At 45.9% G+C, this 67023-nt stretch overlaps 2 protein-coding genes across 2 annotated transcripts in view; one reads left to right on the forward strand and one right to left on the reverse strand.

Moving 5' to 3' along the window:
• The window catches only part of FBXL5 (F-box and leucine rich repeat protein 5), a 62601-nt gene extending 60180 nt beyond the window's left edge, over positions 1–2421 (forward strand). Inside the window, exon 11 of the mRNA XM_085853428.1 lies at positions 1999–2421. Coding sequence (XP_085709554.1) covers positions 1999–2075 — 77 coding nt within the window. The 3' untranslated portion in view covers positions 2076–2421. The remainder of the gene's footprint in view (positions 1–1998) is intronic.
• Positions 2422–19885: 17464 nt separating this feature from the next.
• LOC147014931 (uncharacterized) lies at positions 19886–58544 on the reverse strand. The gene is made up of 5 exons (XM_085853429.1): positions 58060–58544; positions 56318–57490; positions 35893–35987; positions 24179–25057; positions 19886–21580 (listed from the first exon to the last, which is right to left on the reverse strand). Exons 1-5 carry the CDS (start codon positions 58418–58420, stop codon positions 20858–20860), a joined length of 3231 nt encoding a protein of 1076 aa, XP_085709555.1. The 5' UTR covers positions 58421–58544; the 3' UTR covers positions 19886–20857.
• Between the last annotated feature and the right edge of the window lie 8479 nt (positions 58545–67023).

Below are 67023 nucleotides of genomic sequence, written 5' to 3' on the forward strand. Positions count from 1 at the left end.
TAACAAAATGCTGGACAAACTCTTAACTTGAACCGATTTTCAAAATGTAAACGGCAAAATTTAGCTTGACAGCAGTTCTGACTGCAAACAGTGTTCATTAGGAATATTATTGAAATACAGCATTGATCGTTTTTAAGACAGATTTTTTTTTTCTACACCCATGTATTAACCGCAACCCCTACTTTTACCCTTTTTTGCCAAGAAAAAATGTGGATTATATGCCGGAAAATACGGTATTTCACGGACATTCTGGTCCAAATAAAAAGAAGTTGTATGAAACCATATCAGACGCTCTTTTCGAATTATGGTCAACCAAAATACAATTCCTTGACGAGGACCGAGAGAAGGCCGAAGATTAGATGGAGATGAAATTGAAAACCTTGCTGGAGTACAATGGCCTCTAATTACATTGTGTAAAATGGAATAAACCATGGTTGAAGGAACCTGACTCCTGCAGTGGATTAGATTGGCTAATCAATAAAATAAAAACCTTAAAAAAAATTTTCCCTGGATTTTTCCTACACTTCAAACTTATCACCTTTATGTAGCACAGGCATTAGGAAACAGTGCTTTATATAGAGGGTGGCAATGACATTTGTAGACTGGTGGTGATTGTTGTTGGTGTTGTTACCTCAAGGTGGATGGAGGTTATGTTTTCACCCCTATCTGTTTACCTCTGCCACCAAAGGTGGACGGAGGTTATGTTTTCACACCTGTCTCTGCCCTTTGTCTCTTTTGTCTGTCTGTTTGTGAGCAGGGTATCTCAGAAATTGTGGATGGATTCAGACGGAATTTAGTGGACAGGTTGGGTGTGTGACGAGGAAGAAGTGATTAGATTTTGGTTTTAATTATTAGATTGATTAGATTAGTCCGGATGCAGATCTGGCCTATCGGTGGGAAACAAAGTGTAAACTGGTCAGCCTGGCAGAGCTCCATTGAGTGCCACTGTTGTTTCTATTTATGATTTATTTTGTATTTTATCGCAGGTTATCTTCATGTCATTATCGTTGGTTATCGTGGGACTTCATGTCGAACAATCATGGTTTTTGAGCTCAGATGAGTCCTCATTTGTGCGGCTTGTGCAATTAATCTCACATTACGAGTCTTTTGTTGTTTCTCGCACACCGTTGATAGCAGTCAAATGTAAAATGATGGACAAAATTAATTGTGCCAAAGGGCAGAGAAAGGTTGTGACATTATGCGAAAAAAGAGTTGTTAGGTTGGTTGAAGGTGAAAGTGTGGCGTTTGTGGGCTGCCATTACAGGATAAATTAATCTATCGTGCGGTATATCCGTAAAAGTGAGTCAAATAACCATGCAAGCACAAAAGTGTCATTCCAATCCCCTCATCCTCATATTGGAAGGATGGAAAAAGCGCTTAATATTTGGATCAAGGACAAAAGACAGAAAAAAAAGTGCCTTTGAGTGAACTGGTGATACGGGAGAAATAATTGCGCATTTACTGACGTTTTGACACGGCACCCGTGTCGGACTTAAGTTCAACGACTGCTACCTACAAGTTCCATGCCAGCAAGGGTTGGTTTGAGAACTTCAAAAGAAGATTCGGCCTCCATCATGTCAAATTATCGGGGAAGCAGCATCGTCGGACCATGATGCGGCGGAGAACTGCCCACTGCAGCTCATGAAACTAATCGAGGCGAAGGGATTTATGCCCAAGCAGGACTTTAACGCCGACGAGACGGGATTATTCTGGAAGAGGATGATTACTCGGACAAATTTACGAATCGATAGAAACCATGGGAAGTGAAAAGAAGCTTTTACTTTCAATATTTTTTGGGGGAGGGTGAAGAAGGGTTAATGATGAGGCTCTATGATTTGCAGCTGCCTGGTTATCACCCAACTGGTATAGAAACCTCTCTGTGCTACTTTTCCGAGATCTCAATTGCTCCGGCTTACTGCAAATTTGAGAAGAGCATATTTGTACCTGTACTTCTGGTGATTGGTTGGGTCACACATCTCATTTTCATTGTCCCCTCAGGTCCACACTCTGCCTTGGCGAGTGGTTGTCAAAACCTGCAGTGTGGCAGCCGGGCCTGTTGTTGTAGTGGCGAGTGAACCAGCCGGCACTGCAGTACTTTTCTCCAGCACTCCTTTAGCATTTGTTTTCTTTTTGTGGGCCTGCTCTGTGCACTTTAATGAGATACGTTTAATTTTTGTCTTATCGTTTTGTCATGAATACTGCTGTTTAATAACAGAATGGTTAAAAGGTAGCTTGATTAAATCTGTTTTGTAAATGGTTCAGACTATGAAAGCTGAGGAAGTATTGCAAGGATGTTTGAGTCTTCATTATTCAAGATATTTGCTTTATAAAAGTGTTGGATCCAAAAATAATTTGCGTTCAAAATTTATGGCATGCAGCAGCGCCGTGCTTGCAGGGTTTATAAAGATTTAAAACACTGTCGATCTATTGTTTGACTTGTGTTCTGTCTGTCTTTCAATGAATTGAAGAATGTTGCCCATTTATAGTTTGGTGTGAACTGTGGATCATCATTTGTTAATATTATCAAGTAGCTTTGAAATTAAGAATCAGGATTCCAGAAAAGCTTTTGGAATTTTGTCATTACATTGATGGTGATTTATTGTCATCCATTTTAATTGCATTGAATTATCAAAATAATCATTTGAGGAGTAGATTTTGAAGGTGACTTTTCTGGTGTATTGACAAACCCACCCGTTTATTATAATATTTTTTTTCGAACAAATTTATTCAGTCAAACAATTATGGGATTCCAAAGCACCACTTCAACGATAATGACTGATCTTATCAAGCAGTTACTAACTTATCAATAGCTTATTTGGTTTTGCTTTTGCATTTTATTTCTACCTATGAATAAATACTTGGGGAAAACAATCGTTAACATGTCAATATCAGGAAAGTGGATTTGGAGCCACCTCCCTGCTTTTTTTTGACCTTCCCTGTAATATGTATGATCAAACTTTAAATATCTGATAATTGATATCTGATTATTAATATTAAGTGCGAGCAAATCCATTCATCCATCGGGATGGACCGAAGCAGTCTCCTGGGCTATTGAGTACAATCCTGGACAGGTCACCACTGCAGCACAGGATACTTCAATGGCTCAACCATCCCATCAAGCTGGTACTCATTTTGCCGACCTCGGAAGGATGACGGACTGAGCCAACCCCACCTGCTCTTAATTCAATGGCCGAGCAGAATTTGAACTTGACCCAAGAATCCCAAACCTGCCACCCTAACCATTAAGCCAACACCAGGCATAAACTTGTTATATCTGATTTATTAATAAGTGTGATCAAACTTTATATTATCTGATTAGTAATATTATGTACGAGCAAATACCACATGTCGCTTCGCTGCCAGAAATATTATGGGGGGGGGGGGGGGGAGAGAAAGAGGAAGGGAGGAGCGAGAATGGGGAAGCTTGTAATGGGAGAAGAGTGAGCATAGTGAAGCCTCACCAAACGTCGCTATATACTCCAGGAGGATGCGGGGGAGTTGAGGTGAGGGGAGTGTTTCGGAAGAGGTAAGCTTGATGGGAGCGGTTCTTGACTTGCGCTTGGTACTGGGACCTCTGCAGAAGGTGCGGGGCGGGGGGGGTGCTAATAGATGATTGAATTAAATGGAGTATGTTAAAACGGCATGCGGAGACTGCCAGGAGATTCCATGGGGGGGGGGGGGAGGGTGGGGAGAAAGGGAAAATAAGGCAGTGTGAGGGTAAGAGAAGGTGGTGTGAAGGGGAAGGGAAGGCAGAGCAAGGGGAGGGGAAGGGAATATCAATAAAATGCGCCCAAACAGCAACATCTTTTTAACCACCGGGTTCCATATAAAACCAGGAGGGAACATTTTAAAACGTACGCTATCTACCTGGCAAAGATCTGCTTGCTCATGCAGTGACTTTTGCACTCTGACCGTCAGCTCCCTGAATCTGATTCATACATGCCACACTATGGGGAAGCAGTTTTAAATTCAAAACTAATCTGTCAGTGTTTAACAGTCGTCTTGACAGAGGGGGAGGGGGGAGAGGGGTGGATTTCCAGCAGATGTGGTATCCAGTTTAATGTCCATCCGAGAGACTGCACACATTGATGAAACATCCTGCCTGTGAAACACTGGGATGACAGTTTATAGCTGGTTCAGGATTGAAACCCAGGCTGCACAGAGCGAGTGTGCATACCTCTCCATAATCCTACTGTGATGTGGCAATTCATTGTTTTATAACGACTGAAAACATTTTTTTACTCATTGTAATCAAATTTTGCTTTCCTTAAGGTGCCGTCACACCTTGACGATTTAGCCAGCGTATGCCGACTTATGAAAAATTTGTCTAAAACGCTGGCACACGTCGAATACGTTATGGGTAAATTTTGATAACATTAGAGCACGCTGAAAAACACTGTCATGCGTCGTAGTACGCTGGCTTTCATGGTTGACTTTGCGGTTGTCCTCAAATTTTAGCATGCTTGAAATATTATGACGTATGCCAGCGTATGACTCGCACGTTCCGCTATACTGGCCATAAGTTGTAGGCACGTTATGTGATCGTTGACACACGTTACTTGTAAGTTACTCATAAGTCGAAACACGTCGAGGTAATGATTAGCGTACCCGCAACTTATTTATAACCTATGAGTAACGTGCTTTGAACCTATGTGTAACATACCTCCAACGCATAATGACATATGTAGACGTATTTGATTGACGTCTTCCGGACGACCACAGAACTTACTGAACACGTTTCTAATTTACAGCTACCGTATAATGGCGTATTGGCTGCGTTTAAAAAAAAAAAAATCCAATAACTTCCGATATTTCGTCACGTGCCGTTACGTCACGTCCGATTGCCTCTTCAGTTTGCTCATGTCTTATTCTTAGTTCCTCCTCTGAATATTTTCTGTTTGAGGATATTGTCACATCGACGTCGAAACTTAAAAGCAAATGTCAGAATATATTTTAAAATTCGTGATAGACTAAAAAAAATAATAATAATTAAAAAAACAACAACCAGATATTTCGTCACGTGCCTTCACAGAGCCAAGGAGAAAAAAAGAAAATGTGCCTTGATGGAGAAAATAAGTTTCGGGTATGCTAAACATTACCTCGACATGTTTCGACTTACGAGTAACTTACAAGGAACTTGTGTCGACGTGTGTCAACGATCGCATATCGTGCATACAACTTATTCCCAGTGTAGCGGAACGTGTGAGCCATACGGCGAGTACGTCGTAAAATTTTCAGCATGCTTGAAATTTCACGACGTACTCGACGTACTACGATGTATGACTTCATCGTTTTTCAGCGTGCTCTTCACGTAAACTAAACTTTCCCATAACTTATTCGATTTGTGCCAGTGTTTTAGACACATTTTTCAGAGGTCGGCATACGCTGGCTAAATCGTCAAGGTGTGACTGCCATGTTGACACTTCCAATTCTCAGGCGGTTATGATTTGAATCGGCGAGCGGCAGCTTTTTAATAGGCTACACCACGTGAGCGTCGGTGATACGTGCAGCGCGCTATGCCTAAGTTAGACTATAGTTGGGCATAGGTTGTGAACGCCGACAACACGCTAATCATTCGTTGGTATAAGTTATCTACAAGACAATGAAACGTTCTGTGTACGTTACTAATATGTCATGAATACGCCAAAAACTTAAAAAAAAACATCAATTTCAGCGTACGCCAACGTTTTACATACATTTTTATACGTTGCCATTGCTGGCTAAATCGTCAAGGTGTGACAGCGCCTTTACTCTAGAAATGTCCATGTATTTCCGTGCCACGGTATCGCCATCGAAACTTGAAGGGCACTCGTGAATTGGCTTAACCACCCAAGGAAACACTCCAACGATGTGGTTGATGAAACAAAAAAAACGAAACGTTTAATCACCTCTGCCACCAAAGGTGAAGGAGGTTATGTTTTCACCCCTCTGTCTCTGTCTGTAGGATATCTCAGAAAGTTGTCTGAATGGATCTGGATGAAATTTTGTGGGCAGGTTGGATGTGTGACAAGGATGAACTGATTCGATCCGGATCCGGATCCGACAAGTATAATTTTTTGCTGATCGGTCATATAAGCGATCCAACGGAATGGTTGATAAGAAATGGCTGGCTTACTAAGCGATTAGCGATTGCTGATCGGTCTTATAAACACCATGCACCTGGAGACTTCTCAAATGTCAGGGGATGTCCGAATTGGACAAATGAACACTATTATTATTATTATTATTATTATTATTTCAGTTGGAACTGCTGTTGAAGTGAAGAAAGAAGTTTAAATTTTGAAATTTGGCTCGGTTGAAGAGATTCTAGAGGCGGTGGCATGTGTGGAAATGAAATACTGGGAGCAATGCATGACGGAGGAATTCAAAATGGCGGTCCTGAGAGGGTCAGGAAAAATAGCATTTTCTCGGGGGGGGGGGGGGGGGTTGGATGAATCTATTTTACAACTATAATACTGCATCATCACAGTCGGTCTTTAAGATAGACCTCGATTCAAACATGAACATTATCAGTTGACTTTTCAGGGGATATCAAGTTTGGGGATGAGGGAATAGGATACACAAGCATGCTTTTTCTGATATCTTTCTGAATCCTACCTTCTTTACAATCTCTGAGCCTTTTCATCCTCCATCACAGAGGTATTGTCGTGGACATACCAATTATGTTCTTTTTACGCACCATCGTTCCAGCAGTGAAATATTCATTCATACCTCGACTGCAGTACCATCGACACACTACTGAAATGCATAGCGTCGTCTGGACACGCTGAAGAGATATATGGTAATTCACATGTGTTTTGTTTGAGTTTGTCCTGTATTAAGTAATTCACCTGTTCTCCTCTTCCTTTATTTACAGATTAAACATTGTTAACCTCATTGTTTAACGATAATCCTATTATTTGACTTAAGACATGGAGCCTGTAACCGTCATCAAGCGCAAACGTCAACAGAAGTGTTGACTCCACATGCTGCTTCTGCTGCAAGAAACAAACACCCAACGAAGATCGCTGCATGGCTTCTCTGCAGGGAAGATCAGGACGAAGGTCGTTGCAAGAGAGACAAGAGGATTGTGCAATTTATGAAGTACGCTGATGTTCTGGAGAGACTCAAAATGCTTCTGGAGCCAGAGTTTGATGCATTCGAGTTCAAGTGGCACAAGGCAGGCTGCAGTGCCTTCAGTTCAGAAAGCACACTGGCCAGATTGAGGAAGCAAAGTGTGCTTCTTATGAGCATTGACCATGACAGCGACCCACAAGCGTCTACCTCGCGTGATCTTTCTCCCACCAAACGACGTAGTTACCTTCCTGCAATTGACTGTAAACTCTGCATGTTCTACCAACAAAAGGATAAGAGAAAGCTTCATAGAATGGCGAGTGGAGAAGTCAGCCGAGATAATAGATTTTGCCCAAACGGATCCAGTGATGAACACGAGATTGCCTGGGGTTTACGACCTTATGGCAGCCGAAGCTTATCATATACAATGCTGTGTACAATTTGAGCGGAAAAGTGAGCAAAGGGAATCGATGTCAGTAGCTGATGGTGTTTTAAGGGATGTGTGTATGAGCTGCTGTGTGGAAAACTGATCACAGAATTGTCCCATGGTCATGTTTATGACATGAGTAACATCTGGGACAAATATGTTTGCCTGTGTGGAAGTATCGGTATTAGTTGTCCTCAGATATACCAGGTGAGAAGGGCTACATTTCATGAAGGAAGTACAACACGTACTTGGATCAAAAGCAAAATATGTTCGGCCTTTATCGAAATAATGTATCCTGATGATTACTCAAACTTCATAGTCGTGAAAACCCTGACAAAATCTCTACAATTCACAGCATCTTCATCTGAGTCAGAAGATGAGTTTGGTGGTGTGATAGACCTTGACCAATCTAACTTTTTCCAGGAGATGGTCCATGTTGCCCTTCGGATTAGGCAAGATATGATGGATGCCCCAAGGCATTCGAGTACTCAGAACGGGATTGAGCAAGTGATCCCAGATAATCTTTATCTGTTCCACTGCTTCTTGTATGGGGGTATAGATGTGGTGTGAAGGTATGGAAGAAGATATTGATGTCAAACGGAAGGTGTGCAGCATTGCACAAGACATTGTATATGGAGTATCAAACGGTCGCAAACTGACCCCAAAGCACATCGTACTCGGTATTGCTGTTCACCAGGCCACGCCATCAGAAGCCCTGGTGTATTGTCTTCCCAGAGGATATTCAAGGCCGGATGATCCATTGTCCATGTGATAACATCGATGTCCTTGACCGAGAGGCAACACTGGATGGAAGGAATACCTTTCATTGTACACAGATGGCTGTATGGCGAAGAGATCCTCCCCCAAAGCTTGTGTGTGAACATGACTGTCAAATGTGTATCTATGCTTATTGAAGGGTGGTGAACAGTGCCATGCCTGCAGAGAAATGACCAATTTGCACAACTAAATTCTGAGACAAAATTCTAAATTCTGCACTTTGCTATGAATTCATCCGTAAATTGAAAATTAAAGAGTCGACACTCACGTTGTATTAATCAAGGCAATAAGATGATGATATTTCATTTGAAAAGACGTGAAAAGAAGTGGTCAGCCTGCAGTTTTTCATGAAAATGGCCATTTTGACCTTGAAATGACCTTCAAGGTCAAAAGTGATGACGACATCCACCCATACCTTCTTCCCCACCCTGAAAGCAATTGTTCTAGCAGGGATGCCAGCTACTACCAAAAAAAAAATGTCATCGCAAGTCGAAAAACCAGGTCTTGACTGCTCTACTATAACTTCAGTCGAGGTGAAATGAAACCTGCAAAGTTGTGTTTCTACAAACCTTGAAATATTTTCTCTCCATTTCATTTCCCTTTCTTATTTTGAGCTTGCCATGCAAGACTGAATTTTTTAAAAATCTTGTACTGAGGAGAGGCGGCGAAGAGAAGTGTTCGTAGGCTGACAAATGATTTGTATGTGAGTCACTACGAGTTGATTTATCACTCTTGGTCACCGTTTCCATCAACAACACTCACCAGAGAAAGACGGGAACTTTTAATTTGGTGCACTGAACATGATGACTGTGTCAAGTTTTAAATAACATGGTTTGAGCCAGAACATACCGGTCATGAACCAGGACAACTCCACCGCTTGTGAAGTTTTGTTTCTGAAATTGAAGTTTTCCTCCCCAAAAGCAAAGCCATTTGTGCATCATCGTTTTGGTCACCAGTGTAGTGTTAACCATCGATAAACTAATCGATGACTGGTTTTTAGCTCGCCTGTTCGAAGAACAGAGAGCTATAGTGATACCCCCGGTGTGAGCGTCAGCGTGAAAATGTTAGTTTTTGGTGCAAGTAATTTCCTTTGTAATGTTTTTATCTACCACACTATTTTTTACTGATTACAATATACAAATACATATATTGCTTTAAAATTATTTGGATCAGACTTCACTGCAATGCTTTATAAAAAATATTAGATGTCTTTTAAAAATGATAAATGTATAAACAGGCGAGCATTGGGTGGCTTTGACACCAACTCTGGTACTCTCTGTGATTAGAATTGAGTTTCACTCTCTGTGATCAGAATTAAGTTTTACTCTCTGTGATCAGAATTCAGTTTAACTATCTGTTATCAGAATTGTGTTTAACTATCTAGGGTCAGAATTGAGTTTTGCTCTCTGTGATCAGAATTGAGTTTTACTCTCTGTGATCAGAATTGAGTTTTACGGTCGTCCGATTTTACAACCGCCCAAATCAAAGTTTGGGCGGTCGTCTGATTTTTATGTCAAAATTCGAAATTTTCTAAGTTCATGACCTTGTGACCTTGACCTTATGACCTTGACCTTGGGACTAAAATGAAACATCGAGCTCTGTGGGGCTATGCAGGTGCCATTGGGATAACCAAACACCGAAAACCCCTGCCAGATTCGACAACCCCCTCGGAGAAGATGGATTTTTATGTCAAAATCACAATTTTCTAAGTTCGTGACCTTGTGACCTTGACCTTGGGACGAAAATGAAAAATCTAGCTCCGTGGGGCTATGCAGGTGCCATTGGGCTAACCAAATACCGAAACCCCTGCCGGATTTGACAAACCCCCTAGGAGAAGATGCAAATTGAAATCGGCTACTCCCTAAAAACACAATTCACAATTTTCTAAGTTCGTGACCTTGTGGCCTTGACCTTGGGACGAAAATGAAAAATCGAGCTCTGTGGGGCTATGCAGGTGCCATTGGGCTAACCAAATACCGAAACCCCTGCCAGATTCGACAAACCCCTTGGAGAAGAATTTTTTTTATTTCAAAATCGCAATTTTCTAAGTTCGTGACCTTGTGACCTTGACCTTGGGACGAAAATGAAAAATCGAGCTTCGTGAGGCTATGCAGGTGCCATTGGGCTAACCAAATACCGAAACCCCCTGTCAGATTCGACAAAACCCCGAGGAGAAGATGCAAATCGAAATCGGCTACCCCCTAAAAACACATGTTTTTTGGGTGTGGCTCCACCCATAATGGGCGCACCATGCCCATTTTCAGGAAAACACAACCAGATCATGGTGTAAACCTCCCACCAAAATTTCATCAGGATCGGATCAAAACCCACGGAGCTATGTTCGAGACAGACAGACACAAAACGATAACGAATATAGTGGTCACTTATATTTTTCATGAAAATATTTTTTCGTGAACCAATTTTTTGTATAATGACTTAAAGAAAGAGTATGGTGAAAATGTTTCATTGTTGTTTATGGACACTGATAGTTTTATTCTAGATATAAAAACTGATGATGTTTATAAAGATATGAAGAAAAATATTGGAGTATATGATACAAGTAATTTTAGTAAGAAGAGAGTTATTTTCAGAAAAAGAATGAAAAGGTTATTGGTAAGTTTAAGGATGAGTTGGGTGGAAAAGTAATGAGTGAGTTTATTGGATTGACAGCAAAGGCATATGCTTCTAAGTATGGTGATCAGATTGATAAAAGGTTAAAGGGAATAAAGAAATATGTAATAAAGAAATCAATAACTTTTAGAAATTAATATAATTGTTTGATGAATAAGAAAGAAGAATATAGGAAAATGAATACAATAAGAAGTTATAAACATAACATTAATAGTGAAGAAGTAAATAAAAAGGCATTAGGAGCCTTTCATGATAAGAGATTTATTTTAAATAATGGAATAGATTGTGTTCCATATGGATATTGTATGATAGAGTGTATAGAATAGATTGTGTTCCATATGGATACAAGTTTTAACTAAATAGAATATGGGTTGGGGTTTTTAAGGGCTTCCGCCGCCTTTTTCAGAATATATAAATGGTCGAACCAAGTATTAATCAAACGAAAGAGTGGAGAAAATCTCAGTCTTGGTATATTAATGGAAAACATAATGAATGTGAAAAATATCAAATAAGTCTTATTGAAAAAATAACTAAAACAAAGGTAAATAAAACAATTAAGCGAATCAATTTAAAAACTAGTAAGTTAGATGATGTAAAGAAAAAAATAAATATATAAAAAATATAAATGGACTGAAAACTTTGATGGTTATCAATTGAACAATGGAAAAATAATTTACTACAATCTCAAAATGATATGCAACTCAGGAGGTAGTCAGATGAGAGCATTGAGAGAAGTATATCATTTCATAATGACACAAAAGGGGTATCTTGAAAAATAAAGATTCAAATGTTTTATTTTAAAATATTTTAGATGGGGATTATTGTGCAAAGAAAATTAAACTATTGAAGGAATTTGAGAATGAACAAATTTTTATAGGTTCAATGAGTGAGCTAAACAATATGCATTGGTTATTTGAAAAAAAAGTGCTCCGAGGCTAAAAGGGGAGGCTGTTAAAATCTCCATTCACTTACATGTTTTAGATATTTCAACAGCAGAGAATTCAACAGGTTGGGATAAAAAGGGGGTTTATTTTTAGGGGAAAAAATAATGAATCGCTGAGAATCTCCCATTCATTAACATGGGGGAAAGCGAGTCAGAATCAGTATATTCACCCTACTCACATACTTTTTAAATAACTGCCTTTGGATCACTGTATGTTGTGTGCCATTGCCTTGGAGACATGCATCTTTACAGAACCGCACCACTACCCCCTTCCATTGTACTAGACTTGGCCCAAGTTGTTAAACATTCGTGAGTGTGGAGTCATACGTGTGGCAAGTAGGTGTAGTTTCCCCCTTGTACGATTTACCTACAGATCCCTGAGTACGACATTTCAAATACATGTCCCAAAAATAATAAACCTAGTGCTTTGTGTATCTAAGCTAGCAGATTCGTGCGGACAAACCTTTGCTAAATTTCCGGAATTGAAAGTAAACATAAACAGGTGGGCTTGGTAACTATGTACAATTCTAATATTTACATTGTCCATGGCCCAGAACCTGTGACTCAAGGAAGAAAACAGCAGCAAAAGTGCAAAAACAGGAACAGTCAGTGAGAGCAGCAGCAGGTGTTCGACATATAGACCATGTGGAGGTACTCGCTATTACCTTCAGAAAATGATTTTCGTTGTGCAGATCACCAATCTGAATGAAATTTGGCATACTTAAAGAATTTTAGACGCTGAGTCCAAATCCACTTGTTTCCACGTCGAGGATGTGACAATTGGTCATTTTTGGCAATTAAAGATAAACCGAACATTAAAGCACGATTTTTACACAAATGAAGAATCAAGGTTAGACTGATATGTACGTCAAAGAAAACTTGTGAGGTCTTAAAATGATACAATATGTTTATACAGAGCCCTATTCACTATTATTAAAGATGTTTATAATTAAAGGTCTTAAACAGAAGCAGTTAAATATTTTTACTGGCCGAAAACGTCTGGACCGACCAGACAGGCCTTCGAGTTGACCAAGGCAACTTTTTGCTTAAAAGGCAGCCACACTGGCTATTAAAGGTAGTTACATGGACTGTTAAAGGCAGTTACAGCGCCTATTAAAGACAGTTACATTTTCTATTACGGATTAAATCAAAGACAAAGAGACTGCGCAACTCAGCCTGATGAAAAGTAGAACCGCCACAAGAGGATTACTGTCTTAGAACTCCAGTATTTCTTGCTCTAAAGCGGTTGCTGAATTCGGCTCTTGACTGCTGCTATTACAAAGCTCAAGTCCACTATTACATGCTAACCAACCTGAATACTACTGTGAAGTAGATCACCACAGCAAAATCGGTGTGACACCCGCATTCACAGTTCGTCGTCGGAATCATCGTCAGTTCTGCTTTCATCATCCATAAGTTCCATTTCTGCACGGGTCTGTTCATCGTTGGTGCAGTTTTGACACCCACAGCACTTTGTGCAGGACAGTCCTTTTAACCGGCAAGAACACTGGTTGGTCTCTCATTTCGTCTTCTTGCAATTACATTTCATCGCCTCTAACAGTTCCTTCAGCGCTGGTGGTTTGCTCAGCCAGTGAACAGTGCTCCGTTGCGTTCCACCCATCCGTGAAATGTAGGAGAAGGGGCTTCTCTAAACCTCTCAGTCGCGTGGTGGTGGATCGCAGACTGATAGTTCACTCTTTTGCAATGCAGCATCAGAGCGTCACTTGTAGGCAGCAACTTCTGTTCTCCCAGCGACTGGCTGCAGAATAGCTTGTAGCGAGCCTCATCCACACTCTTCATGGTCGGCTGATTGTACTGCAGACGAATTGTTCCAGGTCATGAATGATATTCTGATCTAGCGTGAATTCTCGACCAATGCTCCCGAAACAGGTGATGAGATGGGGACCTATCATCATCAAGTCAAATGGCATTGTTTTGCCCTTACCGTGGAATGCACTAGTGGTATCACTTCCCGTGAAATTGTGCAAACCGATGAACGCATCGCAGACAGAACTTTCCAGGGCATTACTCAGCTTCCTAATGTCAACGACGATAATGTCCTTGGGACTTCCTGTGACCAGATAGAAATTTCGTGCCCGAATCGACTTTGAGTGAGCCAATGCCAACACAAACACATCGGTGTCGAAACTCTCTATGCTTCATTCTGTACCGCGTGAGCGGCATGTAGCAGGAGCTTCGTGTCAGCTTCCTTATGGTCACATTCAAGTTCAGGTACTGACGACACAGTCATGACACCATTCGACGCCTTGATTTTCTTACATTTGCCGGCATGACTGATGTACAACAGCATGTCGCCCAGTTTTGATGGAGAGATGTTTCTCGTCCACTATTCGACGATGGACTCCATCAACGCCTCCTTGTTGGCTCTGCTCAGGAGATAATTGGCCCACTATTTTGGAAGGGCTTGATCGCGTCCGTAGATGGTTCGCACCTGAAGATCGCCCGCCCTGCCTGCCCTGCCTGCTCATCTGGCATGCTCCAGGCACTTAATGCTGATACTTTGGTAAGTATCAAACACCACATCCAGTCTCGAAGATTGGTTATGTCGTGCTTTGGCCACTACGATGTTCAGCACCATCTCTTCCAGTTTGCCGAAAGTGTTAGGCAGTGAACCAGCCTTTATCACCTGAATAACGGCTATTCCATCCACAATTGTTGCACCTTGAATAGGCCGAGCGTCCACACGGCAATCTGGCCACAGTTTCAGTATATGGTTGCGGAGTTTGGCTTTGTCCGTCTTAGCAATCGAACCATCACCGGATGCCAGCGGGAAAGATATGAAAGATACGGGAAATTGCACGACAACATTCTCTCCCTTGCCATATGCGTTCATCAAGTCCACGGAAGTGGCTGGCGGTGCGAAGACACCTGAACTAATATTGACGAGTTCAAGGTGAGCGCCAGAGAAAGGGTTAATCATTTGAAGTACTGTGTCCATCACTTGTACCACCGCTGCTTCGTTCTTCTTCGAGCTCAACACATCCAAATCCTTTCTCGTTCGGGGCTCATCGTGGATACCAGCCATGGACTCACATTTCCTTGCGATTTCCGCATGTGCTGGTTGGGACAGGATCCACTTCTTCACAGCTGTGCTTTTCTGCATGTAACCAATGATGCCTCCACTGGTCTTGCTGTCCCTATTTAAAGTCTGCTCTATGATCTGATCACACGCAACACGACTAAATCCATAACGAGTATGCCGTTGGGCAGTCCATTTGCCGTTCATGCACGCTTGATAGGTGTCTGGGTGGGAGTGCTCTTGTCCGGCCATTTCCAGCCAGTAAACGGGTAAGCACCTTGCATAGTTTAGGTGATCGTACACAAAGTACCAGGGCATTGACGCTCTCCGAATCGCAAGGTGTTTCGGCCAGTTCGAAGTACGAGTTACCCCTATAAGCTCTAGTGCTTGCTCCACCATTTCCAAATAGGAGCACCAGAATGCAAATGTTTTGCTCGCTGTACATTGCTGCTGTCTGAAGTCACTGTAGCGTGTGAACATTTCCGAGACCTCTTCCGATGACAGTAACTGTTCGAACAACGGAGTCGGAAACGTTTCCTGGAGACGCTCTATACACCTCTCGAATCGCACACGCGTCTCCTCTGCGAGGGAGTCCATGAATGCCTCGAAGCATAGTCTTCCTCGTGCTTCGTAGACGAGCTTGTGACAGCGCAGACTCCTGTTATAGTGGTGGCCATTTATTACTGAATTTGCAGAACGCTGAGCAACAATACCAGACTCTATGCTGAGGTCGAGCAGACCTGCGTCTCTAAATCTTTTTCCGATCACGCCGAGGAAGCTCATGTGTTGGTGGAATACACCGAGACGAATTACCAACCTTTCTGTCAACTCCGGGTGCAACCAACGAATCTCCTGCGCCTTACTGGAGATCGCAAGGTCGAAGACGAGAACTACTTCTTCACATTCCAGTTTATCAGCCATATCGATGCTTTGGCGTAGGACCGTGTAAACGGTGTCCAGTTCCGTGGGTGATGCCTTGATCACGGGAAGGTAGATGATGGCTGACTTGGTCAACTCTTCATCCCGATGGAGGAGGGTGTTGTACCCAGTCCATGCCGGCAACCGCCCGTCCGTTTTCTGGACCGTTTTCATTGTGTAATAGAGCACATCCAGCGATAGCCCGTCCTCTTGTGACGGACTGATGTCAATGTCACAACTGTAAAAGGCTGTGGTCCCTTACCATACTTGAGAATGGGTGGCGTGTCACCAACTAATGACCGCTGACGATGGCTAATTGGAGTCACTGGACGAGTGTGCTGAATCGGCTCAGAGGGTGCGTCTTGTATCATCAATCCATTGGTGTGGTTAGTGGTCCCATGACCGGCGAGGGTCTCCACACTGAAATGGATGCTATCGTACACAAATATTGTCGGTACATTTCTGAGGCAGTTTGAGGGCAGTTTTCCCTCCTGATCAATCTGCAACAGTGCCAAAGCGGTTTCCAACGCCTGTGTTGTACTGACCGAGACTTTATAGCTTGTTGAGCAGTCCTAACAGTCGAGTAGAACCAGTCCAACGTTTCACAGTCGGGCCCAATGCATAGGACTTCGGAGTAAACGTCTGACCCCTTGACGCTATAGAAACAACGTCTTGAAGAACAGAGAGCATTTTCAGATGAATATGCCGTGGGAGTTCCACAAATTTCTCCAGGGTTGGCTTCTCTGACAGGCCCACAATCCATGCAACAAGGTTGTACAATGCAACAGGGACGGCTCTTTCAGCATTTGAAATGTCGAAGTCAGGAGCAAGTGGTGGCCATGTAATGTCCACACTTTGGTGTTAGTTCAGGTCATCCCTCACCATGAGTGCTCCTGTGTATAGAACAAGTAAATTGAGGCCTGAGTCACCCTGTTGTGGACCCTGGCTGGCTTCATCCTCTGGAGTTGACTCTGTTTCTGTTGTCGAGCTACTGTCTACAACAGCAGCCTGAGCAATGGAATCAATATCAATGTCCTTCATCTACACCACTTCACTCTCAGACATTTTTGGTGGACGATAGAAAATCATGTCTGGGTACCGTTCCTGCAGTCTTTTCTTCAGTCTTGTTGCCTGGTAGCTGTCCTTATCCTGACCTTCGCATACTCTGAGTAGGTCATTGAACATCTCACACAACTTCTTCATATGTATAGATTGCTTTCCATCAATGAGTCTTATCTGGATTACTTTATCACAGAAAATGTCATGTTGAGTCATAGTTCACTTTCTGAGTTTGGAGTTTACTTTCACTCTGTCTGTAGTATGTGTCATTCACATTCTCGTAATAACATTTACGGTGATAACAAACTGCCAGCGCCAGCCACACAGTCTTTATCCTTTATAGTTGTCATTATTCTCACATCACGTTCATCTCTCCTCTGCTCAGCAGTTTCCCTCAGCTTTCCTCCATCCTGTGTTTCTGCCAGGGACAACTGATCACGTTGAGATTTTCCTTTGACACGGATGAATTTGTCTTTTTCTGGCATATGATACAAATTCTTGGCAGTGCACCAGCTGATTTGCCAGCCACCCTTTCTACAGAGGTTCTGAGGGATTTTCTACGTATTTTGTGGTATGAGTGCCCCTCTTCTTCTAGTCCGCCCACCACCTTACTGGCTCTCACAGAAACTGCAGTAGTGCTGGCTTCTGATTTCCTTTTCCTGACTTCAGCGCATTTTATATGATCCTTGTTACAAAACGACGCATAGCAGAACTGGTGACAGCTGGCATCCACAGGAGGATCAGTCATTGGCAGCAGTTTCATAATTCGATCAGCCAGCAAACGGCATTTGTTGATAGTTTCACTATCTGTGGCATCGCACCAAGCCTTCGCACACTCCCATACCTTACGCCAGTTCTTATCCGTGAATTGCGTCACTTTCTCGTCATCCTCCCCACCCAAGTGTATGAAACAACGCATATTTAGTTGTTGAAAGACCAAAAATCACTCAATCACACGACAACCATGGGCGCTGCCATCTTGATTTGTTGCTTCCTGGTCGTTTCCTCCGCGATTACAAGCATGCCACACCCACTTCACGGTGGTAATTTCAAATGGTCATAACTGTCGGTGTGTCAACTTGTGCATATGGAAACAAGCAGGAATTTCAATGGTGTGTTCTCATGAATGTACAGGGTGAATTTCGTTTAGATTGGTGATCTGCACAACGAAACTGAACTAACCCACCCACCTCCACATGACCTAATAGCCCGACATCTTCTTGGCCCAAGATGGCCCTCTGTCTTTTCTGGCTGCTGGGGGCAACTCCTCCTATCATGACAGGCCGTACGCCTTCTCACAGACCCTTTGAACTGGCCTTTATCAATCCTTTTCTGGGCTGTTCATACAGTCCCAGATGATGTGGATGCTTGCATAGCAGTCCTTACAAATGACTCCAACAACAAGTGGTCCTGGGACACATGGCAAAGATGAGTAATGGCTTGGTCATCACCCACCTCCAACACACCACTACCACCACCACACCACTATCACCACACCACCAAATCACCACCATCACCATCACTATCACCACCACAGTCACCACCACAATAGGTGAAACTAACCGTGAAAAGACCGATCCACAAAGCAGTCCTCGTGCGCGTTTGACTCGGGTGCCGCCATTTTGAAACTCTCACTGACGTAACACACGGGATTCAAAATGGCGGCGCCCGAGTCCAAATTGTCAACAAAAATCGTAGGGTCGCATATAAAAGCAATGGGTCAGTAGGAAACCGGAAACAAACTCCTTTTTTTGTTTGGCCTTAGACATCAGCCAACATCACATAAAAAAGGTGCAAAAATGGATCCCCTCAAATACAGCCCAATTAGCTTACTTCCAATTATCAGCAAGGTCATGGAATCCAACATCACAGTTGACATAAAATCATTCCTTTTCTCCAACATCATCTCAGATCATCAATTCAGATTCAGACCTGATCACTATACCTTGGACATACTGCTTCAACTCTCCCAACAGTGGTGGAAGCCCTCAATACCAGACACTAGATCAGGGCTGTCTCTCTGGACATATCTCAAGCTTTCAATACAGTGTGATATTATGTCTTGCTCTCCAAACTGTCTGCCTATGGAATCAAAAGCCAACTCCACTCTTGGATTTCTGACTTCGTCCCCTTTCGTAGTCAACGTGCGTCTCTCAGTAGAACCCTTTTATCTCCTCTCCCTGTCAAGACTGGAGTACCCCAAGACAGTGTACTAGGCCCCATATTATTCTTAATCTTCATCAATGATTTCACTGACTCTCTGGAAAATCCTCTTTATCTCTTTGCCAATGACTCCACACTCTGCCATGACATCTCCCATCCTTCTGACAAACAGGCAACAGCCTCTTCCCTCTCCTCAGACCTTGACAAAATCACAAACAGGTCAAACACCATTTTACTAATGTATCCATATTGTTCACCCTTTGTGTTCTCCGTTAACCCTCATTGTTGCCTGCATTCCTTGTTTGTCCATCTCAGTCTACTTTCTCCCTCCACCCTGCTGTTCCCTTTATGTTGTGTCCTGATTTGTTCAGTGTTATCACTCTTCCATGAGCCTCAACCATGTAAAAAAAACCAACAAAAAAAACCCAATGCCAGGATATTTGTGGTATTTTTCTGGAATAGATCCCCTGCAATGATGGGGTCCAACAGTATATCAAATTGGTGTGTACTTGATGTGTCGTGCGATTTTATTGCAAGCTCTTTCATTGGCTTTGAAGATATAAAGAGACAAGATAATGCAATCATTGCCAGTCCGTCCTTCGTTGAGCCAAAGTCCAAAATCTGATTTGCTTGAGATCAGTACTTTAAATCCCCTCTCCATAATCCAAAACATGGTGACAAATGGTAACGTCTGCCTCTGAAAGGTGTCCTTCATCTGTGGCTGAGTTGGAGTTATAATAAAACAGCAGACTGAGCACTCTCTGGTTTCTAGATTTGCCCAAAATATCCAGATTCTTAATTCTGACATTCCACAAGCCTTCGCTTTCCCCGCATACGTTTAAACGACACAAAAAGGACACTCGATGGTCAAGTGTGTGGAAATAACTTAACATTTATTTTAACAACAGCATCACTGTACCAATATTTTCTTTAAAAAAATTAAAAAATGGTTCACATTTACATTTAAACATCACATTGTAAAATATCCCAACACCCAGCATTTGTGATTTAACAGGCAGGCCTTTACTTGAGCTTGCCAGGTGTCTGCTGGCATCGTGTTTTCAAACAAGTTTAAATAATTGTGCTTGCCAAGTTCCATTACAAACATCAAATTTCAAATAGCTACAACAGGAAAAACAAACAAACCCTGTTCCAATAAATTCGCCTTAACTTTGGCTTTGAAGTCACCAAGAATCATCGTGAAATGTGTGTTATTAACAATAATAATATTAACGATCAATGGTGCCAAAGTAAAACTGCACTGACCATTCGATTCCAGATGACGATAAAGTCGTCACTATTGCATAAGTGGAACGTACATTTTTTTGTATACGTCATGGCAACTAAGAATCAATTTTAAGGCACGCACGGAGCATTTGAAAACTACATACAACTGTGTATCTGATACCACATAGTGTAACTGAGCTGAGGGGGAAAAAAGAAGAAGAAGAAGAAGCTCTACACCTGTGCAGGACAAATTTACCTTAAGATAATGTACACTTTTTGGAACAAAGTTCCATCGTTGGTCCCAATAAAAACGTGCCATGGATGCTTTTGCACTTCTTCAAGCAAAATGGCGACACTCAACCCATTGTGAAAGTAAAGGCCAAGCTGTTTCAAGTACCCATCAATTCAAATTGACATTTTGTACAAGGCTGGAATCCAGTCCAAATAAAAGTTTTAAATTAAAACCGATATTGTATGCCACAGTTTCGAAACAGCTCGATAGCAATATGCCCTACCAATCCAGAGTCTGGCTTGAAGGAAATATAAATTGCTACATCTCCTGCTTCAGTGGTGCAAACCGTTGATGCTCTCCGGTGGAGCTGTGGAACGCTCAACCCCTTCAGCTTATTTTGGGCAACACAGTCTTGTGCTGGCAGGCAGGACTCTGATTTCCACCCGGTCGGTTTCCGTTCATCCTGACTTTGCCCAAAGGACCCCCGGGCCCAGGTGGTAACCTACCCATAGCATCTGAGGGGGCTGGGCGAGAACTGTGCGGCCGTGGGCTTGGGATCGGGACCCGCTCTGCAGAGGGTGGTTTTGGTAACCTACGTCGAAGCCATGCGTGGCGGAGTGCCTGGGCTGGAGTCAGCCGCATAGTGGGATCCCACTGCAGACAGCCCTTCAGGAAATCCAAGAAGAGCTGGTCATCGCATCCTTTGAGAGCTGCAGACAAGTCACGACTGGCCGGCGGCCCACGAGGCTTTCCACGGCGTGACCGCCCTCCCTTAAGTACCACAGAGCCATCTGTCAGTGTGTTGACTGTGCAGTAGCGTGGATAGCCGCGGGAGCTTACAAAGTTCCGTGATCGCTTTCCTTGATCCAGGAGGCGTGCAGAAGGCATTCCCAAGAGTTCAACAGCGCAGGCAAACTGGTCGGCTTCATCCTCTCCAGGTAGCAAAGGAGTTCCTGTAAGCAACTCGGCCAATATGCAGCCCAGAGACCAGACGTCGATTGCCAAACCGTAGCGTGCCCCCAGGATGACCTCGGGCGCACGATAAAAGCGGGACTGAATGTAGGTGTACACACGCTGGTGCTCAAAACAACTGGAGCCAAAGTCGATGACCTGTATGGGTGATGAGACATCAATGAAACCCAACGTCACATTCCGATCCCATTCACCACTCCACTCTCCCCTGCTCCCCCCATCTACACAATAGCACATTCTCCAACCGAACAGGCGAATCTCCTTTCTGTCACAAACTAATGCTGACAGCTATCTTGTGAATAGAAACAGAAATGCTTCATCCTTTGAATAGTCACAGCAAGTTTTCTGGAATAAACCTTTCACCGGTGGAGTTCCCTTTAGTGACCGAACCACAATGACAGAGTATTCTGGGTTAAACCACGAAGGCACTTTGAATGCGAGATAATGCCTCAGAAGGACATGTGACTTCAAATTCAATTTGTTTATTATTTCATTTCATGACTATCAAGAGATTCGAAGGTAAAAGGCAATGAAATCTCACACGAGCACCTTCTGTTAAAACTGCCATCCAGGAAATAACGCGATGGAACAGATCCATTAACAGCAATGACAATTTGGTCTTGTGCTTAAAGTGGGAAAATTCATTCACCAGCCGAAGGTCCATTCAACACGTTTTCATTCCAGCTGGTCGAGCTAACAGGAGACACAATACTTATGAGGGACAGTCAATTAGTAACCTTAAAATGGCGATACAAATTCGAGAATGTAATGTGTGTAGTTGTAGATGACAGATGTTATATCTATGGGTAAGAGCCATCTTTTGCCCATTTTTGATCTGGCAACATTGAGTGTATGATGTCAGTTGAGCAGTTCTAAGATGGTGGCTTCCTTGGAAGCATGCACCAGGGAGGAGCAACGTTGTGTCATCCGTTTCTTGGGAAGTGAGGGTGTGAATCCCAGTGAAATCCATTGCAGAATGAAGATGCAATATGGTGATGCAGGTTTATCGCTGCAGCAGGTGTACGACTGTGACAGGAAGTTTAAATGTGGAGTTCTTTCAGTTCAGGTGTGAGTTGTCTCGGCACCCAACTTGTGGCCACTTTGTGGAACCCCAGCTCGTTGTGAATGATATGTTGTACTGAACCATGGCTAATGTTCAATTCGGAGACCACTTCATGCAGTGTAATTTGACGATTTTCCCTTAGCAAACGTTCAACTCCTGTGACCACTTCTGGTGTGTCGACTGTGTGAGGCTGGCCCGAGCGAGCAGCGTCTGCCACACTAGACACTGCACATTTAAACTTACTGTCCCAGTCGTACACCTGCTGCAGCGATAAACCTGCATCACCATATTACATCTTCATTCTGCGATGGATTCCACTGGGATTCACACCCTCACTTCCCAAGAAACGGATGACACAACGTTGCTTGTCCCTGGTGCATGCTTCTAAGGGAGCCGCAGTCTTGGAACTGCTCTACTGATGTCATACGCTCAATGTTGCCAGATCTAAAAGAGGCAAAACATGACCCTTACCCATAGATATAACATATGCCGTCTACAACTACACACATTACATTCTTGAATTTATATCACCAGATTAAGGTTACTTATTGACTGGCCTCTCGGAGGACATCATTCACTGGTTTGATCTCCGATTACAGTTCATAAAAATGAAGTTCATTTAAAAACTAGTAAGTCCAATGGAAAGCTCCCGTCCATTGTAATTAAAGTCACTCATAACTAACGCTGCTGGAATTCAACATTGACAAGAATTTACAAAAGATTGGAAAATGAAACGTCTCGAGTGGACGCTTCGGTGATGCAACGTAACACGTAGTAGTATTTGAATTAATTTGCACAATTAATCCAGATTTCCTTTTCCTCCCCTTACTCTCAAGCTTGGTATAGGCTGGGAGCAGGATGGCCAACTTATGAGCAGGTTGCCATTATTGCATCGTTGTGAAGCATGCTCCCAAGAACCTGTCCGAGTGGCAACGGCAGCTCAATTCTGGTGCACCTATCGCTGAACCGCAGGTTGTTTTCACTCTATGACGGATACATTAGCGGCAGGTTCTTTTCAGCGAATGAGAAGATCGTTTTCCTCGTTTAATTAACAGGCTTAGTAGGTTTGGTTTCGTGTGCCATTTGCACATCATGCGCCGTTTGTGAACTAGTTCAATATGTCTGTAATCCATGACCGTACATGTCTCTGCGCTCTTCTCATCGAGCGTCGTTTATTAAAGCAGCAAATTAAACAAATCGGGTGATCAAAAGGAGCAACCGATTGCAATGTTTCCGATGAAAATCATAACACCAGAACACACATGGGATGTTTAATGATAGGTCAACGCGGCTGTGAGTCTCGTCGCCCAAGCATTAACTTGGGGAGCGAGCAATGCACAAATTGTACGGAAAATCTCCCCTGACGTCAAGTTTGAGGAACATGTTGGCCAATCAGACCCATTGTGAAGTGGAAAAGTCGATAGGAGCGTGCAAAGCAACCTGCTCCTCATATTATGCTCCTGCTGATGACAATCAAGTCGGCTATCCTGCTGCCAGTTTAAACACACCATTAACCCCTCCTAAGTTCTTATTTCCAAAACTTCCCTTTTCCAACATTTCTACAGAGACGTCCCAAATGTTATTTCAGCTCGTGTGGATTACATAAAAAGTAATTCGAGATAAAGTATCACAGTTAATAACCACAACAATAATTGCATTATGCTGAAACGTACCTTGATGCCACTGCGTCCTTGCTGTTTCAGTAGAATATTCTCTGGTTTAAGGTCACAGTGAATGATTCGGTTGCGGGACAGTGCATCGAGGCACATGAGGATCGAGTGTGCAAACTTGCGGACGAGCGCCAGGCTAAAGCCCTGGAACTTGTTCTTCTTCACGAGCTCGTACAGGTTCATGGAAAGCAGTTCAAACGTCATACACACATGCCCACGGAAGGTGAAGCTGTCAAGAAGGTGGATGATGTTCATGCTGCAGTCTTTATCCTGCTTGCGGAGATGTTCCAGAATACGAATTTCTTCTGCAGCCTGCCTATGGAAACGCTTTTCGTTGCGTACCATCTTGAGTGCTATGTGCTGCTGCGCCTTGTGATCAAATGTCTTCAAAACTTGCCCGAAGCTTCCCTTTCCAATAACCTTAAGAACCTCATAGCGGTAGGCCACGTGGTCATGAGGCACGTGCAAGTAGGAACCCTGATCGTCGTCGAAGCCCCCATTATTGGTGGCACCGGCCACTGCTGTACGTTTCTTTGCACAAGGCCCTGTAAAGTACACTTCTGGATAAGTGAGGACCTCCTGCTGTTCATAAATGGACAATTTTGCACCGTACTGCTTCAACGCCTGCTCAGGTGAGAGGGCACACTTGTGTGGTTTTGTATAGCCTGGGTTGTCGTGCTCAGTACGTTTTCTCGTCGGTGGACTCATCTGGCTTGATGCTCCTTCACTTGTAGCACGCACGGACGGCAAAGTTCCCAAAGCAGCGCGGCCTCCATTTGCAAGTACAGGCCGCCGGTTGCTGCGATCCTCAAATAATGGTTGCACTAGAAAGTGTGGGTGTTCGGTTGGTGTAAGCTCCATCATTGTATGCTTCGATGGACCCTGGCCGGAAAAAAAAAGCAAAAAAAAATTGTTGGAAAAATCACACCTACAACAAAATCAAATTACATTCAATGTATTCAATCCTGATGGTAAGGTCCTGAATAAATCCAAAGGAAAAAAAGAAAGAAAAGGCTATGGTATACAACTAACAATACTCAGATCCTAAAATTAAAAAATTAAAAAAAACAGCTTGTACATAGTTTTCATTTTTGCACTGCAAACCCAAATCTGCCAAAACATGTGCATGCAGCACATATGTTACCTGAACCCCAGGTGCGAGCCCCAGCCATAAGTAATGTTATTGGCACCACACACAGCACAGGACGCACGTCACATTTCCCCCGCCAGAATCTACTTGTATTTCACGTGATGCTTTGCAATGTCATTCCAGACCATTGTAAGTTGTCTGTGCACAATCATGCCTCCTCTTTGATTATGTTAATTGTAACAAAATCAGCATGTGGTCAAAGGAGGTCAGCCTCGATTACGAGTTAACCGATTGGTTTTGATTGGGTGGAGGTCACACAAATGGCAATGGATGAACATAAAACATGACTACAGCACATTACTTCGTCGGTACCATTTTCATTCCAAGAACGTGTACGAACTCCAAGTGTGACAATGCACACTTCAGATGTAGGATAAGTTAAATCTAATATGTACATGAAGGATTGTTAAAGTTACATTCCAATATCAATTTGATTAAAAAGTAAGCACACACAGAACAGACAAATTATGAACATGGATGGAGAGATCTTGAACGATGTATCAAAATACCCTGGATTTCATAAAATAAAAATAGCGGACAGGACAGCTCAGAGGAAGTGTGTATGCTTTCGAGTTAACTGGTCTGATTTAAATTGGGGCTGACAGGATGGCCTAGAAGTACGCAGACTCACCGCCAAGCTGTCTAGCCTGGGTTCGAATCCCGACCAGGCTATAAACTGTCATCCCGGTGTTTCACAGGCAGGGCGATTCATCAATGTGTGCACCGTCCCTGCGATGGACGCTAAATAGGAATCCTATCTGGTGGCATCAGTTGGTGGACATGAAAGAAGAAGCCTGATTTCAAGTCTCAGACACTTTGCAGGCAAATTTTAACAGTTTGGGTTACTCCATGTGTGGGTCGAATCCACAGCTCTCCTTCAACTTGAATTGACATTAAATTTTCCAAAAAAAGGATCTGTCATGTTTTTATGCCTCCAGTCATGAAGTCACCGGCGGCATTATGTTTTTGCGTTGTCCGTCCGTACGTCTGTTCATGCTAATTTTCTGTTTTCTCTCAACCGCTTATCCGATTGACACGAAAGTTTCACCATTGGTGCGGCGACTCCTGTAGAATGTTTTTATGATCATTATGATGTCATAAGTCATAATCCCTCTCGACATATTGTGTGCCTTCGATACAGTCTGGCACCCTGCCCTGCTCACCAAACTCTCTTCCAATGGTATCCAAGGCCATCTCCACTCATGGCTCACAGACTTCTTCTCCTACCGCAGTCAACGTGTGGCCCTTAATGGAGTTCTCTCATCCCCTCTCCTGTCCAGGCTGGAGTTCCTCAAGGCAGTATTCTGAGTTTTCATCAATTATTTTTTTTTTCTGTAAATTAAATCATCAACGAAAACCAGGCTTTTTCTGGTTTTCATCAATGATCTCTCTGACTCTCTGGAAAATCCTCTCTATTTCTTTGATGACTCCACGCTCTGCCGTACAATCTGTCATCCCTCAGATCGGCAAGCAGCAGCCTCCTCATTCTCTGCAGATATGAACAAAATCACAAACTGGTCCAACACATTGAACATGTCTTTCAATCCTGACAAATCTCACACTCTCACTATGTCTTTCCGAAAGGACCGTCTGAAAACACCCCCCCCCCCATCTACTTTCTCAACAATTCCCCTGAATAAGTCCTTCCATTCAAACTTCTGGGTCTCACTATCTGCCATGATCTTTCCTGGGAAAGCCACATTTCCGACCTGGCCTCCAAAGACAGTCACCGACTGAGCATCCTCCGTCATGCAAGGTCCTTCCTTGGCACACCTGAGCTCCTGACCACATACAAAGCTTTCATCTGCAGCCTGATGGAGTACTGCTCTCTCCTCTGGCTGGTGCTCCTGCCTCCCAACTTTCTCGGTTTCACGCTGTGGAAAACAAGGCATTCAGGATCATTGGCATCTTCTGTGATGAGGCTGAGTCATTGGGTCTCTGTCTCACTCCCTCGCCGCAGGCAGGTCAGTGGTCTTTCTGTCTTCGACCGTCTCCTCTTCGGCCTCACCTCCCCTCTGTCTGAGATATGTCCTCCCCCCCAGCCTGAGATATGTCCCCCCCTCCAATATTTCTGCAGAGTGCTCAAGGTCCACCACCAACCCCCTTCTGGTAAAACTACCAAAATCAAGAATCACTGCTCACCTTTACTCTTTCATTCCTCTTTTTTTTCCCCACCTTTGGAACAAACTCCCACACTCTCTTCAATCCCACTCCTCCCTCCAGGTCTTCAAAATACTTGTTCCCCACCATCTCTTATCTTCCCCCAACCAAAACCGCAATCTTTTATACCCCCGCTAATCCACCCCAAACCCACCTCCTTCAAATTCCCTGCTTTCCTTCCTGAAAGTCTCTGTCGTGTCCATCTTGTTTACCCAGTGTACCCTGCCCCATCCCTCTCCCTTCCACAGACCTCCTCATGTCTCTGTTCCACACTGTATTTCCCTTCCCTCTCCTGCCCCTCTAGTTGTACGTTCTGTGTTAGCTCTCATATAAGCCGTGACGGTGTATACAAAAATAGTTTTTTTGTCATGTGGTGTGGCAGCCATGTTGGAAAAAAATTTTTGGACCTCCAGCTCTGAAAGCGCTCCATGCCAAAAATTGGCACACGTGAAGAATTGGTACTCCACACGGGAAACAAGTGTGATTTTTTTTTTTTTCGATAAGTGGCTTTGTTTTGATGTCATATTTGCATATATCAAACACTTTATCCGATCGGTATGAAAAATGTTGAGGGTCATCTCGGGCTAAATTATAGGGGAAAACAATTGATGATGTCATTGGTCACGTGGTTCAGCAGCCATATTGTTGTTTACTTACAAACCTTCAAAAATAATCTTCTCCGAAACGGCTGAAGAGATCAAGGCAAAAACTTTACAGGTATGATCACCTATCCATGAGGAACAAAAAGTTCTCCAACTATGACATCATAGGTCACATGGTTTGGCAGCCATATTGGATTTACCCTCAAATCATTAAAAAAAATCCTCTCCAGAACAGCTTGACAGATCAAGGGAAAACTTCACCCACATGTTCCTCAAGCCTTGTGGATACCAGAGTGTTTTTGAATAGTTAATCGGTCACATGGCCTGGCAGCCATATTGGGTTGAATGAGAATCTTTGAAAAATTATTTCTCTTGAACTGCTTCATCAATCGACATGAAACGTCACAATTATGATGTCGTAGTCATGGGGAAAACATGTTTTACATTTCAACTTGATCAGACGCATGGTCTGGCAGCCAGAAGATGATGTATGGGCTGGACAGGTTGAACACAGAAGGAAACTGCAAAGAGTGAAAATCGGAAATTGGATTGGGGGTGGGGGGGTTCTTTTTTAGGTTGTTTTGACATCTTATTTCTTACTTCTCCCCCCCCCCCACCACCTCCCCAAATTTTTTTGTCCTTTCTGACTTTTCAACGCTATCGCATTGCTTCTCGCTTCAAAAATAAATAAATAATAAACTCACTGGGACACAATCTAATTTTGCCTTACACGTGTACTTATTAATCCCCTACTGGAGGGGACTATAGGTTTGCTCTCCATCTGTCTCCGTCCCACCTGTGGTTTTTCAGACTTTTTTTCCCCATACCCCTCAACATATTTAACTGAAACTTGGTGCATGGCTTTATTATGATAAGTTACAGAACAAGCTGGGGTTTCAGGATGTTTTGTCAATTTTTTTTTTTTTTTACAGAGTTACGCCCTTTCTAAACTTAGAAATATCACATATAATACATGGGCCAGTGGTCAGCTGCCCCGACTCCACCCCACTGATTTACACCCATTGGCTGGACAGCTGGCCTGACTCCACTACAATAAAATCATGCACAGCCATTGCATGAAGCAGCACATATCAGCAGGCCTCAGGCCTTCAGCCTGAGTGTTAGTCCATGGCCCAGTGCAATTGGAATTATCCCAGGTATGTAACCACCAGGTATTATTAGATGTGCACATAAGCCGTATACATGTTTTTGCTTCATATATGTACACCGGGTTATTCGTAATATGAAATAGGCAAAGCCTAGAAACGAACGAAACACAGTGGGTTAATGTTCCTTCTTCTTCATCATTTTTTGTTCCAGTATCGGCTCGAGCATGTGTTAAACACAAACAAATTTTTTATCTCCCAAACATGTATTGTGACCGTGAGGGGACATGTATTGTAAAACAATTCTCCCTCTTGTTGTACATCTTTCCTTTTTCTCTATCATTTTCTCATTATCTTCAATGAAGAAAACGCTTCTTCCTTTAAAAGCTTTTGAAAACGTAATTAAAATGCTTCAATTTCCTTATCTCTCTGGTGTCAGCATGCCATGTATTCTTCTTCATCACAATCTATTTTCATCCTCTTCTTCTTCACAAAACATATTGCAAACCTGTCTCACACCAAAGTGCATGGTCTGTCATCTGTACTCTGGTTCCTACAGCACAACCTTTCTCCATGCCTTCAACAACAATTCCACCCATCACATGATCTTTATGTTAAAATGTTAAATATGGGAATCTTTAGAAGTCTTGCTTGCAGAAGTTGTCTGCGTACGACAATCAAATCCGTTTCATCTTCTTTTACAGTGTCAAACACCTCAGTGTCAGTTCCCTCCCACAAATCTCAACCCCCGCTCCCTTACTGTCATCTGTTTCACAGAATCCTTCCTCCCACAGGACATCCCTGACTCGTTAGTGTCTCTCTCCAGCTATTGTCTCCTCAGGTTTGAGAAACTTGAACCTCATCCTGGCGTGTACTCCAAATCAAGAACTCCATTTCTCACTCTCCATGTACAACTCTTACACCTCCCAACCTTGAGGAGTACCTTTGGATGTGACTTCCCCTCCACTCCCACATCTTGTTTATCTGTGTTGTCCAATACCATCCTCCAAGCAGTGACGACTCCAACTACATCTCTTTCACTCAAACATGGACCATCTTTTAACCACTCATCCCAACTCTTTCTTCCTCATATGTGGTGATTTAAATTGTCACCATACAACTTGGCTCGTTGGTGGTACCTCTCTCACAAGCCACGACACTTCAGCAAAAGTCATCCGTGACTCCATGGGACTGACTAGATCTGTGAACTTTCCAACCCGGATTTCTCCCAATGGCAACTCCTCCCTTCTGGACTTGGTGATGACTAACCCCCTGCAAATGTCTCCTGCTCTCCCTCTGCTCCAAATTGGTTCTTCTGAGCATGTGCTTGTGAAAGTCAACATCTCTCTGGCTATTCAATGCCGGCGAGCATGGCAGTTCACTCAGGCAGTTCACTTGTCAGAGACTACAAGCAACCATCTCTCTTCAGAATTGGTCTCCAATATCTACAGCCTGGGAATTTTTTCCTGGGAATCTTTGGGACAGGATTGGTCCCAAAGAAGGTATGTTATAATTATGCAGAGGAAAGAAAATCGTGGTCTTTAATTAAAAAAAAACTTTTGGTTTTCGCAAGAGTTTTCAAATCTGCATCATGTGAAAGTACAGGATTTGTAAACAAACTGTATTTCACATGTGCATGGACATGTAATACAGATACTATGTGAAATAAATCGACATTCGAAGGAAAATTCCCAAGAGTTATTTTTCAGTTCTTGTTTTACAAGACCCCAAATAACCTTTAGGCCCCAAATACCCATAAGACCCTTTACACCCTTCAGACAGATTAGACAGCTTGGACTCTTGACCATTTAGAGCAGCGGTTCTCAACCTATTGCATCTCAAGGCCCACTTGAGTATATGTCGAAAAGGTCAGGGCCCACATAAAAAAATAACAATTACAACTTAAAAAACACAGGGTGCTCTGAACTGAAAAATATATGTAGCTGTCTGCGTGAGGGGGGTGGGGTGGGAAGAGGGAGGGAATGGGGTGGACACGGGGGGGGGGTGAGGGAAAGGGGTGGACATAGGGGGTGGGGTAAGAGTTTGGAGGAAGGGGATGGAGTGGGAGGAGGCAGGGGGAAGGAGCATGGGGTGGGAACCTGGCATTGCCCGGCAACGCGGGTACCTTTGCTCGTGAAGTTAGTGGAAAGGAAGACAGGTCTGGTTCATGATTGGCTGTGCTTTGGCATTGGGAATTCTCACAAGATTGGCTGGTTCATCTTTCAATAGTAACGGTTTTAATTTGCCTGAAAGTATTACAAACTGGATAAATTCTTGTAATTGGCCAGTTAAAGAGCATCATTTGCACTTCAGTCTTTCATAATGAAAATGAACATTTATTACTGTATGAACCGCAGAATATGGAGAAACTATAGAATTCCCGATCTGACCATTTCATGTTGTGGAAAGCAAGGAGAAGTCAATTTATTTTAAGGGTTAACCCTTGACAGATGGTTAACGCCCGAAACATCAGCGTGTCCTTGCTTCCCACACAAGTTAGCATACCTCGATCGATGTCTTGTTGACTTCATCCATCGTTCTTCCTGGCTACTGACACAGGTCGACACTATGATTCACCACCAACACGAGTTGTCCGTGCTGTATACTGTGGGATTTGTTCTTCACAGGACGAGCATTTCATCAAAGAATGTGAATGTGGATTGAAATTAAGCCAGGTGTCTCTTCTACTCGCACTTGCGGATGTTAAATATCCCATGGTATATGTCGAAGAAGAGTACCACTGACACTTTGACTAAATTCCTGTCAGACTGCTGGTAACAAGTGGCCTGGTCTTATCGGATATTCCTTGCTACCACAATGTACTGCAAGCCATTATGGCGTGATTGATGTACATGCAGCCACTGATGCACTCTCAACAAATTGACACACTGAGGTGTTCACACGTCACACATAAATAGCCATCTCTGGTTATGAATGTCAGGTCAGGTATGGGAGCACGTGCCAGAACAGCACGTCGCTGCGTCCACTTTCCGCCGGTACTCCAGGGGCCTCCGTCTGGCCATCCCCCAGGCAGATGCCAGGCCCATCCCCATCTCCTTGAGATGATGGTCAACCTGTTGCAACCATGAGGGACGTGGTCGACCCACTGGCCTCCTCCACTCATGAGACTCCCTCGCTGAGAGAATCTGGTGAGCAGGATCAGAGTCAGGAAAACGAGCCACATGTCCATACAGCCACAACTGACGCTCACGGACTATGCAGGTAACAAATCTCATCCGAGTCTCTCTCAGCAACCGCTCGTTGGACACAAAATCCGACCAGTGATAGCCAAGGATTCTCCGAAGAGACCTGGTACCAAAGGAATTAAGTCTCCGTCTCAGATCCTTGGTCAGAGTCCAAGTCTCGCACCCATAGAGCAAGACTGGAAGTACCAAGGACCTGAAGACTCGGACTTTCGTCCTCCCGCACAGGTACCGGCAGCGCCACACCCCATGATCCAGTGAATCCATGACTCCCCAGGCCCGACCCAGACGTCTATTGACCTCTGACTCGCAGCCAGCAGAGACATGAATATCACTGCCAAGGTAAGTGAATCTCTCCACGACCTCAACATCCTCACCACAAACAGACACAGACAGGACAGCAGCATCCAAGATGTCACCGAAAGCCTGGATCTTAGTTTTGACCCAAGAAACCCGTAATACCAACGGCTCCGACTCCTCATTCAGCACCTCGAGGGCCCCCAAGAGGATGTCTAAAGTCTCCGCAAAGATGACTGCATCATCTGCAAAGTCAAGGTCCGAGATCTTGACATTCCCAAATGACGCACCGCAACTTGATCTCTCCGACATCCTCCCTAGAATCCAGTCCATACAAGTGCTGAAAAGTGTGGGAGCAAGTACACATCCCTGATGAACTCCAGTAACAACTGGAAATAAGTCAGAGATGGTACCACCACACTTCACAGCACTCTCAGTACCAGAGTAGAGTTCAGACATCAGATCGATCAGTTTTGGTGGCACCCCACGAAGACCAAGAATCCTCCAGAGGACATCCCGATTCACTGAATCGAACGCTTTACAGAGATCAACATAGGCTGCAAGCAGCCCCTGCCGAAACTCTCGTCGGCGTTCGGTGAGGACACGAAGTGCAAGGATACGGTCAATCGTTGACCTCTTTGGTGTAAAGCCTGACTGCTCTGGACGCTGGTGCTCAAGCAGATGGTGGCGAACCCTATCAAGAATTATCCGAGCAAAGACCTTGCCCGCCACTGAGAGCAGCGTCACCCCTCGGTAGTTGTTGCAGTCTTGGCGATCACCCTTCCCTTTCCAGAGAGGGACAACAAGGCCCCTCTTCCAGTCAGTTGGGATGATGCCTGTATTCCAGGCAGAGCACAAAACTGCATGCAACGACACGAGTGCAGCATTTCCACCAGCCTTGAGAAGTTCGGCATGGATGCCACAGATCCCTGGAGCTTTGCCCCGTTTCAACTGGTTCACCGCAGCCCGTGTTTCCACAAGCGTAGGTGGACCACAGTTGATTCGAGGGTCGGCAACAGGGATTGTAACACCCTTGACGTCCAACTCGACAGTTGGGGGATCAGCCTGGTACAACCGCTCAAAGTAACCGACCCAGCGGGCCTTCACTTCAGACTCCTCTGTCAAGAGCCTACCACTCTCTGCTCGAACTGTAGTGCTCCGAGGGATGGGCTTGGATGAACGTAATGTGCGAATTCCCCTGTAAGCGGGACGAGAATCACCTGTCCACAGGTGATGCTCTACCCCCTCAGATTCCTCGCACATAGGCCTCCTTGTCCACCCTCAGTGCACGTACAGTTTTACGCCTCAGCTCCCTGAACAGCTCAGCTCTGCCATTCAGCCTGGCCCTGCGACTCTGGTCAATGGTATCCAGTGTCCCTTGAGAGACAAAATCTTCTTTGCCCTGCGGTGAGCTCCAAGGCATCCACCGGCAACATCAAGGACGGTGGTCTTGAAGGCGCTCCACAACTCTTCAGGACCCCCCAAAGCACCCAGACCCCCCAAGTGTCCACTCAGCCTGTTCGCAAACTCCTCAGCTACTCTCTCATCCCTGAGCTTGGCAACATCCAGCCTAGGCTGGGATGGTACCATTCTCCAGGATTTAAGGTGCAGCTTTAGAGTTGCAACAACAAGCCTGTGGTCAGTATTGAGGAACTGAGCACTCCGGTAGACCCTGCAGTACTGGATCATCCTCCAACGACCGTCAATGAGGACATGGTCAATCTCCTTTGCCACACCGCCAGCGTTGGAATACCAAGTCCAGCGATGAGCTTGTGGGCGCTGAAACCATGAACCAGCCACCCTAAGTCCATGACTTCTTGCAAAGTCAAGGAGCTTAGTGCTATTCTGGTTCATAGTTCCTGACCCATGGGGACCAACACACACCTCATAACCGTCCCTATCAGTTCCAGTCGATGCATTGAAATCCCCCAAGACTAGAAGTATATCTCATCTGGGGCACTGATCAACCACAGACTCGAGTGTGGCGTAGAATGCATCCTTCACGGTGAGATCACTCGCCTCAGTCGGAGCATAAACAGAGACCAGGGAAATGACACCTAAGGAGTGACGAATCCTTAATCTCATAATACGCTCGTTGACCGGTGTTACCTCAATTATCATTGGGGTCAGCTTATTGGACACAGCTCCAGCAACTCCTTGGGTATGGTAACCATCAGAGCGACCAGACCAATAGTAGGTGTAACCACCCACCATTATCTCGCCGCAATCCGGTCACCGAACCTCAGAGAGAGCTGCAATCCCGATGTCCAAAACGCTTGAGCTCAGATGATAACAGAGACAGGTGATCATCCTCTCTTAGGGATAGGACATTCCAGGCACCCACCCGAAGGGACCGCCTCAGGTTAACCCAAGGAGACCGCCGTCTGGTGGACGACACCTCAGCACCACTCCGACACACTCTCCCGCAATCTGACCCAGGGATGTTACCCCGTGGTTTCCCTCCTATCAAAGATTGGGGGTCCCGAAGGCTTTGCCCCAATCCCGTCATCCGGTGAGCTGCCCTGCGAAGGGAAGCTGCACAGGAGGTACTCCCACGGAGTGGGTTTTCAGATTTTTTTTTTTTTTTTTTTTTTTTTTTTTTTTGCGTTTTGCGTTTTTGCGACGTTTTGCGACGTCGCAAAACGCGTTTTGCGACGCGTTTTTGCGTTTTGCGGAATGAAGGGTTTTACGGTGGCCGGAGTGCAAATCCTGCCACCAACCTCCTAATAAGAAGTGACCCAACTGCAGGAGGACGTCCGCAGACACAGTTGGGCACTAGATATGGATGGCCGTTGGCTCACAAGGAGCTCCTCCGCCCTTTGACAGGTTTTGTTTTTAATCCTGCTGGGTGTCCATATCCAAACACCCTCCTCACCAGAAAACCTGGTGGGGGAGACGGTTTAGTCGCCGACAACCCGACCATGGAACAGGTTAGTACAGGTTTACATGGTACCTGTAGCAGGTCACAAATCGAACCTGACCTGACATACAATGGCAACCGTTATTTTCTCTTACTAGCCTCTTTATCCTCTCCCCTTCCCCCCCCCCCCCCTCTGCTCCACAACGTTTTCACTCTACTCATCCTTTCAGCAAAAATGATACATTCCCACCACATGAACAATGATTCAGGAAAATAAGGAACCAATCATTTTTGTTGATGACGGCTTGATGTTCCAAAAGTCGACGTAAACAGACTTACTGGACCAGGAGGCTTGATAGTCGGCAATTCAGATGGACTCCCAGCCTCGGTACGCTGAGCGTGTGCAGAGAGTTGGCCTCCATTCCCCCTTGTTCCTTGGGAAGTAAGAGAATCAAGGAAGGATGGAAAAAGAAACGAGTCACAAGAGCGAAAGCAATCTATAATAATACGTGTGTGTGTGTGTGTGTGTGTGTGTGTGTGTGTGTGTGTGTGTGTGTGTGTGTGTGTGTCTCCTCCGTAACTCCAAAACCATGAAAACTCATGGCCCAAAACTTTGCATGCATACCAAGGGACCTCCAGGGAAGTGCATGAATGGAAATTGGGTGTTTTGGTGAATTAAAACACCCCTTTTGAAGAAAATTAATGGCTTACTTTATCTATCTGTTGAGGGAGAATTCAATTTTTGCAGAAATTTTTCTGTAAGGCTCACTTGGCTGCGACTGGATGGGTTTGAGGGCTGTGGAGTAGCGGCTGAAACCCGAATCCAAGCCAGGTTCCTCCTGATGACTCCAACTTTGCTCTTCACTTCTTCGGGTTCCTTCTGATGACTCCAACACAGTATTTGGTGTTCCGTTTGATTATTATATTTCGTCAGCCAAAATTCAACTTACAGGAGTCTTCGCCACCATTTTTATTCGGCCTACTGAAAAAGCCTTGCCTTGGAAACACGATCTACTCTCATGGGCTAATAAAATTAAATAATCGAAATACGATTTCGAATTTGATTATTGGATCTTGTGGACTAAATCGTTGTCAAAATTTGGAGTAAAATCTGAAAATGTTTAAAAAATTACCCATTCTACCTAAGCATATGAGAATATTTCTTTAAAGAAGGCTATGATCCCACCTTATAATTTAAATATTCTTTTTACAGCAGGTGAAAATTTATTTTAAAGCAGGCGAAAGCTCCTGCAGTGCAAGCAGTGGACTTGGCGACTGCGTCTCGGTTTTCCCTGGGGGAAATCTCCGGAATTTAAAAGGCAAAATAAGTTGGAGGATTAGAATGAGTAAAGCGAACAACAGGTTCAAGAGAGAAATGAAAAATGTTTTCAGTGAGTACAAAGCAATGCATCCCCACTCCACGGCAGGATGGCCGAGAGGTACGCACACTCGCTCTAAGCTGTCTAACCTGGTGTCTTCTCAATATAAATAGCCATCTCACATTCATGGTCAACCCAGCTATAAACTGTCATCCCAGTGTTTCACGGGCAGGGTGATTAATCAATGTGCATGCCGTCCCTCAGATGGACGTTAAACTGGGTGTCGCATCGGCCTGAATAAGTTTGTGGACCTTTAAGATCCCTTTGCGGTGTCCTTCGCGAAGAGTAGGGGAGCTATCCCTGGCATCCTGACCAAATTCCGAATTACTGCTCTAAGTGGGAGAATGAGGAGGACACGGTCGTGGGAGGACAAGATCATGCTGGCTGGCTGTGTCTGGACACGACACAATTCTCGTGTAGTGCTGTGAATTTGCCCACGTGATGGAGAAAGACGCTAGTCATCGACTTTTGGGCTGCATTGTGCGAGACGTCCCTTGAAGGCTCATGTTATGCCATTCTGGGCGAGCGAGCCCGGCATTCCGCAGAGGAGCGACGTCGACCGCCCCACTCATGAGGAGGAACTTTCACGACAGCTTGTGGGCTCTCTTGACAAAGGGACCATCCACACAAATTACCTCCCGTACGCTTCCCCCAACGAGAGCGGCTTGACACCATTTTTGGCGCGCTTTCCCGTTGAGCAGGATCACACGGTTTGACCCCAAAGCTCATAAAAGATTACTTCTAGACACGAAGCTATGTTCCAGAATAAAGGAGGGATTTTTATTTTGCTTTATCTTTTCCCCTTGTCCATTTTTATGTCTGAGTGCGGAGGTGCCTCAAATAGGAACTTAGATTTAGGTTACCTGACATCTCTTGATTTATTTCCATTGTAACTGTTTGATTTTTCTGCTTATTAAATCATTATTTATTTCATTTGCTGGTGTCCGTGTTGTGAGTTTGAGTAATAAACCCTTGTCCTCCGTCCCGTGTGCTAACGTCCTGAATCTCCCAGAAGCTCGGCTGTAAGCCTCCAAGGGAAATTGTTTGGCCATCTGTCCAGGTAGGGGCGAACCCTCTGGACACGACAATATTGTTACGGTTGTGGGGGTAGATGGAAGAATTTAATGGGGAATATAGCATTGTGTGGAGTTGTTTGGTCCGTGGACGTGTAGAAGGAATCTCGATGTAACCAAGTAGGGAACCTGTGAGCTTAAGTGTTACGTGTCACCACACGAGGGGGTGGTGTCGTGTTAATTAGTTAGGGTTTAAGAATAAGCTTCCCCAGTATGTAATCACCTCTCTGTGACTTTTCTCTATGTCTTAATAAGCAAAACCACGAAGAGGACCAAGCGGGAGGCCCCGCCTTCCCGGGTTTCCTGCGAGCACGCCATGACCGGAGGTGGAGGAGATATTGTTACGAATTTGGAAGCTTACTGCACTCAGCATTAAGGTCCTTATAGAACAGTTATATCGGTAAGTGTGTGTTTACAGTTAGGGCCCCCTACCTGTGTCTAACGGGAATTACATATGTGCTACGGAGTTTCGCTGACAACAAATCTCCTTCACTTCACTTCACACACCGACACCATTGCCCACGTGCATTCAGCCACGTACGTGGGCGGAGATTTCCATCGCCTCAGACCGGGACTCCGCCCAGGAAGGCAGGGGCGTGCCCCTTGTCCAATCACGCCACAGAGAGCGACTTTCCCATGGCACTCCGGCCAATGGGTTTGAGACTGCCACAGAGAGAGACTTTCCCACGGAACTCCGGCCAATGGGGTTGAGATTGCCACAGAGAACGACTTTCACACGGCACCCCGGCCAATAGGTTTGAGATGGCCACAGAGAGCGACTTTCCCACGAAGCTCCGTCCAATGAGGGTGGAGAGCACCTCAGATGGCGATTTGCTCACGCCGAACGAAAAAGGAATAAAAAGAAACCCCAGGCTGGGTGAGAAAAGGGTCGTGGTCGTGGTCGTCGTGGTGGTCATCATCATCGTGTTGCGGGTTTGAGTCCCGCCGAGCTGGATCATCATCGCCTCTGATCTTCTCCTTGGTCTTGGTCGATTGGTGCGTGGCCGGTTGGAGAGCGCAGTACCTGGTGCTTGGAGTGGCATCGTGTTACTGGTTCGAGTCCCGCCGAGCCGGATCGTCGAAGACCACACGAGGTGGACAGGTCCAAGCACAGGCTCTGGTCCCCAGCTCACCTGTCCTCGAGCTGGAAGCCTTCAATAAAGACCCGACGGGTCCATTTCTGTGTGTATGTCTGTGTGTGGGCCCGTCTTTAAGTAGCAACTGTACAAGTGCTTTTGCTTGTACATTGACTGCATTTCTTCTACCGTAGTCGGATAACTCTGCCCTTCTGTGTTCCCCTCCCTGCCTATTGTAAATAAATACCCCTCTTGTTGAATGTATCAGTTCGTTTCTATCATTGGTTTGCCGTGCTGCGAACGGGAACTAGGAGGCTTCATCTTTGCCGTAATCGTGCAATCGTCCCGGCAGGAATCTGGTACTCTCCGTTCGGGGTACGGCTCGGATCCGGCTCGGTAACGGCCCGGATCGTGCAGATCCTGCGGAGGGTGAATTTCCCCAGTAGTTTGGACGATGTGGGTATTTAGGTAAATTTAAATTGGCAATCAACCCTATCCCACGTGGTCAACCTAATGGCGATCTTCGGTCCGATAAGGGACCTGTCGGCTCTGGAGTTATCCGGGGTGACGACCTATAAATTCTGGGTGTTCAGTGGAGCCGACTCTACTGCTCCATCTTGCGGTCGTGCTCGCCACCGAAACTCGGCCCCACAACAATATAGGCGTGATCAAAGAGGAAGGTTGGTTGCACATTGTGGGAGGCTTCCAACTCGATAGGACGAGAGATTGGCAGAGCACAGACAGGAGGTCAGTGCGAGGTACACACGAGGCAGAGTTGATTCGGAAGAGAATCAGAGGCGGGAGTTCAGGGCTTGCACATTTTTGGAGAGCCGTGATCAGAGCGAAGGCACGAGGTGCATTGTTTGGAGAGGCGAGAGCGGAGGGTGAGCGCACGCCAAGAAAGGAGGGAAAGTGTGGAGGTGAGAGGAGGGAGGGGAATGGGTGGAGGTGGGAGTGTAGAGGGAAGGTAGAGAGGTGGGGGTCGAGAGGGAGGTGGGTGGGGTGGGGTTGGAAGAGTGAGGGAAAGGGTGAATGCGGGAGGAGGGACCCTGCATTAATTGGCAAGGCCGGATATCTTTGCTAGTTGTAAATAACATAAAACCAGAGCGACATTATTTAGGCCTCAATGACGCTGTTAATTGTTCCTGTGTTGTGAAAGCTTAAGCGCAGGCTTTTCCAACCTATCATCTTATGCAAGGAAACCCGCCTCTGAACACACCAGTCATCAAGTGTTTTTCCAGGACACTTTCCCATCTCATCACAGCAGGTGGAAAAATTTGCTGGTGTTGCAATGTCATCACATGCCAACCATCTGTCGTTACGCTGCTAGCCTCCAGAAACTCAGTATTCAAAGTCGGTGACAGGCAATGTCAAATCAGCAACACTTTGGCCAAGCAGCTTCTTCGGTTACAAACATTGGAGCTATCTATCACAAACGCTTCAATCCCATTATTCCCTCGAGGGCTTCAAGGCTTCTGGTCACCACCACCTCAGGTCATCCCCTATCTATCCACATGATTTTTCAACCCTCATTCGCCTTCCTCAAACCCACCCCTTCCGTTCCAGGTTTTTGTGGTTTTCTACTCCCTCTTTTTCGTTTTATGTTTCTGGTTTTCCCTTCCTCTTCTTTCATAATCAAATTGGAAGCTATTTTAATCCTATTCATTTTTGTTTTGTGAAAGATAAGGAATAGAAGATAATTTACTTTGTCACTTTTGACCTGACCTGCCCAGCTGAGGTCAGTGTTCAATTGACCTAAAATTTGAGTTTTCACCTTTAATTTAAGTATCATGAATGTTTCAACATGGACACTGATATTTGAGGTGCAAGCAGCAATGGAGCCAGTGAGGGGTCATCACTGAAGGAATTTCGAGTTCTTCCTCCTTCTGCCCACACATTGCCTGGGATTGGACCTGGGTGGGGTCAAGTATCTAATCTGACCCCACTTCCACAAACGTAAGTGGGACATAGACTTGTACAAAAAATAAATAAATCATTGAGTGCATTTCCCATGAAGAACATTTCCCACTGGGCCAAAACCCAAGTGGATTCCCATATGGAGATTTTGTGAGACATGTGAGAGACAGCAGCTGCACATTATCAGTAACATGAGTTGATTTAATCAATCACAAGGAAGGAAAAATATTTAGATGGGAGAAAACGTCTAACAAAATGAATCATCATTGCAGGGAAAGATCTCCACGGTGCATCACCATCGAGACGATCTCCAATAAACCAACAACAAGCCCGGTGGGGCAGTGGTCGAAGCTGGGGGTGTGTGGGGCGGTGTTGGACAGTGGGGATGTGTTGGGCGGTGTGGGTGCGTGGGGTGGTGGTCTACGGTGGGGGTGTGTTGGGCAGTGTTTGACGGTGGGGGTGCGTGGGGTGGTGGACGACGGTGGGTGTGCGTGGGGTGGTGTTCGACGGTGGGGGTGTGTGGGGCGGTGTTCGACGGTGGGGGTGTGTGGGGCGGTGTTCGACGGTGGGGGTGTGTGGGGCGTTGTTCGACGGTGGGGGTGTGTGGGGCGTTGTTCGACGGTGGGGGTGTGTGGGGCGTTGTTCGACGGTGGGGGTGTGTGGGGAGATGTTCGACGGTGGGGGTGTGTGGGGTGGTGGTCGATGGTGGGGGAGCGTGAGGTGGTGTTTGACGGTGGGGATGCGTGAGGCGGTGTTCGAAGGTGGGGGTGCGTGGGGCGGTGTTCGACGGTGGGGGTGCGTGGGGCGGTGTTCGACGGTGGGGGTGCGTGGGGCGGTGTTCGACGGTGGGGTGCGTGGGGCGGTGTTCGACGGTGGGGGTGCGTGGGGCGGTGTTCGACGGTGGGGGTGCGTGGGGCGGTGTTCGACGGTGGGGGTGCGTGGGGCGGTGTTCGACGGTGGGGGTGCGTGGGGCGGTGTTCGACGGTGGGGGTGCGTGGGGCGGTGGTCGACGGTGGGGGTGCGTGGGGCGGTGTTCGACGGTGGGGGTGCGTGGGCGGTGTTCGACGGTGGGGGGGCGTGGGGGGGTGTCCGCCGGTGGGGGTGCGGGGGGGGGGGTTCGAGGTTGGGGGTGCGGGGGGCGGTGTTGGACGGTGGGGGTGCGTGGGGCGGTGTTCGACGGTGGGGGTGCGTGGGGCGGTGTTCGACGGTGGGGGTGCGTGGGGCGGTGTTCGGCGATGGGGGTGCGTGGGGTGGTTATCGACAGTGGGGGTGTGTGGGGTGGTGTTCGACGGTGGGGGTGCGTGGGGTGGTGTTCGACAGTGGGGGTGCGTGGGGTGGTGTTCGACGGTGGAGGTGTGTGGGGCGGTGTTTGACGGTGGGGGTGCGTGGGGCGTTGTTCGACGGTGGGGCTGCGTGGGGTGGTGTTTGACGGTGGGGGTGCGTGGAGTGGTGTTCGACGGTGGAGGTGTCTGGGGCGGTGTTCGACGGTGGGGGTGCGTGGGGTGGTGTTCGACGGTGGGGGTGTGTGAGGCGGTGTTCAATGGTGGAGGTGTGTGGGTTGGATGAGGTGGTGTTCGACGGTGGGGGTGCGTGGGGTGGTGTTCGACGGTGCATCTCAAAAGATTTATTCTTACAACATGACGAAGATAGATAGACAGACAGACACACAGACAGACAGCTAGATGGACAAGCCGGTAGGCGACATGGGTGGTCGCTATATAATTGCATACTAGTCATAGTTTTTGATGGACCAGGCTGAAATTTTTTGACAAAGAGGTTCATTTTAGTGCGCATAAAAGCGTGGAAGCAGATTTTTGATTTTCGGGAATGTTTTTGGGGGGGGGGATTTTGCAAAAATTTCAAAGTCCCGTTGCTTGGCAACGGTGGCGTCCATAGCAACGGTGCTCAAAAGCATACGACTAGATCCTGGTATGAACCTACCAGTCAAGTTTCATCAAAATCAGTTGACTCCTCTGGCCTACAGAGCTGTCCATTACATACATACAGACAGACGGAAAACCTGAGAATAACGGTAGTCTAACGACCACCCAATAGAGATAGAAATGTCCTTTATTATGTAAACGCTAAAGCCTAACTAATGTGCTAATTGCTTTGTTTTGTTAGTTTACATGTTGTTTTGGCCTAGTTGGTGTAATTATCTGAACCCATTTGTCACCATGCTGGGAACACAGGTTCAAATCTGATTTATCACACATATTTCAACAAATGGTCTTGCAATTCAAGTGGAACACCAATATGTCCTCGGGTATTTGTCCTGCTGTGTGGAAGTTGCTCTTTGGGTTTTATATGGGTTTAAAAAAAAAAAACATTTTAAAACAACGGCTGGACAATTTTCATCATCATCTGATGTTTCTGTGCAAGTTATCTGTCTATATGATTTAAAAACATGCACATTCACAAGCATTCATTTTCACACAGATTTGTTGGTTCAAAAATCCTTTTATTTTACTCCAAGCAGTCACGGCTTCAATCCAGAGAAAAACTGTTCGTGTACAAGGAACCTGGGCCGTGGGCCTGCAGGCGGTCCTCTCACCTGATATGGATGTAAAAGTCCACTTGGTCTATAACTACACAATCTGCTCCATAAGTTACACTGCACATGCTATTTATTTAATGCACATCTACTCGGTTCAAGTCCATCCACCCTTTTGAGATGTGAAAGTCTCGACATGTGACAACACGTCTTCCTGGGTAACCATACCATACTATATATAATTGGGAGAGGTGTCTGTTTTTTTGTTTTTTTTCATGTACATGAACAATGCTTGTGGAAGAGCTCAATCAGAATGGAAGGGGGACATACCAATAGCAGAGTACGAGTAAGTGTAAGATCAAGGGGAGCGAGAGAGGGACACATGGGGATGAACAAGATGCACACAGCAAGAAGGAGAAAGTGGGGATGAAACGGAAAGAGAGCGAACTGTTTGTTTGTGTGCTTGACCTCTATGCACTCTTAAACTGCCAGACGGAAAGAGTTAATAAGTTCTGGTGGTTGCACTCGCGAGGTGTGTGAAAAGGTTTTACAACTTAGATAAAATTACGAGGGGTTCAAGGTGGGGGGAGTACCCCAATTCTTTCTCTGTAAATGTATTGTATAGTCCCACCTGGTGGAAGATGGTATTAACTGTCATAAATCACAAGTACGGAAATTAACACCCTTCAAAAGGACAGGTTCATTAGTGGTGCTGAACAACTGTAACAAACTTGTTACAAAATAGGGCTACCATATTTTAACTTTCAAAATGATGATGATAATAATAACTAGAACTGCCACTTAAAACTGCTGGCAGTGATGACCGTCCCCAGACGTCCGCCTCTGATACAACGTGAGACTTGAATGATAGTTGCAAAGTTTTGCATCGATAGGATAAGTGGTTCCAGAGAAAACAATATTTAATATTGTTCTTGAATCCAACATGGCTGCCAAACCATGTGACCTATCAATTAGAAATGAACAAACTTATATTCACTACTCGTGTGCAATACATATGTGAAGTTTCCCCTTGATCTGACCAGCTGTTCTGGAGAAGAAGATGTTTGAAGGTTTTCGGGTAAATTCAACATGGCCACCAAACCATGTGACCTATCAATTAGAAATTAACAAACTTGTGAAAGGATGTCTTGGGGAAACTTGCTCTCCCTCATGCACAGATTTATCCCCTCTCGTGTTCAGTTGTCTTACCCTTCCTCCCGCCCTTGGTTTACTGAAGCTTGTGGCGAGGCAGTTGTCCTGAAACAACTTGCCTTTGCCTCATGGAAAGCAAACCCAACTGAGGGCAATCTCAGTTCTTTCCACAAAGCTCGGAACAAGTGTGTAGCTACCCTCAGGAGAGCCAGAAAACAACATCTTTCTCATCTCAAGTCTGAACTCTCAAACCTCTCTCCCTCCTCAAAATCCTGGTGGCGTTTAATCAAATCTGTTTCTGGTGTATGTTCCCCCTCCATCCCCTCCCTTACCTCAAATGGCCGCACTGCTGATTCCACACGTGATAAAGCTGAATGTCTAAACTCGGTGTTTGCAGCTAAATCTTGTGTCCCAAACCCATCACTATCTCTACCCACTTTACCCAGTCGCACCCAACTGTCCCTGGACTCTGTATCCTTTTCTCCTGACAAGGTGGAGAGCTTGCTTTCAAACCTCGAGTCAGATTCTGCAACCGGTCCAGACGGCATCAGCCCACGTGTCCTCAAAGCCTGCTCTTCTGCTCTTGCTCACCCTCTCTCTGTTCTATTCACCCTCTCATTTTCCCAAGGTCATCTGCCATCTGCTTGGAAATCTGCTAACATCACTGCCCTGCATAAAAAAGGTGCAAAAACAGATCCCTGTAACTATAGACCAATCAGCCTTCTCCCAATCATCAGCAAGGTTATGGAATCCATCATCGCTTCAGACATGAAATCCTTCCTCTTCTCCAATGGCTTGATTTCCAATCATCAATTTGGTTTCAGACCAGGTCACTCTACCCTAGATATGCTGCTACTGCTCTCCCATCAATGGATGGAGGTCCTCAATGCCAGACAGGAAATCCGAGCCGTATCCCTGGACATATCACGTGCTTTTGACACAGTCTGGCACCCTGCCCTACTCACCAAACTCTCTTCCCATGGTATTCAAGGCCATCTCCACTCATGGCTCGCAGACTTCCTCTCCTGTCGCAGTCAACGTGTGGCCCTAAATGGAGTTCTTTCATCCCCTCTTCCTGTGCAGGCTGGAGTTCCTCAAGGTAGCGTTCTGGGCCCTGTTCTTTTTCTGGTTTTCATCAATGATCTCTCGGACTCTCTGGAAAATCCTCTATTTCTCTTTGCCGATGACTCCACCCTCTGCCGTACCATCTGTCATCCCTCAGACCGGCAAGCAGCAGCTTCTTCGCTCACTGCAGATCTGGATAAAATCACAAACTGGTCCAACACGTGGAACATGTCTTTCAATCCAGACAAATCTCACACTCTCACTATGTCTCTTCGAAAGGACCGTTTACAAAACCCCCCATCCACTTTCTCAACAATCCTCTGGAAGAAGTCTTTTCTTTCAAGCTTCTGGGTCTCACTATCTGCCATGACCTTTCCTGGGAAAGTCACATTTCCAACCTTGCCTCAAAAGCCAGTCGCCGACTGGGAATCCTCCGTCGTGCAAAGTCCTTCCTCGGCCCTCTTGAGCTCCTGACCACTTACAAAGCTTTTGTCCGTAGCCTGATGGAGTACTGCTCTCCCCTCTGGGCTGGTGCTCCTGCCTCCCACCTTTCTCGACTTCACGCTGTCGAAACCAGGGCTTTTAAGATCATTGGCATCTCCCGCAATGAAGCTGAGTCTTTGGGCCTCTCACTCAATCACCGCAGGTTGGTCGGTGGTCTTTCTGTCTTCTACCGACTCCTCTCCAGCCTTGCCCCCCTGCTCTCTCTGTGATTTGTCCCAACCACATTTCCACAGGGCGCTCAAGGTCCGCCAACAACCCGCTTCTGGTAAAACTCCCAAAATCACGAATCACTGCTGATCTTCACTCTTTCATTCCTCGTTTTTCCCGCCTTTGGAATAAAGTTCCTCACTCTATTCTTTCCCATTCTTCCCTCCAGGCTTTCAAAACAGCTGTTCACCACCACCTCTTATCTTCCCCCATCCAAATCCTCGATCTTTTCTACCCCCGATAATCCACCCAAGCCCACTTCCTTCAATTCTCCTGCTTTCCTTCCTGAAAGTCCCTTTAATGTCCATCTTCCCCTCGCCATGTTCCCCGTCCCATCCCCATCCCTCTCCCTTCAACAGTTCACCTGTCTCTGTTCCCCAATGTTTTGTCCCTTCCACTCCCGCCCCTCTTGTCTCATGCCTCCTTGCTGTGAGTTGTGTGTTAGCTCTCATACGAGCCTCAACCAAGGTATACAAAAAAAAAAAAAAAAAAAAAAAAAAAAAAAAAAGTGTATGTGAATTTTTGCCTCAATCTGTCTGGCCGTTCTGGAAAAGAAGATTTAAAAAAATTATTAATTTTCAATCCAAGATGGCTGACGAACCATATGACCTATTACATCATAAATTTACATCCTGCCTCCAATCCCGTAGTGGAATACGTGTGTGAAGTTTCGTTTTAATCGGATAAGGTGCGTTTTTCTATCCCAGATGGCCGCCAAACGCTGTGACTTGTGACGTCATAATTTTTACTTTGAATGCAGACATCATGGAGGATGATAGTTGCAAATTTTTGCTTCGATAGGTTATGCGATTCCAGAGAAGACATTATTGAATATTTTTCTTGACTCCTTGCATGGCTGCCAAACCATGTGATCGATGACATCATAAATTTATATTCTGCTTCCAATCGTGTAGTGGACCACGTTTGTGAAGTTTTGTGTTTATCAGACAAGGTGCGTTTTTCTATCCAAGACGGCCGCCAAAGCATGCAACATGTGATGTCGTAATTTTTAGCCGCATCTCGCGTAGCGAACACTGGCTCTAAGAGAGCTCCGCGTTGTTCTTGTTCTTCTTCTTCTGGTGAAGACAAAACCTTTAGGACGTGGCACGCGGCTCTTTTATATACAGGATCCGGATCTCCTTAAATACCAAACACCTGTACACATCCTAGCATTGAGGGTTCCTTTTGAGAGCGTCTATCATGAACTTTTAAATATATTCGGACATTTGCCTTAAAGTTTCGAAAAGTTCACGTTACTATTTAAACATTATTCCATTTAATGTAATGTAATTTCGTAAATACACTATTTTCTCGTCATGCCTCCATGACGGGTCTCGCTATTGGCTCCATCAAGGCACGTGATGAAATATTGGAAGTTGTTGTTATTGTTGTTGTGATAAAAATGCGGATGTTTCGACTTTCTGTAATGAATCTTTCATCCAAAACAAGATCCTTCAAAATAGTCCATCGGACAACTTATATTCTTTTTCTGGTGAAGACAAAACCTTTAGGACGTGGCTCTTGGACACATTTGTCCTTGTTAACATATGTGCAGGCATTGGGGTAGATTATAGTAGCCAAGTCTTGCTTCAATAGGTTATGTGGTTCCAGAGAAAACATTATTTAATATAATTCTTGAATCCAACATGGCTGCCAAACCATGTGACCTATCAATCAGAAATTAACATACTTGTGAAAGGATGTCTTGCGGAAAGTGTGTGTGAATTTTTGCCTCAATCTGTCTGGCCATTCTGGAGAAGAGGATTTTTAATATTTATTAATTTTCAATCCAAGATGGCAGAGGAACCATGTGATCTATGACATCATAAATTTAAATTCTGTTTCCAATCGTGTAGTGGAACACGTTTGCGAAGTTTCGTCTTTATCGGACAAGGTGCGTTATTCTATCCAAGACAGCCGCCAAACCATGTGACATGTGACATCATAATTTTTAATGTACATGCAGGCACGGGGTCGATTATATTGGCCAAGTTTCGCTTCGATAGGTTATGTGGTTCCAGAGAAAACATTATTTAATATAATTCTTGAATCCAACATGGCTGCCAAACCATGTGATCTATCAACGAGAAATTAACAAAGTTATATTCCCTACTCGTGCGCAATACGGTTGTGAAGTTTCCCCTTGATCTGACGAGCCGTTCTGGAGATGTTTGAAGGTTTAGGGTAAATTCAAGATGGCCACCAAACCATGTGAACGATCAATAAGAAATTAACAAACTTGACAAAGGACCTCATGGGGCACGTGTGTAAAGTTTGGCCTCAATCTGTCTGGCCGTTCTGGAGAAGAAGATAAAAAATAAAAAGAATTCAAAACAAGATGGCTGCCCAACCAAGTGACCTATGATGTCATAATAAAATTTTCTACGGTGAGTTGTTGTCCAGATGAGGCTCAAGAAATTTCGGATTTTTCCTATGCAGCGTTGTACCTAACGAATTTTGACCGGCACAACTCTTGACCGATGACGTCAGGAAAAAAAATCACCCGTGTTCCCCATGAGGAGCTTATTCAAATGTATGAAGTGAAAAAAAAAAATTTCCATTGCACCGTTTCAGAGATACAGTGGTCCAAAGTTTATCGGTTTTTTCAAGATAGCGCCCGTACCACGTGACCTATGACGTCACAATTACCAATTACGTTTTCTATCAAAAAAGATACATACTATGGTGAAAATTGTGTCGATCGGACTTGCCGTTGCTGAGAAAATGATTTTTAAAGTGAAATAGCCTGCAAATTGCCGGCGGAAGAAGAATAAGAAATAAACAGAACAATAACAATAGGTTACCCAGTCCATTTGACTGAGTACCCGAATAACTAGAACTGCCACTTTATAACTGCTGGCAGTGATGACCGGGTACCCAGATGTCCGCCTTTGAAACAACGTGAAACTTTCTGGAGATGATAGTTGCAAAGTTTCTATTCGATAGGATAAGTGGTTCCAGAGAAAACATTACTTAATAGTGATACAAATACAGGCCTGCTTCGAGACAGTGTGGGACTGACGAGTTACGAACCGGGTAGCACAAAGTGTTCAATCTAATTATCACGTATGGAGTCAGCCCTTTTTCCTGAGGACATTGGCCTCATCAATTGAATTGCTATTCCTGGACCCTCAAACGCATTCAGGTGCAGCCAAGTGAGCCTTCTGGGAAAAAACAAAAATCTAAAAGTTCTCAGATTCAAATAATTAAATAATTCTGGCTGCCAAATCGTGTGGCTGATATTTCAAACCCACGTTTCACATGTCGGCGAGATTATAATTGTGATGTTTCGCATATATAGAAGCAGCGGTTCCAGAGTAAGCATTAATATTTATCCTTCAATCCAACATGGCTGCCAAACCATGTGACCTATCAATTAGAAATTAACAAACTTATATTCACTGCTCGTGTGTAATATGTTTGTGAAGTTTCCCCTTGATCTGTCCAGCCGTTCTGGAGATGTTTGAAGGTTTTAGGGTAAATTCAATATGGCCACCAAACCATGTGACCGATCAATTAGAAATTAACAAACTTGTGAAAGGATGTCTTGGGGAAAGTGTATGTGAATTTTTGCCTCAATCTGTCCAGCCGTTCTGGAGAAGATTAAAAAAAAATTATTAATTTTAAATCCAAGATTGTTGATGAACCATGTGACCTATGACATCATAAATTTAAATTCTGCTTCCTATCGTGGACTGGAACAAGTCTGTGAAGTTTCGTGTAAATCGGATAAGGTGTGTTTTTCTATCCAAGATGGCCACCAAACCATGTGACTTCTGATGTCATAATTTTTTACCATGTATGCAGACATGATGGAAGATGGCAGTTGCAAATTTTTGCTTCGATAGGTTATGTGGTTCCAGAGAAAACATTATTTAATATTTTTCTTAAATCCAACATGGCTGCCAAACCATGTGACCTATCAATAATTATTCATTAACAAACTTGTAAAAGGATGTCATGGGGAATGTGTGTCTAAAGTTTCGCCTCAATCTGTCCAGCCATTCTGGAGAAGATTAAAAAAAAATTCAAAACAAGATGGCTGCCGAACCACGTCACTGACGATGTCACAATAATTTTTTTTCTACGGTGAATTGTTGTGTAGATGACGCTCAATAAATTTCAGATTTTTCCCATGTAGCATTCTACTTGACGAATTTTCACCGGCATACCGCTTCACCGATGACGTCACGAAAAAAAAAATCACCTGTGTTCCCCATGGGGAGCTTATTAAAATGTATGAAGCGAAAAAAAATTACCATTGAAAGGTTTCAGAGATACAGAGGTCCAAAGTTTATCGGTTTTTTCAAGATGGCGCCCGTACTACGTGACCTATGATGTCATAGTTATCAATTACGTATGCTATCCAAAACGATACATGCTATGGTGAAAATTTCGTGTTGATCAGACTTACCGTTTCAGAGAAAATGACTTTTAAAGCGAAAGAACCCGCAAATTGCCAGCGGAAGAAAAATGATAATTTTTTTTTAAATAAATCATAAACTAGAACAGCCGCTTTATAACTGCTGGCAGTGATGACCGGGTACCCAAGCATCCGCCTTTGATACTGCATGAGACTTAAGTGATAGTCGCAAAGTTTCGCAAAGATCGGATAAGTGGTTCCAGAGAAAACAATATTTAATATTGTCCTTGAATCCAACATGGCTGCCAAACCATGTGACTGGTCAAATAGAAATTAACAAACTGAAATTCACTGCTAGTGTGCAATACGTATGTGAAGTTTCCCCTTGATCTGACCAGCCGTTCTGGAGAAGTAGATGTTTGGAGGTTTTAGGGAAAATTCAATATGGCCACCAAACCATGTGACCTATCAATTAGAAATTAACAAACTTGTGAAAGGATGTCTTGAGGAAAGCATGTGTGAAATTTTGCCTCAATCTGTCCAGCCGTTCTGGAGAAGATTTTTTTAAATTTATTAATTTTCAATCCAAGATGGCTGACGAACCATGTGACCTATGACATCATAAATTTACATTCTGCCTCCAATCCTCTAGTGAAATACGTGTGTGAAGTTTCGTGTTAATTGGATAAGGTGTGTTTTTCTATCCAAGATGGCCGCCAAACCATGTGACTTGTGACATCATAATTTTACTATGTATGCACATCTGATGGAAGATGATAGTTACAAATTTTCGCTTCGATAGGTTATGTTATTCCAGAGAAAACATTATTTAATATTTTTCTTGAATCCAGCATAGCTGCCAAACCATGTGACCTATCAATTAGAAATTAACAAACTTATATTCAGTACTCGTGAGCAATAGGTATGTGAAGTTTCCCCTTGATCTGACCAGCCGTTCTGGAGAAGATGTTTGAAGGTTTTAGGGTAAATTCAAGATGGACACCAAACCATGTGACCTATCAATTAGAAGTTAACAAACTTGTGAAAGGATGTCTTGGGGAAAGTGTGTGTGAAATTTCGCCTCAATCTGTCCAGCCGTTCTGGAGAAGATTTTTTTTAAATTTATGAATTTTAAATCCAGGATGGCTGATGAACCAGGTGACCTATGACATCATAAGTTTACATTCTGCCTCCAATCCTGTAGTGGAACACGTGTGTGAAGTTTCGTGTTAATCGGATAAGATGCGTTTTTCTATCCAAGATGGCCACCAAACCATGTGACTGTTGATGTCATAATTTTTACTATGTATGCAGACATGATGTAAGATGATAGTTGCAAATTTTTGCTTTGATAGGTTGTGTGATTCCAGAGAAAACATTATTTAATATTTTTATTGAATCCAACATGGCTGCCAAACCATGTGACCTATCAATTAGAAATTAACAAACTTATATTCTCTACTCGTGAGTAATAGGTGTGTGAAGTTTCCCCTTGATCTGACCAGCCGTTGTGGACAAGAAGATGTTTGAAGGTTTTAGAGTAGATCAAGATGGCCACCAAACCATGTAACCTATCAATAAGAAATTAACAAACTTGAAAAAGGACATCATGGGGAATGTGTGTGTAAAGTTTTGCCTCAATCTGTCGAACCGTTCTGGAGATTTAAAAAAAAAAAATTTTCAAAACAAGATGGCTGCCGAACCAAGTAACCTATGACGTCGTAAAAAAAAATTTATACGGTGAATTGTTCTCTCAATGGTGAACAATCACTTAAAAAAAAATCAAATTTTTCTAGTATCTAGATCCGGATTCGAATCTTCACCAAAATCGAATCAGTTCGTCCTTGTGACACACCCAACCTGTCCACCAAGTTTCATCTGAATCCATGCACAACTTTTTGAGATATCCTGCTATATATCGTTTTTGAGCCCTATCTCTCAATGGTGAAGAATCACTTTAAAAATTCTACTAGTCGGATCCGAATCCAGGTCTTCACCAAAATCGAATCAGTTTGTCCTTGTCACACACGCAACATGTCTCCAAATTTTTATCTGAATCTGTCCACAACTTTTGAGATATCCTGAACACAGACAAACAAACAGAAAGGGGTGAAAAGATAACCCCCTTCACCTCCGAAGAGGGACACTGAAATTAATTTTGACTGCAAACCACCATTCTTCCAGTCGTAATACTGAATTATTACTGGAAATATTGTCCTTGTCCGAGTCCACATGATATTGTAAATGAATAACACCTATATTTGCTGTAGACAAATAAACCAATCAACCAATGAGCAGCTCTACGTACCAAGCACTTGGCCTCCCATTCTTCTCGACCATATTGAAAGCATGGAAGTTTAGTCTGTGAATTCACTGAAGAACTAAACTCGTTTTGGCAATGTAAAGATCTCTTGAAGAAAACCAAACAAATGTGTACGGTACAGACTCAGAAGACACCGAATCGTGAACTGAGCACGACACTGGACCCTCTCTCACTGCAAGTTTGGACAGGAAGAGGACGCATGATTATCGATGTTCGAACACGTCCATTACGCCATGACGGAGTACTGCAGACTTGGACCAAATTGTCCTGGTCCAAGCATTACATAACCGCATTTTATCACTGTAAGAAAATGCACAAAAATGGTTTCACCGATTTAAATAAGGCAAAATACAAAAACAAAAAAACTTATACCTTTGAAAATACAAAAGTGAAAAAAAGGTAAAATCCTGAACATGATTAGATGTATTAGAAACCCGGTCGGACAGGGATTCAAGGAGGACGGAGGACCTCAAGGAGGTCCCCTGCAAAAGGAGGACGTCAGGAAAAAACCGGATGTATGGTAACCCTAGTTTCAATCTTGCCAAGGAACTTTTGGTAACACAGTCACTGTAACAGAGTATTGTAAATCAGAATCAGAAAATACGATTCTGTCAGTTTAACTTGAAATATAATACTGTTACGGTTGTGGAAATTCACAGAACACCATTCAGGTTCCCCGAAGATCAGTTATGTCGATAAGTGTGTGTCCAGATTAGATTTCCCCACCGATGTATAACGGGTATTATTCGTGTGCCGGGCTGTGCATCTTTGAGTTAGCCGTTATTCTTTTTCTATCTTTATTTTAAAACAAAACATCTCCTCACCATCATCTCCACAAACAACATCATCTCCACAAAACAAACAACATCTCCTCACCATCATCTCCACAAACAACAAGTTCTCACCATCATCTCCACAAACAACAACAAGTCTTCACCGTCATCTCCACAAACAACATCATCTCCACAAACAACAACATTTCAACAAACAAACAACATCTCCTCACCATCATCTCCATGGCACCACCATCTTTTCACCAGCAACAACATCCCTGACAACCAACATCTCCACAGGCGAACACGATGGCATCCTCACAGCGGCAGGGTGTTTTCAAACACGGCCGCATTGTGAAAGTGATCTCAAACACGTCCGCGCATGACTTGCAGAATGGATCAGAACGACGAAAGGGGCGGAGCCAGCCGGGGGTGAAGGGTCGAAGGTGAAAGACCAAGCGCCCCCCCCCCCCCCGAACCCGATAAAAGGCCAGGCTGAAACGTCGAGTTGGTGAGAGTTGGGCTGGGCCGTTACAGTCCAGAGAGTTGAGCCTGCAGTGGAGCTTGGAGTCCGGTGGAGGGTGGAGTCCAGTTCAGAGGAGTCGGTGTGGAGAGCGCCAGAATTGGTCAGTGTTGGTCGAGTTGCAGCCGGAGAGAAGTCGCCAGCCAGCGACATAACGGTCCGAGCGACGCTGAGGAGTGAGCGGGCTCTTAAAGTGCATAAACTCAAAAAGAGCAAGGCCCGTTCGTTCCTCTGAAGCGTCGTCGGCCAGGCCCGATCGATCAGGCCGCGCTGCTAGACCCGGGACCAACCAAGCCGCCATTACCACAGCTGCCGCTTGGACAACCGAGACATACGGAGGGTCGCCGACAAAAAGACCATCGAGTCGCCTCAAGGTTGACGAAGGTAACCTGCACGGCCTCGCGGAGCTCCTTCGGTCATCCCAGCTCCGAGGAACATTAAAGGCTTACGAGCCCAGTTCTCTTCTTTCTTTTCTGGGGTTTTTGCATGGAAGTCTGTGGCGCCTTGTCCTTAAGTAGTGAACTGACTAAGTGCATGTGCATGGTAAATAGATAACGGCTGTAGGTTTTCTTGCTCGTGTCTTGTCCCCTACCCCCATTCATTGCCTTGCTCGCATATGTGCATTTAAAAATCAATGTTCCCTATTGTTTGGATATTCACCTGCTCGTTGCATCCCTTCTTCCATTGAACTGCCGTAATTGCGTTCGGAATATTAGCTGGTTTTTAACACCGATAAAATAATCGGGTCCAACGAGGCTTGGCGATAATAAACCGCTCGGCAATTGCAAACGGAACGAGCTGCTCCAGGCGGCTCGTTTCCGTACAGGCTCCGTTGAGGTGTCGGCTCCCGGCATTTTTGTCCACGCGAATAATTAGGTACATCGACAATTCGGCGATCGACCCTGTAGCGCGTGGACAGAAGAGTTGGCTGGCTTATGGTGTGGTTAAAAGCACACCCGTAGCTGGATTTCGGCGTTCATCCGAAAAGTTGTGACTGGATTGCCACATTCGGTGGGCGCGTGTGGTCGCAATCGGGATAAAGGCGGCCGACCGCACGCCGGAGTGGCGAGAATCTACAACAATACTTTTTCAGATCGGATGACCATATATTGGATTGTACAGTGTATACTGTATTTTTCATTTGTTAAATACATAATTACCCCACACACGCGAAGCGAAAAGTGGGGTTACGCAATCGGTCATGTACGTACGTACGTTTATACATTTTGTGAAGAGAGTACGTCGAAAACCGTTTGCCGGAGATCATTTAAACTTTCTCAAACTCTACCACATGTTACATGACTATTTGATAAAGTGCACATTTGGCGTACATCGGAAATTTTCAAATAGTAATGTGTACACATTCATAGCTGCAATTACATATTTGCCGCCAAAAGAGTTGGCTTGCACCCAGGGCGGCTGAGAGCCAGAATTGGCCCCAGAATGGGGGCAAAACTAAGTCTGGGGTCCCCCTTCATCTGGGCACTCTTCACAGTGAACCAATCAACCCAACACCTTCACAGTGAACCAATCAACCAATCAACTCAACACCTTCACAGTGAACCAATCAACCAATCAAGTCAACACCTTCACAGTGAACCAATCAAACAAAAGAGTAACAGAATGATTGATTTAATGACCATATGGCATATCAGCTGGTGTCCTTCAATCACCAAGATTTAAACCCTTTTTGAAAGAGGGAGATCAACAATAAACAATATCAGCAACTTCTCGAGGGCATTGTTCAAGCCAGATTTTAGAGAGCCATGAAAGGAAAGAGAAGGAAATTTGATGCGGAAAGATAACATTCTGCGAGGGGAGGGCGTTCAGACAAACCATAACCATAAAGGTAGAAGATAATCAATGAATGAATGAAAACCTCTTTTTTTTTTTTTTAAAGGACAAAATAACCCACCCGTGTGCCCCATGGGCCTTCTTGTGGAGAACATCCCTCCAGGCTGGCGAGACAACGGGCCAGCCAGGTCCTTCACTGAGGGCAAGGCCTCAACTGTCTTTGGCTCTTTCTCTGTATCCAGCTGTACTTCTATCCTTGTCCTTGTACTCCGTCCAACCACAAGAGCTGTACCTGTACCCAGCACTGTACCTGCACCCAGCACTGTACCTGTACCCGGCACTATACCTGTACTCGGCACTGTACCTGCACCCAACACTGTACCTGTCGCTGTACCTGGTGCTGTACCTGTACCCGGCACTATACCTGTACCTGGCACTGTACCTGTCGCTGTACCTGCACCCAGCACTCCACCTGTATCTCTAATTGTACCTGTATCCTGCTGTGCTCCTATCCTTGTCGTTGCACTTGGTACCACCCTTGGAACTGCACCTGTGGCCAGCACTGTTCCTGTAATCAGACGTGTCTTGGTATGTGGTTCTGTCTTTGTCCCAATACGCAGTCCTGTCCCTGTGCCTGGTACTGTCCCAGTATGCAGTCCTCTCCCTGTACCTGTGCCTGTTACTGTCCCAGTACGCAGTCCTTTCCCTGTCCCAGTACGCAGTCCTCTCCCTGTACCTGTGCCCGACACTGTCCCAGTAGGCAGTCCTCTCCCTGTCCCAGTACGTAGTCCTCTCCCTGTCACAGTAGGCAGTCCTCTCCCTGTACCTGTGCCCGTTACTGTCCGAGTACGTAGTCCTCTCCCCGTACCTGTGCCTGTTACTGTCCCAGTACGTAGTCCTCTCCCCGTACCTGTGCCCGTTACTGTCCCAGTACGCAGTCCTCTTCCTGTCCCAGTACGTAGTCCTCTCCCCGTACCTGTGCCCGATACTGTCCCAGTAGACAGTCCTCTCCCTGTCCCAGAAGACAGTCCTCTCCCTGTCCCAGTACGCAGTCCTCTCCCCGTACCTGTGCCCGCTACTGTCTCAGTACGCAGTCCTCTCCCCGTACCTGTGCCCGTTACTGTCCCAGTACGCAGTCCTCTCGCTGTACCTGTGCCCGTTACTGTCCCAGTACGCAGTCCTCTCCCCGATCCTGTCCCTGTACGCAGTCCTCTCCTTGTACCTGTGCCCGTTACTGTCCCAGTACGTAGTCCTCTCCCCGTACGTGTCCCAGTACGAAGTCCTCTCCCCGTACCTGTGGCAGATCCTGTCCCAGTATGTAGTCCTCTCTCCGTACCTGTGTCAGATCGTGTCCCTGTACGTAGTCCTCTCCCCGTACGTGTCCCAGTACGAAGTCCTCTCCCCGTACCTGTGGCAGATCCTGTCCCAGTATGTAGTCCTCTCCCCGTACCTGTGTCAGATCGTGTCCCAGTACGTAGTCCTCTCCCTGTACCTGTGTCAGATCCTGTCCCAGTACGTAGTCCTCTCTCCGTACCTGTGTAAGATCGTGTCCCAGTACGTAGTCTTCTCCCTGTACCTGTGTCAGATCCTGTCCCGGTACGTAGTCCTCTCCCCGTACCTGTGTCAGATCGTGTCCCAGTACGTAGTCCTCTCCCCGTACCTGTGTCAGATCGTGTCCCAGTACGTAGTCCTCTCCCCGTACCTGTGTCAGATCGTGTCCCAGTACGTAGTCCTCTCCCCGTACCTGTGTCAGATCGTGTCCCAGTACGTAGTCCTCTCCCCGTACGTGTCCCAGTACGTAGTCCTCTCCCCGTACGTGTCCCAGTACGTAGTCCTCTCCCCGTACGTAGTCTCTCCCCGTACCTATGTCAGATCGTGTCCATGTGTTGATAACAAGTCGCCTTCTCTTTTTCTCTTGTTCTCCCTGACTGTTTGTACCGGTTTCCAATGGCGCCCGTCCGCTCGTCCCCGGATCGCCACCGACCGGTCCCCTTGTGTACCGACGTGCCGACGTTGCTAACCCTCTCCGGACATGGGGATATTGAGGCCTGAACGGCGGTTTTCTCTCTTTCTTTTCCTCCCCAACCCTTGGACTTGTTAACCTTACCTCAGGTTCACAGATTTCACTCTGCTTGTCGGATCCCCTCTCCCGCCCACAGAACACCGTCGATTCGTCCTGACTTTGTCTCCAACACAAACACGACCTGTCCCCCTCTCGGTGCATAAGTCGACATCAACCGGCGAACCAGCAGACCGTCTCTCGTGTGACAAAAAAAAAAAGCTTCCGCCTCCAGGGCGACGGTGAACGCTTCCGCCTCCAGGGCGACGGTGAACGCTTCCGCCTCGAGAGTGACGAATAACACTTCTGCCTCCAGGGCGACGAATAACACTTCTGCCTCCAGGGCGACGAATAACACTTCTGCCTCCAGGGCGACGAATAACACTTCTGCCTCCAGGGCGACGAATAACACTTCTGCCTCCAGGGCGACGAATAACATTTCTGCCTCCAGGGCGACGAATAACATTTCTGCCTCCAGGGCGACGAATAACACTTCTGCCTCCAGGACGACGAATAACACTTCTGCCTCCAGGGCGACGAATAACACTTCTGCCTCCAGGGCGACGAATAACACTTCTGCCTCCAGGGCGACGGTGAAGGTTTCCGCTCGTGGGGAAAAGGGAACGAGCAACAAACGAAGTGTAATTGTTGTTACTTGTATCAACGTGTGGTTCCCCTCGCGGTGAACACGACATGATGTTTTCAGGTCCCAGGGTGTCGTGTTTTGCGGCGTCTGTGAGCGATGACGTCATGAAATGTGATAAAAGTTCTCTTCTTAATTAATCTTCATTGTTTTGCGTGTGAAATATCATCAACCGGCGATTCCTTGAAATCAGTTACTTCTTTAAAGAATTCACGTCCAGACAAAGACAAACATCTCGACACACGTTGGGAAAGTGGACGTTAAACATGTACCACGGTGCCCTTCGAAAAGAGTGGGCGAGCTATCGCCGGCACCATGGCCAAATTCAAAATTCCTGCCCCGACTCCTGCTGGGAGAGGGGATGGGAAAGCACCAAGTGTGGAGAGGGGATGGCAAAGCACCACGTGTGGAGAGGGGATGGCAAAGCACCACGCGTGGAGAGGGGATGGGAAAGCACCACGCGTGGAGAGGGGATGGGAAAGCACCAAGTGTGGAGAGGGGATGGCAAAGCACCACGTGTGGAGAGAGGATGGCAAAGCACCACGTGTGGGGAGGGGATGGGAAAGCACCAAGTGTGGAGAGGGGATGGCAAAGCACCACGTGTGGAGAGGGGATGGGAAAGCACCACGCGTGGAGAGAGGATGGCAAAGCACCACGTGTGGAGAGGGGATGGCAAAGCACCACGTGTGGAGAGGGGATGGCAAAGCACCACGCGTGGAGAGAGGATGGGAAAACACCAAGTGTGGAGAGGGGATGGGAAAGCACCACGCATGGAGAGGGGATGGGAAAGCACCACGTGTGGAGAGGGGATGGGAAATCACCACGTGTGGAGAGGGGATGGGAAAACACCACGCGTGGAGAGGGGATGGGAAAGCACCACGTGTGGAGAGGGGATGGCAAACCCCCAAGTGTGAACCCTGCCAACAAGGTTAATTTATTTATTTGTTTTTATGTGGAAGCCCGAGTCACGGACTAGATCAGATCCTCCTCATCGAGGCCACAACTTAAAATGAAGCTAGAAAAGTAAGGAAAGAGACAAGAGTCTAAGAGTTGTTGAGGAAGTAAAAAGTGTGATTTTTGAAAAGGGGAAGGTCATAAGTGTTTCGGACGACGTGACAAGGTAAAGAGTTCCAAAGTTTGGCAGTGGAGGGGATGAAACAAACATCGTAATGGGCACGGGGCCACCCTTGAGTTGCCAATGGCCACACAATAGTCATGTGATGTAGTGGTTTGTCGAGTGTTCCTTGGTCTCGCTGATGGTGGAGGAACACAAGGAGTAAGTTCTTGTGAGCAGAAACCGAAGTAATATCTGTATAACAGAGAGAGAGAGAGAGAGAGAGAGAGAGAGAGAGAGAGAGAGAGAGAGAGACAGGCAGAGACAAACAGAGAGAGAGACAGATAGTGAGTCAGAGAGACAGAAAGACAGACAGAGAGAGAGAGAGAGAGAGTGACAGACAGACAGAGAGAGAGTGACAGACAGACAGAGAGAGAGTGACAGACAGACAGAGAGAGAGTGACAGACAGACAGAGAGAGAGTGACAGACAGACAGACAGACAGAGAGTGACAGACAGACAGACAGACAGAGAGAGTGAGAGACAGACAGAGAGAGAGAGAGAGAGAGAGAGAGAGAGAGAGAGAGAGAGAGAGAGAGAGAGAGAGAGAGAGAGAGAGAGACAGACAGACAGACAGAGAGAGACAGACAGACAGAGAGACAGACAGACAGACAGACAGACAGAGAGAGAGACAGACAGACAGACAGAGACAGACAGACAGACAGACAGACAGACAGAGAGAGAGAGACATACATAGAGAGAGAGAGAGAGAGACATACATAGAGAGAGAGAGAGAGACATACATAGAGAGAGAGAGAGAGACATACATAGAGAGAGAGAGAGAGAGAGACATACATAGAGAGAGAGAGAGAGAGAGACATACATAGAGAGAGAGAGAGAGAGAGACATACATAGAGAGAGAGAGAGAGAGACATACATAGAGAGAGAGAGAGAGAGAGACATACATAGAGAGAGAGAGAGAGACATACATAGAGAGAGAGAGAGAGAGAGAGAGACATACATAGAGAGAGACAGAGAGAGAGAGAGAGAGAGACACAGAAAGAGAGAGAGAGAGAGAGAGAGAGAGAGAGATATATAGAGAGAGAGAGAGAGAGAGATACATAGAGAGAGAGAGAGAGACATACATAGAGAGAGAGAGAGAGAGACATACATAGAGAGAGAGAGAGAGAGACATACATAGAGAGAGAGAGAGAGAGAGAGAGAGAGAGAGAGAGAGAGACATACAGAGAGAGACATACAGAGAGAGACATACAGAGAGAGACATACAGAGAGAGACATACAGAGAGACATACATACAGGAGGAGGAGGAGGAGGAGGAGAAGAAGAAGAAGAAGGAGGATATGAAGAAGAAGGAGGAGGAGGAGAAGAAGAAGGAGGATATGAAGAAGAAGAAGGAGGAGAAGGAGGAGAAGGAGAACAACAACAACAACGCGGAGCTCCCTTCGAGAGACACATCTCGCTAAGGCCTAAGTTACATTTGCCACGGCGGCAAATGGGGTCTCCAAAATTTACTGCCACTAGAAATTCTAGGGCGGCCGCAGTCACATATGTTTTTATTTTTCGGGTAGCCGCACGGGGTATTTAGAAATTGTGGAGACCGAAAACGTGGGGGTGCCGTAGGTCTTTGATTTGATGTTGCACGGTGACCTGAGGGCGGCCATATAATTTTCAAGGTAGCCTCAAGGTGCCCGCAAGGCGACCGCAGGGGGGCTCGAAGGCGAACGTGCGGCCAGACGGACGGTAATGAGTGGGTATATATATACCAGTTCTTTTTTTACTGAAATAAAAATAATATGGAATAGGCAAAGCCGAGAAGCGAACGTAGAATTCTTCTTACATTCGCTTCTGACTTTACCTATAACTTGTTCACAACTGTATACGCAATTTCCAGTTACTTTGGCCTGGATTCGGGATCAGCGATCAAATAATGTAAATCACGATTAAAAATGATTTTTTGATGATGCGGGAGATATCTTTATTAAAATAAGTGGAGGAAATATACACCATGTCTGATATTTTGGTCTTTCATGTCTCCGACGATGCCTTTATCTCCTGCATGCATCATTCCCCATGACAAAAACCGGAAACAAAAAATAACCAGAAGCAAAAAAAAAAAACGGAAGCAAAAGGGTCATAGCCAACCACACGGATTCACAATTGCCATGGTATTGTGTTGTTTTTGTTGTTTCCTATTCTCTCATGTGCACGCGTGAAGTAATATTCACATGATAGAAATAAAACCCAATCGTGTTTATACACCGCACAGCGTTTAAAAACAACCGGAAGCTAAAGGTCATATCCAACGACACGGATTCCAAATAGCCAGTGGTATTGTGTTGTTGTTGTTGTTGTTGTTGTTGTTGTTGTTGTTTCCTATTCTCTCATGTGCACGCGTTAAGTATGAAGCTCACTGCATTCGCTATAACAGTTCGGAATATACCAGTACGTGGTGCCCCCAGAATCCGAATTGAATTCGTTCCAGGAGGCTGTTCGGATGCAAAAAGTTTGATTCCCAAACTATTTTCCCAATAAGAAATAATGGAGTGAATTAATCTGTTCCTGGACCCCAAGAAAACCCACTTTCAAGACACTTTCAACTGAAATTCCCCATGTTTAAGGTAAAATAGGATGAGTAAATGACCTTCGGTGGTGGTGTATTGTATGTAAACTGGTACAATCGCCACATCCAAAGGTCCACACAGGCTCGAGCTCCGGCCTGGGTTCCGATCGCTCACGCACTCTGCGAGCGCCGCCCCCAGGGCAGCTCATCAACATGATGCCCCCAGAACCACAATCACTTTCATCAAACGCATCGGGCTGAGGTAATCATGGATATTCCAAATTAGAACCGGTTTTTCTGTGAAATTAAATCCTTTCCCGACAGTCCTTCACACCACGTGATCGGATTGCTTTTTTGTTATTAATTAAAATACAAGAGGAGTTAAAAAAAAAAAAAACAGCACAAATCAAGGTGAAAACACGAGGTAAAGTGTCGATCGACACACGAGAGATGCTTTTGTAAGGTACTGAAATGGAAAATGCTTAGCAGGCAGACACGAGCGGGAGGACAGTCGAGCCGGGCTGTGTTGTACAAGTGCGAGCGCGGGCGTACTCTGCCCGGCGGCTCTCCTTTATTCCGTATGCGCACGCATGAGCCGCGTTCGACTACTGCATTCTTACGACGCCTCAGGCGGCGCGCACACCTTATATCCCTTGCAGATACGATGACCACCACGACCACTCCTCCCATCATCACGCCCATCATGCATCATCATCATGCCCCTCCCCGTAGGCCCGCAGACTACACCACACTCCTCCCTCCTAAAAGTATGATTATTAAATGATCACCAGCATCATAAGCATAACATAAACCTCGACATAAACAAGGCACCAAAAATGGAAACAGCGAAGTATAACAGCACACCACATCATATAATGTGTCGATGCGAGCGAGTGGAGCAGCAAAGGCCAGGTTCCAAAGACGGAGGTGCACAAAGCACCCACTAAACTCTGACCGCATTACCGATATGAAGCAGCAAAATGAGAAGCACAGCAGCACTACGCAGCAAAAACGCCCCCAGGCGGCCCATGCTGACATGGCCCTCGCCGAGGTCGTGGCGACCTTTCGAGCCAACCTCCCCCGGCACCATCAAACGCCTCTGGCCCACTCCCCCCAGGCAGACCCGACGTAGATAAACATTCCGAGGCCGGAAGCCCGCTGTCTGGAAGCCGTGGCGCCAGCCTTGATCGACCTTGGCCGGGGGCGCTGAACAGCGCCGCTGGCTGTACGCATTTAATGCTCCAAAACAACCCACGCATCACAATCAGTTGAGACGCCAACGCCCGTCCAAACGGCCTTGAGCGCACACAGAGAGCTGCGCTCGCAACCAGAGGTGGGGGCAACGCCGACCAGAGCACCAGTCTTGGTTCCGAGTCGATCTCCGAGACCCCTACGGCAGCTAGACGGGAGCAACTCCATTTAAACCACACTGCAATCATAGGCTCGTTATAAATCACTACGAACATCACTCGAAGTATTGCAAACTCACTTTTCCGTACAGCGCGGTCTTTTGATAAACCCCCAGCACATGACAAAGCAACTACCTGCGGCCTGGGGCAACTGGAGGCCAATAAACCTTCTTTATTTGCCCCCACATCACATTGATCATAATACCAACTCCATTGACTGATCTCCGCCAAATCCACTTTCACACGAGAACTGCTGGCATTTATTTCAACAACGTTAAACTGCATCACTAGAGCAAGGAAAAACACATATGCCATGAACAACAACCCACAACCCACATCACGAGTCCGTTTCTTGGTTGTCGACTCGATGTTGTGACTCGCGACTCCCTTTAACGCCACGGGCTCACCGCCACCTGTTGAAGCTGCCTGAACAACACCGACGCGCATTGCCTCACGAACACTGCCGAAGCGCGGGAATTCATCGCGAGCGAAGCGCGGGAACTCATCGCGAGAGCTGATACGGCTCTCGCCGCTCCCGAACCGCACATCACTGCCGCCGGCAGCAACGAACGGTCGCTGCCGCTGCATCGACGCGGCCCCCGCCACCAGAGCCTTGCCCTCGGTACTCGACGAAGGCCTCGAAGAGAGCACTGGCACATCTGGAGGTACGAACCGGAGATCTAGTCCGAGGTGCGCCAGCCAGTCCCGACCCAAAAGGGTGGGCCCCTCCCCCTCCCCTCGTACAACGAACACTGAGAGCCGGGCGCGTCGATCCCGGTAGCGCACTGAGACGTCGGCCCTCGCAAGCAGTGCAATCGCTTCACCGGTGTACGTGTATAACGACAAGGCCGTCTTGACCAGGTGAATACCGCGAAGACCACGAGCCGCCTGCTCACCCATGACCGACACTGCAGCCCCGGTATCCACGCAAAACACAGTCGGTTGGCCATTCACTTCGACCTCTACCGTGAAAGGCGTCGTCATCTCCGAACCAACGGAAAACAGACTCAACCGTGGTTGCATCTCCCGCTCCGGCTCGCCGGCATCGTCATGCCCCGGTTGCAGGCCGATCTCCAGGTCACTGGGGTCCTCCCGCACCTCGTCATCCAAGACCCTAACGGAGGCCCCCGCCATCCGACACACACGCTTCAAATGTCCCACCTTGTGACAATGCAAACACACGGTGTTCTTATACGGGCACATTTGTCGCAGGTGCGGACCCCCACACCCCCAGCAGCCGCGGAAAGCCCCTTCGCTCCAGGTTCGACCGTGCTGTAGTGCCCCTTCGCTCCCGGTGCGACCGTGCTGCGGTGCCCCTTCGCTCCCGGTGCGACCGTGCTGCGGTGCCCCTCGTCCCGCACCGCCAGGCGCGCGTGCGACCTGCGGCACTTGAGCCATCGCTCGGACTCCGGGCTGCACGAGCTGCGGCACTTGTGCGGTCACCGCGTGGACCTCGGGATTAGCCGACATGCCCCAGCTGGAGCTACTCATTATGTCCTGGCCAGCAATGGCGCGGACATCCGTGAGTGTCTGCTCGACAGACGAAGCAGTCGCGACCGCCGAGTCGAATGTGATGTCGGTCAACCGCAGGATGGCTGCTACCATCTTTGCGTCTCGCAGACCAGAAATAAAACGATCTCTGAGCCGTGCCGGACGCTCCTCTGTCGTGAATTTTCACGGCACAGCCGAATGCTTCACTCGTGCTACGAAGTCCGCAACGCGCTCCTCGCCACCCTTAGCGAGATGATCGAACTGGAACCGCGCGAGATGTAACGACTTCTCTGGCGCCAAGTGGGTCTTCATTTTCGCCACGATGTCCTGAAAGGATAGCACGTCATCACTGGGCCTATTTGGAGCCACCAAATCACTTAGCAGCCGGTAGTGCTCCGTTGATAGCGAGGCGAGCAAGATCGCCTTGCGTTTCTCTTCATCCTCTACATCATTCGCCCGAAAGTAGCAACGTAACTGTTCAGAAAACAACTCGAACTCATCTCCCCGAACACGGGTACGCGTCCGTGTGCCGTGCCCCGACCCTTTGCCATGCTCGTGCTGGTGAGACCCTTGGCTCCGTAGCTTGGAACCGCCTGGGTTACTTGCCGCCCTGCACACGCCGATCCGAAGATCCTCGTTCGCCAACTGTAATATACTGAAATGGGAGATGCTTAGCAGGCAGACACGAGCGGGAGGACAGTCGAGCCGGGCTGTGTTTTACAAGTGCGAGCGCGGGCGTACTCTGCCCGGCGGCTCTCCTTTATTACGTATGCACCCGCACGAGCCGCGTTCGACTACTGCATTCCTACGACGCCTCAGGCGGCGCGCACACCTTATATCCCTTGCAGATACGATCACCACCACGACCACTCCTCCCATCATCACGCCCATCATGCATCATCATCATGCCCCTCCCCATAGGCCCGCAGACTACACCACACTTTCACGAGGACTTCCACCGACGAACTGGATGAACAAAGCACGAAGATGCGGCTCCAACAGGTGGGGGAGACACGTGAACAAACATGAACGGTTCGTTGTGTTTGGTTTTTTAAAATGTATTCGGTTTTTAGGGCAAAATTCATTTTTCATTGATAAGAGACTACGCAGCCGCACGAATAAAGCAAGCCCACCGTACGCCCTACGTATGGTCGACGTGGAACACAACTACGTCACAACTATGGCATGTCGAATTGCTACGGCCAACGTGGACATGAAAAAAGTTATAACTCCGTGTTATAATTCCACGGCGACCCCTACGGCCTGTAAAAGATAGCCAAATGGCGTAGGGCCACCCTGAGGCCACCGCATAAACTCTGCGGCCGCCGCACGTTTCTGTCAATTCAGAGGGCGTACGGCCGCCGTATCCTCGCCGGAGAGCAAATGTGACTTAGGCCTAAGCAAGACGCAGCTAAAAAGAGCAATCACAGATTGCACACCCTCGCCATTAATTATTTTGAGTGGAGTATGTTTGTTTTTTTCAGTTTTAAAGTAAATCCAATATTGCTGTCAAACCATGTGAACAATGACATCATATGTGTGACCCTTTTGGGCTTCATGGACAGGCGGTCATGCGTGTAAAATTTTGTCT

The sequence above is a fragment of the Eptatretus burgeri genome, chromosome 13 (assembly GCF_056783735.1).
Source record: "Eptatretus burgeri isolate ZD-2024b chromosome 13, Ebu_testis_v1, whole genome shotgun sequence".
Taxonomy (NCBI): Eukaryota; Metazoa; Chordata; class Myxini; order Myxiniformes; family Myxinidae; genus Eptatretus; species Eptatretus burgeri.

What these genes read in the sequence shown, in the direction of transcription:
- LOC147014931 (XM_085853429.1), bottom strand. Translation starts at nt 58,420, where the DNA reads ATGCACCGAGAGGGGGACAGGTCGTGTTTGTGTTGGAGACAAAGTCAG. An exon ending in CTATCAAGCCTCCTGGTCCA is followed by an intron (nt 25,058 to 35,892) that starts GTAAGTCTGTTT and finishes TTTTCCGGCCAG; the next exon opens with GGTCCATCGAAGCATACAAT. An exon ending in AAGGACGCAGTGGCATCAAG is followed by an intron (nt 21,581 to 24,178) that starts GTACGTTTCAGC and finishes TCACCCATACAG; the next exon opens with GTCATCGACTTTGGCTCCAG.